General features: G+C 50.6%; 1 protein-coding gene across 1 annotated transcript; it reads right to left on the bottom strand.

Moving 5' to 3' along the window:
• Window positions 1–3385: 3385 nt before the first annotated feature.
• LOC116360509 (adipocyte plasma membrane-associated protein) lies at window positions 3386–51316 on the bottom strand. Its single transcript, XM_031815185.1, has 10 exons — window positions 51115–51316; window positions 46730–46819; window positions 45991–45996; window positions 41702–41817; window positions 41440–41538; window positions 18731–18883; window positions 14748–14863; window positions 14513–14673; window positions 14070–14265; window positions 3386–3663 (listed from the first exon to the last, which is right to left on the bottom strand). Coding segments are annotated over exons 1-10 (1146 nt in total). The 5' UTR covers window positions 51117–51316; the 3' UTR covers window positions 3386–3456.
• Between the last annotated feature and the right edge of the window lie 9632 nt (window positions 51317–60948).

The following is a 60948-nucleotide window of genomic DNA, read 5'->3' as shown; positions in this document are numbered from 1 at the left end:
AGATCAGATCATCCTTCCCCCCTCTGGAGGTCGTCAGATGCATCTTTAGACAGATGAGATCATCCTGCCCCCGCTGGAGGTCGTCAGATGCATCTTTAGACAGATGAGATCATCCTGCCCCCGCTGGAGGTCGTCAGATGCATCTTTAGACAGATCAGAACATTATGCAGCTCTCTAAAATCAGTGACAGGTGACACCATTGACTGTCTTCAGATCAGCGGAGTCCGATATTAAAACAGTATTACAGACTATTACAGAGATGCTTTATGAGTCCACAGAACAGTATTACAGACTATTACAGAGATGCTTTATGAGTCCACAGAACAATATTACAAACCATTACAGAGATGCTTTATGAGTCCACAGAACAATATTACAGACCATTACAGAGATGCTTTATGAGTCCACAGAACAGTATTACAGAGATGCTTTATGAGTCCACAGAACAATATTACAGACTATTACAGAGATGCTTTATGAGGCCACAGAACAATATTACAGACTATTACAGAGATGCTTTATGAGTCCACAGAACAATATTACAGACTATTACAGAGATGCTTTATGAGTCCACAGAACAATATTACAGACTATTACAGAGATGCTTTATGAGTCCACAGAACAATATTACAGACCATTACAGAACAGTAACATTGTGATATTATTGATGTTAAATTGTCTTTCAGATTAGTTACGGCAAGATATAACCATGTTATGATCATTAAAAACATATTTCCCCTGTATGGGTCTGAGGAGACACTGACCACTACTAACTACAGCTGGGTTAGACAGACCCCTACAACAGCATCTGGACCCTGTATGGGTCTGAGGAGACACTGACCACTACTAACTACAGCTGGGTTAGACAGACCCCTACAACAGCATCTGGACCCTGTATGGGTCTGAGGAGACACTGACCACTACTAACTACAGCTGGGTTAGACAGACCCCTACAACAGCATCTGGACCCTGTATGGGTCTGAGGAGGCACTGACCACTACTAACTACAGCTGGGTTAGACAGACCCCTACAACAGCATCTGGACCCTGTATGGGTCTGAGGAGACACTGACCAGTACTAACTACAGCTGGGTTAGACAGACCCCTACAACAGAATCTGGACCCTGTATGGGTCTGAGGAGACACTGACCACTACTAACTACAGCTGGGTTAGACAGACCCCTACAACAGCATCTGGACCCTGTATGGGTCTGAGGAGACACTGACCACTACTAACTACAGCTGGGTTAGACAGACCCCTACAACAGCATCTGGACCCTGTATGGGTCTGAGGAGACACTGACCACTACTAACTACAGCTGGGTTAGACAGACCCCTACAACAGCATCTGGACCCTGTATGGGTCTGAGGAGGCACTGACCACTACTAACTACAGCTGGGTTAGACAGACCCCTACAACAGCATCTGGACCCTGTATGGGTCTGAGGAGACACTGACCAGTACTAACTACAGCTGGGTTAGACAGACCCCTACAACAGAATCTGGACCCTGTATGGGTCTGAGGAGACACTGACCACTACTAACTACAGCTGGGTTAGACAGACCCCTACAACAGCATCTGGACCCTGTATGGGTCTGAGGAGACACTGACCACTACTAACTACAGCTGGGTTAGACAGACCCCTACAACAGCATCTGGACCCTGTATGGGTCTGAGGAGACACTGACCAGTACTAACTACAGCTGGGTTAGACAGACCCCTACAACAGCATCTGGACCCTGTATGGGTCTGAGGAGACACTGACCACTAACTACAGCTGGGTTAGACAGACCCCTACAACAGCATCTGGACCCTGTATGGGTCTGAGGAGACACTGACCACTACTAACTACAGCTGGGTTAGACAGACCCCTACAACAGCATCTGGACCCTGTATGGGTCTGAGGAGGCACTGACCACTACTAACTACAGCTGGGTTAGACAGACCCCTACAACAGCATCTGGACCCTGTATGGGTCTGAGGAGACACTGACCAGTACTAACTACAGCTGGGTTAGACAGACCCCTACAACAGAATCTGGACCCTGTATGGGTCTGAGGAGACACTGACCACTACTAACTACAGCTGGGTTAGACAGACCCCTACAACAGCATCTGGACCCTGTATGGGTCTGAGGAGACACTGACCACTACTAACTACAGCTGGGTTAGACAGACCCCTACAACAGCATCTGGACCCTGTATGGGTCTGAGGAGACACTGACCAGTACTAACTACAGCTGGGTTAGACAGACCCCTACAACAGCATCTGGACCCTGTATGGGTCTGAGGAGACACTGACCACTAACTACAGCTGGGTTAGACAGACCCCTACAACAGCATCTGGACCCTGTATGGGTCTGAGGAGACACTGACCAGTACTAACTACAGCTGGGTTAGACAGACCCCTACAACAGCATCTGGACCCTGTATGGGTCTGAGGAGACACTGACCAGTACTAACTACAGCTGGGTTAGACAGACCCCTACAACAGCATCTGGACCCTGTATGGGTCTGAGGAGACACTGACCAGTACTAACTACAGCTGGGTTAGACAGACCCCTACAACAGAATCTGGACCCTGTATGGGTCTGAGGAGACACTGACCACTACTAACTACAGCTGGGTTAGACAGACCCCTACGACAGAATCTGGACCCTGTATGGGTCTGAGGAGACACTGACCAGTACTAACTACAGCTGGGTTAGACAGACCCCTACGACAGCATCTGGCCCCTGTATGGGTCTGAGGAGGCACTGACCACTACTAACTACAGCTGGGTTAGACAGACCCCTACAACAGCATGGCTAGTTACAACAGCATCTGGCCCCTGTATGGGTCTGAGGAGGCGCTGTGGAACCACATATGAACTAACTGAAGACATATTCAGTTTAACAGTCTCCTGGTCAATCAGTGCACTGTGGAACCTGTATTAAAAATGTCCCAGATCAACAGGAATCTGTCCGTATGTCCGTATGGAGTGGAAAGGACACCTGGTTGTGATTGGCAGTAGAGCCAGGACCAAGTGTCTGAGGATCTCTGCTGCAGTCTGGACACGTCAGTCAGTTAACCCCTCCCAGCCCCCCCCCAGGCCTAGTATGAGAGGCCTGCTGCAGTCTGGACATGTCACAGTCAGTTAACTTTACCCCTCCCCCCAGCCCCCCCCAGGCCTAGTATGAGAGGCCTGCTGCAGTCTGGACATGTCACAGTCAGTTAACTTTACCCCTCCCCCCAGCCCCCCCCCCCCCCCCAGGCCTAGTATGAGAGGCCTGCTGCAGTCTGGACATGTCACAGTCAGTTAACTTTACCCCTCCCCCCAGCACCCCCCCCCCCCCCCCCCCCAGGCCTAGTATGAGAGGCCTGCTGCAGTCTGGACATGTCACAGTCAGTTAACTTTACCCCTCCCCCCCAGCCCCCCCCAGGCCTAGTATGAGAGGCCTGCAGCAGAAGTTAGTGGTTAGATCCAGTCCTCCAGGACAGGAAGGAAGGGCAGGTCGGTGCTACCCAGGTAGAGTCTCCCCTGGTGGGAGAACACGTCGCTGACGGCCCAGGTCAGGCTGCCTGTAGGGTCATGGAGACTCCCCAGCACCTCCCCTTCCCCGTCCAACTCCAACACTAGGCCGTATCTAGGCAACAGCATGTTGTACCAGCTCAGAGGAACCACCTGGAAGAAAACAGAACACAAGCTCCGGGCTTTAATATGTCCTTTCATTATAGAAATACACTGGACAAAACATTAAGAACACCTTCCTCATATGGAGTTGCTCCTCCCCTTTAGCCCTCAGAACAGCCTCAATTCGTCGGGGCGGGGACTACAAGGTGTTGAAAGCACTCCACAGGGATGCTGGCCCATGTTGACTCCAAGGCTTCCCACAGATGTGTCAAGTTGGCTGGATGTCCTCTGGGTGGTGGACCATTCTTGATACACACAGGAAACTGTTGAGTGTGAAAACCCCAGCAAAGTTGCAGTTCTTGACATAAACCGGCTCCTGGCACCTACTATTATAACCCATTCAGAGGCACTTCAACATGTTGTCCTGTCCATTCACCCTCTGAATAGCACACAGACACATATCACTGTCTCAAGGCTTCAACATGTTGTCCTGTCCATTCACCCTCTGAATAGCACACAGACACAATCACTGTCTCAAGGCTTAAACATGTTGTCCTGTCCATTCACCCTCTGAATAGCACACAGACACAATCACTGTCTCAAGGCTTCAACATGTTGTCCTGTCCATTCACCCTCTGAATAGCACACAGACACAATCACTGTCTCAAGGCTTCAACATGTTGTCCTGTCCATTCACCCTCTGAATAGCACACAGACACATATCACTGTCTCAAGGCTTTAACATGTTGTCCTGTCCATTCACCCTCTGAATAGCACACAGACACAATCACTGTCTCAAGGCTTCAACATGTTGTCCTGTCCATTCACCCTCTGAATAGCACACAGACACAATCACTGTCTCAAGGCTTCAACATGTTGTCCTGTCCATTCACCCTCTGAATAGCACACAGACACAATCCATGTCTCCATTGTCTCAAGGCTTCAACATGTTGTCCTGTCCATTCACCCTCTGAATAGCACACAGACACAATCCATGTCTCCATTGTCTCAAGGCTTCAACATGTTGTCCTGTCCATTCACCCTCTGAATAGCACACAGACACAATCACTGTCTCAAGGCTTCAACATGTTGTCCTGTCCATTCACCCTCTGAATAGCACACAGACACAATCACTGTCTCAAGGCTTCAACATGTTGTCCTGTCCATTCACCCTCTGAATAGCACACAGACACAATCACTGTCTCAAGGCTTCAACATGTTGTCCTGTCCATTCACCCTCTGAATAGCACACAGACACAATCACTGTCTCAAGGCTTCAACATGTTGTCCTGTCCATTCACCCTCTGAATAGCACACAGACACAATCACTGTCTCAAGGCTTCAACATGTTGTCCTGTCCATTCACCCTCTGAATGGCACACAGACACATATCACTGTCTCAAGGCTTCAACATGTTGTCCTGTCCATTCACCCTCTGAATAGCACACAGACACAATCACTGTCTCAAGGCTTCAACATGTTGTCCTGGCCATTCACCCTCTGAATAGCACACAGACACAATCACTGTCTCAAGGCTTCAACATGTTGTCCTGCCCATTCACCCTCTGAATAGCACACAGACACAATCACTGTCTCAAGGCTTCAACATGTTGTCCTGTCCATTCACCCTCTGAATAGCACACAGACACAATCACTGTCTCAAGGCTTCAACATGTTGTCCTGTCCATTCACCCTCTGAATAGCACACAGACACATATCACTGTCTCAAGGCTTCAACATGTTGTCCTGTCCATTCACCCTCTGAATAGCACACAGACACAATCCATGTCTCCATTGTCTCAAGGCTTAAAAACCCTTCTTTAACCCGTCTCCTCCCCTTCATCTACACTGATTGAAGTGGATTTAACAGGTGACATCGATAAGGAATCATAGACTGACCAGGTGAATCCAGGTGAAAGCTATGTCATGGAAAGAGCAGGTGTTCTTAATGTTTTGTCCCCTAAGTGTATATTCCTGGAAACATCCACCAGAACACAAAGGCTTTACTATTAGTATTATACCAGTGTACTATAATATTACTATAGCATCGTACATTCCAGAACAGTTTACATACATTATCTCCTCTAGAACACCATGTTGCTGTCTGAATTATCTCTTGTATTTATCTCCTAGAATACCATGTTGCTGTCTGAATTATCTCTTGTATTTATCTCCTAGAACACCATGTTGCTGTCTGAATTATCTCTTGTATTTATCTCCTAGAATACCATGTTGCTGTCTGAATTATCTCTTGTATTTATCTCTACTAGAACACCATGTTGCTGTCTGAATTATCTCTTGTATTTATCTCTACTAGAACACCATGTTGCTGTCTGAATTATCTCTTTATTTATCTCCTCTAGAACACCATGTTGCTGTCTGAATTATCTCTTGTATTTATCTCTACTAGAACACCATGTTGCTGTCTGAATTATCTCTTGTATTTATCTCTACTAGAACACCATGTTGCTGTCTGAATTATCTCTTTATTTATCTCCTCTAGAACACCATGTTGCAGCAATTACAGCTGCAAGTCTCTTGGGGTATGTCTCTATAAGCTTGGCACATCTAGCCACTGGGATTTCTTCCCATTCTTCAAGGCAAAACTGCTCCAGCTCCTTCAAGTTGGATGGGTTCCGCTGGTGTACAGCAATCTATAAGTCATACCACAGATTCTCAATTGGATTGAGGTCTGGGCTTTGACTAGGCCATTCCAAGACATTTAAATGTTTCCACTTAAACCACCCAAGTGTTGCTTTAGCAGTATGCTTAGGGTCATTGTCCTGCTGGAAGGTGAACCTCCGCCCCAGTCTCAAATCTCTGGAAGACTGAAACAGGTTTCCCTCAAGAATTTCCCTGTATTTAGCACCATCCATCATTCCTTCCATTCTGACTAGTCTCCCAGTCCCTGCCGATGAAAAACACCACCCCACAGCATGATGCTGCCACCACCATGCTTCACTGTGGGGATGGTGTTCTCAGATGATGAGAGGTGATGGGAGGTGTTGGGATTGCGCCAGCCATAGCGTTGTCCTTGATGGCCAAACAGCTACATTTTAGTCTCATCTAGCCAGAGTACCTTCTTCCATATGTTTGGGGAGTCTCCCACATGCCTTTTGGTGAACACCAAACGTATTTGCTTATTTCCGGTCACAACTTGCAGGCTTGTTTTCGAGTTGCTGTGCGTTTTGTTGCCAACCTGTTTTGCTACCTGACAACTATACGGTTTTCACTTTTTAATTACCGTTCATATATTTATTTATTTTTTCCTCAACTTTTTCACTCCGGACGCTTTATCTGGACACGATTCGTCAGGACCTCCAACAGCCGAAGCTAAGTAGTAACATTAACATGATGCCTTCTAATTGCAGCCGCTGTACTCGCCTTACGGCGAGGATAGCTGTGCTGCAAGCCCAGCTTCAGACGCAATCGTTAGGCAAGGGTAATTTCAGTGTAGGAAAGGATGAAACAGCGTCTGTGGCACCAGTAAGTACAGATAGTAGTGTAAATCCCCTGGCACAGTCCCCGCAGCCGGACAACTTTCTCACGGTTTCTGGAAGGAAATGCTGTAGGAACGCTCAACCGGTGTCGCTCATTCAGCCGACAGAAACTTTCAACCGGTTTTCCCCATTAAGCAGCGGGTCGGAGTCAGAGGCCGATTCTTCTCTGGTCTCTACTCCTCCCGTTACGGGGTCTGAGACGCCGAAGCTTCCCACCATTAGCTCTGACAAATTGAAAACTCTAGTCATTGGCGACTCCATTACCCGCAGTATTAGACTTAAAGCGAATCATCCAGCGATCATACACTGTTTACCCGGGGGCAGGGCTACCGACGTTAAGGCTAATCTGAAGATGGTGCTGGCTAAAGCTAAAACTGGCGAGTGTAGAGAGTATAGAGATATTGTTATCCACGTCGGCACCAACGATGTTAGGATGAAACAGTCAGAAATCACCAAGCGCAACATAGCTTCTGCGTGCATATCAGCTAGAAAGATGTGTCGGCATCGAGTAATTGTCTCTGGCCCCCTCCCAGTTAGGGGGAGTGATGAGCTCTACAGCAGAGTCTCACAACTCAATCGCTGGTTGAAAACTGTTTTCTGCCCCTCCCAAAAGTTAGAATTTGTAGATAATTGGCCCTCTTTCTGGGACTCACCCACAAACAGGACCAAGCCTGACCTGCTGAGGAGTGACGGACTCCATCCTAGCTGGAGGGGTGCTCTCATCTTATCTACCAACATAGACAGGGCTCTAACTCCTCTAGCTCCACAATGAAATAGGGTGCAGGCCAGGCAGCAGGCTGTTAGCCAGCCTGCCAGCATAGTGGAGTCTGCCATTAGCACAGTCAGTGTAGTCAGCTCAGCTATCACCATTGAGACCGTGTCTGTGCCTCGACCTAGGTTGGGCAAAACTAAACATGGCGGTGTTCGCCTTAGCAATCTCACTAGGATAAAGACCACCTCCATTCCTGTCATTACTGAAAGAGATCATGATACCTCACATCTCAAAATAGGGCTACTTAATGTTAGGTCCCTTACTTCAAAGGCAATTATAGTCAATGAACTAATCACTGATCATAATCTTGATGTGATTGGCCTGACTGAAACATGGCTTAAGCCTGATGAATTTACTGTTTTAAATGAGGCCTCACCTCCTGGCTACACTAGTGACCATATCCCACGTGCATCCCGCAAAGGCGGAGGTGTTGCTAACATTTACGATAGCAAATTTCAATTTACAAAAAAAAAAATGACATTTTCGTCTTTTGAGCTTCTAGTCATGAAATCTATGCAGCCTACTCAATCACTTTTTATAGCTACTGTTTACAGGCCTCCTGGGCCATATACAGCGTTTCTCACTGACTTCCCTGAATTCCTATCGGACCTTGTAGTCATAGCAGATAATATTCTAATCTTTGGTGACTTTAATATTCACATGGAAAAGTCCACAGACCCACTCCAAAAGGCTTTCGGAGCCATCATCGACTCAGTGGGTTTTGTCCAACATGTCTCTGGACCCACTCACTGTCACAGTCATACGCTGGACCTAGTTTTGTCACATGGAATAAATGTGGTGGATCTTAATGTTTTTCCTCATAATCCTGGACTATCGGACCACCATTTTATTACGTTTGCAATTGCAACAAATAATCTGCTTAGACCCCAACCAAGGAACATCAAAAGTCGTGCTATAAATTCACAGACAACACAAAGATTCCTTGATGCCCTTCCAGACTCCCTCTGCCTACCCAAGGACGCCAGAGGACAAAAATCAGTTAACCACCTAACTGAGGATCTCAATTTAACCTTGCGCAATACCCTAGATGCAGTTGCACCCCTAAAAACAAAAAAAATGTCTCATAAGAAACTAGCTCCCTGGTACACAGAAAATACCCGAGCTCTGAAGCAAGCTTCCAGAAAATTGGAACGGAAATGGCGCCACACCAAACTGGAAGTCTTCCGACTAGCTTGGAAAGACAGTACCGTGCAGTACCGTAGAGCCCTTACTGCTGCTCGATCATCCTATTTTTCTAACTTAATTGAGGAAAATAAGAACAATCCGAAATTCCTTTTTAATACTGTCGCAAAGCTAACTAAAAAGCAGCATTCCCCAAGAGAGGATGACTTTCACTTTAGCAGTGATAAATTCATGAACTTCTTTGAGGAAAAGATTATGATTATTAGAAAGCAAATTACGGACTCCGCTTTAAACCTGCGTATTCCTCCAAACTTCAGTTGTCCTGAGTCTGCACAACTCTGCCAGGACCTAGGATCAAGAGAGACGCTCAAGTGTTTTAGTACTATATCTCTTGACACAATGATGAAAATAATCATGGCCTCTAAACCTTCAAGCTGCATACTGGACCCTATTCCAACTAAACTACTGAAAGAGCTGCTTCCTGTGCTTGGCCCTCCTATGTTGAACATAATAAACGGCTCTCTATCCACTGGATGTGTACCAAACTCACTAAAAGTGGCAGTAATAAAGCCTCTCTTGAAAAAGCCAAACCTTGACCCAGAAAATATAAAAAACTATCGGCCTATATCGAATCTTCCATTCCTCTCAAAGATTTTAGAGAAGGCTGTTGCGCAGCAACTCACTGCCTTCCTGAAGACAAACAATGTATACGAAATGCTTCAGTCTGGTTTTAGACCCCATCATAGCACTGAGACGGCACTTGTGAAGGTGGTAAATGACATTTTAATGGCATCGGACCGAGGCTCTGCATCTGTCCTCGTGCTCCTAGACCTTAGTGCTGCTTTTGATACCATCGATCACCACATTCTTTTGGAGAGATTGGAAACCCAAATTGGTCTACACGGACATGTTCTGGCCTGGTTTAGATCTTATCTGTCGGAAAGATATCAGTTTGTCTCTGTGAATGGTTTGTCCTCTGACAAATCAACTGTAAATTTCGGTGTTCCTCAAGGTTCCGTTTTAGGACCACTATTGTTTTCACTATATATTTTACCTCTTGGGGATGTTATTCGAAAACATAATGTAAACTTTCACTGCTATGCGGATGACACACAGCTGTACATTTCAATGAAACATGGTGAAGCCCCAAAATTGCCCTCGCTAGAAGCATGTGTTTCAGACATAAGGAAGTGGATGGCTGCAAACTTTCTACTATTAAACTCGGACAAAACAGAGATGCTTGTTCTAGGTCCCAAGAGACAAAGAGATCTTCTGTTGAATCTGACAATTAATCTTAATGGTTGTACAGTCGTCTCAAATAAAACTGTGAAGGACCTCGGCGTTACTCTGGACCCTGATCTCTCTTTTGAAGAACATATCAAGACCATTTCGAGGACAGCTTTTTTCCATCTACGTAACATTGCAAAAATCAATAACTTTCTGTCCAAAAATGATGCAGAAAAATTTATCCATGCTTTTGTCACTTCTAGGTTAGACTACTGCAATGCTCTATTTTCCGGCTACCCGGATAAAGCACTAAATAAACTTCAGTTAGTGCTAAATACGGCTGCTAGAATCCTGACTAGAACCAAAAAATTTGATCATATTACTCCAGTGCTAGCCTCTCTACACTGGCTTCCTGTCAAAGCAAGGGCTGATTTCAAGGTTTTACTGCTAACCTACAAAGCATTACATGGGCTTGCTCCTACCTATCTCTCTGATTTGGTCCTGCCGTACATACCTACACGTACGCTACGGTCACAAGACGCAGGCCTCCTAATTGTCCCTAGAATTTCTAAGCAAACAGCTGGAGGCAGGGCTTTCTCCTATAGAGCTCCATTTTTATGGAACGGTCTGCCTCCCCATGTCAGAGACGCAAACTCGGTCTCAACCTTTAAGTCTTTACTGAAGACTCATCTCTTCAGTGGGTCATATGATTGAGTGTAGTCTGGCCCAGGGGTGGGAAGGTGAACGGAAAGGCTCTGGAGCAACGAACCGCCCTTGCTGTCTCTGCCTGGCCGGTTCCCCTCTTTCCACTGGGATTCTCTGCCTCTAACCCTATTACAGGGGCTGAGTCACTGGCTTGCTGGGGCTCTCTCATGCCGTCCCTGGAGGGGGTGTGTCACCTGAGTGGGTTGATTCACTGTTGTGGTCATCCTGTCTGGGTTGGCGCCCCCCCCTTGGGTTGTGCCGTGGCGGAGATCTTTGTGGGCTATACTCAGCCTTGTCTCAGGATGGTAAGTTGGTGGTTGAAGATATCCCTCTAGTGGTGTGGGGGCTGTGCTTTGGCAAAGTGGGTGGGGTTATATCCTTCCTGTTTGGCCCTGTCCGGGGGTGTCCTCGGATGGGGCCACAGTGTCTCCTGACCCCTCCTGTCTCAGACTCCAGTATTTATGCTGCAGTAGTTTATGTGTCGGGGGGCTGGGGTCAGTTTGTTATATCTGGAGTACTTCTCCTGTCCTATTCGGTGTCCTGTGTGAATCTAAGTGTGCGTTCTCTAATTCTCTCCTTCTCTATTTCTTTCTCTCTCTCGGAGGACCTGAGCCCTAGGACCATGCCCCAGGACTACCTGACATGATGACTCCTTGCTGTCCCCAGTCCACCTGGCCATGCTGCTGTTCCAGTTTCAACTGACCTGAGCCCTAGGACCATGCCCCAGGACTACCTGACATTATGACTCCTTGCTGTCCCCAGTCCACCTGGCCATGCTGCTGCTCCAGTTTCAACTTCCACCTGACTGTGCTGCTGCTCCAGTTTCAACTGTTCTGCCTTATTATTATTCGACCATGCTGGTCATTTATGAACATTTGAACATCTTGGCCATGTTCTGTTATAATCTCCACCCGGCACAGCCAGAAGAGGACTGGCCACCCCACATAGCCTGGTTCCTCTCTAGGTATCTTCCTAGGTATTGGCCTTTCTATGGAGTTTTTCCTAGCCACCGTGCTTCTACACCTGCATTGCTTGCTGTTTGGGGTTTTAGGCTGGGTTTCTGTACAGCACTTTGAGATATCAGCTGATGTACGAAGGGCTATATAAATAAATTTGATTTGATTTGATTTTTTCTTTAAGCAATGGCTTTTTTCAGGCCACTCTTCTGTAAAGCCCAGCTCTGTGGAGTGTACGGCTTAAAGTGGTCCTATGGACAGATACTCCCATCTCTTCCATAAAGCCCAGCTCTGTGGAGTGTACGGCTTAAAGTGGTCCTATGGACAGATACTCCAATCTCTGCTGTGGAGCTTTGCAGCTCCTTCAGGGTTATCTTTGGTCTCTTTGTTGCCTCTCTTTTAATTTTAATTTTACCTTTATTTAACCAGGCAAGTCAGTTAAGAACACATTCTTATTTTCAATGACGGCCTGGGAACAGTGGGTTAACTGCCTGTTCAGGGGCAGAACGACAGATTTGTACCTTGTCAGCTCGGGGGTTTGAACTCGCAACCTTCCGGTTACTAGTCCAATGCTCTAACCACTAGGCTACGCTGCCGCCCCATTAATGCCCTCCTTGCCTGGTCTGTGAGTTTTGGTGAGCGGCCCTCTCTTGGCAGGTTTGTTGTGGTGTGGTGCCATATTCATTTTTTAATAATGAATTTAATGGTGCTCCGTGGGATGTTCAAAGTTTCTGATATTGTTTTATAATCCAACCCTGATCAGTACTTCTCCACAACTTTGTCCCTGACCTGTTTGGAGAGCTCCTTGGTCTTCATGGTGCCCCTTGCTTAGTGGGGCCTTTCAGAGCAGGTGTATATATACGTACATCATGTGACACTTAGATTGCACACAGGTGGACTTTATTGAACTAATGATGTGACTTCTGAAGGTAATTGGTTGCACCAGATCTTATTTAGGGGCTTCACAGCAAAGGGGCTGAATACATATGCAACACTTTTCCTTTTGGATTTCTATGGAAGTTATTATCATTTCACTTCACTGATTTGAACCATTCTGTGTAGGTCCATTACATGCAATCCCCCAAAAATATATTTAAATTACAGGTTGTAATGGAACAAAATAGGAAAAACGCTGAGGGGGTGAATACTTTAACAAGGCACTGTATCATGTTGCTGTCTGAATCATCTCTTGATGGAGGCTCTCTGTCCTCTCAGATTACTCTCTCTAGTCTCACTGCAGCCTGGAACAAAGACCACACAGGGGCCTGGGAGAGAGGTAAACAACACAGGGGCCTGGGAGAGAGGTCTACAACACAGGGGCGTGGGGAGAGGTCTACCACACAGGGGCCTGGGAGAGAGGTCAATAACACAGGGGCCTGGGAGAGAGGTCAATAACACAGGGGCCTGGGAGAGAGGTCTACAACACAGGGGCGTGGGGGAGAGGTCTACAACACAGGGGCGTGGGGGAGAGGTCTACAACACAGGGGCGTGGGAGAGAGGTCAACCACACAGGGGCCTGGGAGAGAGGTCAACCACACAGAGGCCTGGGAGAGAGGTCAACCACACAGAGGCCTGGGAGAGAGGTCTACAACACAGGGGTGTGGCCTACAACACAGGGGTGTGGTCTACAACACAGGGGTGTGGTCTACACCACAGTTGCCTGGGAGAGAGGTCTACCACACAGAGGCCTGGGAGAGAGGTCTACCACACAGGGGCCTGGGAGAGAGGTCTACCACACAGGGGCCTGGGAGAGAGGTCAACAACACAGGGGATTGGGAGAGAGGTCTACCACACAGGGGCCTGGGAGAGAGGTCTACCACACAGGGGCCTGGGAGAGAGGACAACAACACAGGGGCCTGGGAGAGAGGTCTACCACACAGGGGCCTGGGAGAGAGGACAACAACACAGGGGCCTGGGAGAGAGGTCTACAACACAGGGGATTGAGCGAGAGGTCTACCACACAGGGGCCTGGGAGAGAGGTCTACCACACAGGGGCCTGGGAGAGAGGTCTACAACACAGGGGATTGAGAGAGAGGTCTACCACACAGGGGCCTGGGAGAGAGGTCTACCACACAGGGGCCTGGGAGAGAGGTCTACCATACAGGGGCCTGGGAGAGAGGTCTACAACACATTGATGATGATGGTGAAACTAACCTTAGCCAGAAAGCGTTTGACCGCTGGGTACGGACCAATCAGGTCCAGGAATGGAGGCATGAGCTTCCTGAAGCGTGTGGTCGTTAGACCAACCAGGAAGGTTCCACGGTCGCTAAGGCGGATGTTGTCAGGGTAACCAGGCATATTGTTCATGATGACCTCCTTGGTGCCAGCCTTGGGGCCTTTCAGCCAGTACCTACAGAGGTAGAGAGAGAAAAGGAACCATGAGTCATTCAAACAAAAGGCCTTTCAGCCAGTATCTGGAGGGAGGGAGGACAATGATTGTCATAGAACAAAAAGGCCTTTCTGTACTGTGAGGGTTCCTCTGTCCTGCTGATCAGCCACCTCTGATAACACAATGATATTTACATGTTAAAAGGAAAAACCCAGGAAGGACAGTTACTATGGAAAACACTGTCCTCCGTTGGTGTGTGTGTGTGTACCTGAGGATACACCCGATGCTGGTCTCGGCCAGCAGCAGGAAGCTCTCGTCAGGTGACAGGGCGATGCCATTGGGCATGTAGAGACCATCCAGTAGGACACCCACACGCCCTGACACGGGGTCAAAGGTCAGGAGACGACCCAGAGCGTTGGTCTCTATCACCTAGACGTTAGAGGTCAGGGGTTATAGAGAGTATAAAGAAGAGGGGTGATTTGTAGGAGTACAGAGCGACAGACCTCTAGTTTGACGTGTCGTCGTCCCCAGCGAGAGGAGGAGTCCGTAAAGTAAATGATCCCAGTCTGAGAGGAGATCTCCAACCCGTTCAGGAATGCAAACGGAACCCCGTCAGCTCCTAGAGCACAAAGATATTACATTTGTTAACTGGATGTACATTACACACAAGCCTGACTTTTACCACATTTTGTTGCTTTATAGCCTTATTATAAAATATATATATATTTTTTAAATCCACTCAATCAACACACAATACCCCATAATGACATCACAATAACCCATAATGACATCACAATAACCCATAATGACATCACAATAACCCATAATGACATCCCGATAACCCATAATGACATCACAATAACCCATAATGACATCACAATAACCCATAATGACATCACAATAACCCATAATGACATCACAATAACCCATAATGACATCACAATAACCCATAATGACATCCCGATAACCCATAATGACATCACAATACCCCATAATGACATCACAATACCCCATAATGACACCACAATAACCCATAATGACATCACAATAACCCATAATGACATCACAATACCCCATAATGACACCACAATACCCCATAATGACATCACAATACCCCATAATGACATCACAATAACCCATAATGACATCACAATAACCCATAATGACATCACAATAACCCATAATGACATCACAATAACCCATAATGACATCACAATAACCCATAATGACATCACAATACCCTATAATGACACCACAATAACCCATAATGACATCACAATAACCCATAATGACATCACAATAACCCATAATGACATCACAATAACCCATAATGACATCACAATAACCCATAATGACATCCCGATAACCCATAATGACATCACAATAACCCATAATGACATCACAATAACCCATAATGACATCCCGATAACCCATAATGACATCACAATACCCTATAATGACACCACAATACCCCATAATGACATCACAATACCCCATAATGACATCACGATACCCTATAATGACACCACAATAACCCATAATGACATCACAATAACCCATAATGACATCACAATACCCTATAATGACACCACAATAACCCATAATGACATCACAATAACCCATAATGACATCACAATAACCCATAATGACATCACAATAACCCATAATGACATCACAATAACCCATAATGACATCACAATAACCCATAATGACATCACAATAACCCATAATGACATCACAATAACCCATAATGACATCCCGATAACCCATAATGACATCACAATACCCTATAATGACACCACAATAACCCATAATGACATCACAATAACCCATAATGACATCACAATAACCCATAATGACATCACAATAACCCATAATGACATCACAATAACCCATAATGACATCACAATACCCCATAATGACATCACAATAACCCATAATGACATCACAATACCCCATAATGACATCACAATACCCCATAATGACAAAGCAAAAACATTTTTGGTAATTTACTACAAATAAAATATGGAAATATCACATTTACATAAGTATTCAGACCATTTACTCAGTACTTTGTTGAAGTACCTTTGTCAGAGATTACAGCCTTGAGTCTTCTTAGATATGATGCTACAAGCTTGGCACACCTGTATTTGGGGAGGATCTCCCATTCTTCTCTGCAGATCCTCTCAAGCTCTGTCAGGTTGGATGGGGAGTGTCGCTGCACAGCTATTTTCAGGTCTCTCCAGAGATATGCTCCGTTCTGTATTTTGCTCCGTTCATCTTTCCCTCGATCCTGACTAGTCTCCCAGTCCCTATAGCTGAAAAACACCCCCACAGCATGATGCTGCCACCACCATGCTTCACCGTAGGGATTGTGCCAGGTTCCCTCCAGATGTGACACTTGGCATTCAGGCCAAAGAGTTCAATCTTAGTGCTGCTTTTGATACCATCGATCACCACATTCTTTTGGAGAGATTGGAAACCCAAATTGGTCTACACGGACAAGTTCTGGCCTGGTTTAGATCTTATCTGTCGGAAAGATATCAGTTTGTCTCTGTGAATGGTTTGTCCTCTGACAAATCAACTGTAAATGTCAGTGTTCCTCAAGGTTCCGTTTTAGGACCACTATTGTTTTCACTATATATTTTACCTCTTGGGGATGTTATTCGAAAACATAATGTTAACTTTCACTGCTATGCGGATGACACACAGCTGTACATTTCAATGAAACATGGTGAAGCCCCAAAATTGCCCTCGCTAGAAGCATGTGTTTCAGACATAAGGAAGTGGATGGCTGCAAACTTTCTACTTTTAAACTCGGACAAAACAGAGATGCTTGTTCTAGGTCCCAAGAAACAAAGATCTTCTGTTGAATCTGACAATTAATCTTAATGGTTGTACAGTCGTCTGAAATAAAACTGTGAAGGACCTTGGCGTTACTCTGGACCCTGATCTCTCTTTTGAAGAACATATCAAGACTGTTTCAAGGACAGCTTTTTTCCATCTACGTAACATTGCAAAAATCACAAACTTTCTGTCCAAAAATGATGCAGAAAAATGTATCCATGCTTTTGTCACTTCTAGGTTAGACTACTGCAATGCTCTACTTTCCGGCTACCCGGATAAAGCACTAAATAAACTTCAGTTAGTGCTAAATACGGCTGCTAGAATCCTGACTAGAACCAAACATATTGATCATATTACTCCAGTGCTAGCCTCTCTACACTGGCTTCCTGTCAAAGCAAGGGCTGATTTCAAGGTTTTACTGCTAACCTACAAAGCATTACATGGGCTTGCTCCTACCTATCTCTCTGATTTGGTCCTGCCGTACATACCTACACGTACGCTACGGTCACAAGACGCAGGCCTCCTAATTGTCCCTAGAATTTCTAAGCAAACAGCTGGAGGCAGGGCTTTCTCCTATAGAGCTCCATTTTTATGGAACGGTCTGCTTACCCATGTCAGAGACGCAAACTCGGTCTCAACCTTTAAGTCTTTACTGAAGACTCATCTCTTCAGTGGGTCATATGATTGAGTGTAGTCTGGCCCAGGAGTGGGAAGGTGAACGAAAAGGCTCTGGCGCAACGAACCGCCCTTGCTGTCTCTGCCTGGCTGGTTCCCCTCTTCCCACTGGGATTCTCTGCCTCTAACCCTATTACAGGGGCTGAGTCACTGGCTTGCTGGGGCTCTCTCATGCCGTCCCTGGAAGGGGTGCATCACCTGAGTGGGCTGATTCACTGATGTGGTCAACCTGTCTGGGTTGGCGCCCCCCATTGGGTTGTGCCATGGCAGAGATCTTTGTGGGCTATAGTCAGCCTTGTCTCAGGATGGTAAGTTGGTGGTTGTGCTTTCGCAAAGTGGGTGGGGTTATATCCTTCCTGTTTGGCCCTGTCCGGGGGTGTCCTCGGATGGGGCCACAGTGTCTCCTGACCCCTCCTGTCTCAGCCTCCAGTATTTATGCTGCAGTAGTTTATGTGTCGGGGGGCTAGGGTCAGTTTGTTATATCTGGAGTACATCTCCTGTCCTATTCGGTGTCCTGTGTGAATTTAAGTGTGCGTTCTCTAATTCTCTCTTTCTCTCTCTCTCTCGGAGGACCTGAGCCCTAGGACCATGCCCCAGGACTACCTGACACGATGACTCCTTGCTGTCCCCAGTCCACCTGACCGTGCTGCTGCTCCAGTTTCAACTGTTCTGCCTTGTTATTATTCCACCATGCTGGTCATTTATGAACATTTGAACATCTTGGCCATGTTCTGTTATAATCTCCACCCGGCATAGCCAGAAGTGTGTCTTGTGTCCAGTCTGGGGGTTACCTGTCAACTGTGTTGCTGTCCAGTAGCAGGGTCTTGTGTCCAGTCTGGGGGTTAACTGTGTTGCTGTCCAGTAGCAGGGTCTTGTGTCCAGTCTGGAGGTTAGGGGTCAGGGGTTAACCGTGTTGCTGTCCAGTAGCAGGGTCTTGTGTCCAGTCTGGGATAGGGGACGTTACCTGTCTTGCTGTCCAGTAGCAGGGTCTTGTGTCCAGTCTGGGGGTCAACAGAAAACAGCCCAAAGTAGGAGTCCGCTACGATCAGCTGACCACCACTGTCCAACCGCACACCATGAGGACGACCACAGACTGGCTCATAGTCTGTCCTGCTACCTAGTGGACCAACAGAGATAACATCACAGTCTGTCCTGCTACCTAGAGGACCAACAGAGATAACATCAGTCTGTCCTGCTACCTAGAGGACCAACAGAGATAACATCACAGTCTGTCCTGCTACCTAGAGGACCAACAGAGATAACATCACAGTCTGTCCTGCTACCTAGAGGACCAACAGAGATAACATCACAGTCGGTCCTGCTACCTAGAGGACCAACAGAGATAACATCACAGTCTGTCCTGCTACCTAGAGGACCAACAGAGATAACATCACAGTCTGTCCTGCTACCTAGAGGACCAACAGAGATAACATCACAGTCTGTCCTGCTACCTAGAGGACCAACAGAGATAACATCACAGTCTGTCCTGCTACCTAGAGGACCAACAGAGATAACATCACAGTCTGTCCTGCTACCTTGGAGGACCAACAGAGATAACATCACAGTCTGTACTGCTACCTAGAGGACCAACAGAGATAACATCACAGTCTGTCCTGCTACCTAGAGGACCAACAGAGATAACATCACAGTCTGTCCTGCTACCTTGGAGGACCAACAGAGATAACATCACAGTCTGTCCTGCTACCTAGAGGACCAACAGAGATAACATCACAGTCTGTCCTGCTACCTAGAGGACCAACAGAGATAACATCACAGTCTGTCCTGCTACCTAGAGGACCAACAGAGATAACATCACAGTCTGTCCTGCTACCTAGAGGACCAACAGAGATAACATCACAGTCTGTCCTGCTACCTTGGAGGACCAACAGAGATAACATCACAGTCTGTCCTGCTACCTAGAGGACCAACAGAGATAACATCACAGTCTGTCCTGCTACCTAGAGGACCAACAGAGATAACATCAGTCTGTCCTGCTACCTAGAGGACCAACAGAGATAACATCACAGTCTGTCCTGCTACCTAGAGGACCAACAGAGATAACATCACAGTCTGTCCTGCTACCTTGGAGGACCAACAGAGATAACATCACAGTCTGTCCTGCTACCTAGAGGACCAACAGAGATAACATCACAGTCTGTCCTGCTACCTAGAGGACCAACAGAGATAACATCACAGTCTGTCCTGCTACCTAGAGGACCAACAGAGATAACATCACAGTCTGTCCTGCTACCTTGGAGGACCAACAGAGATAACATCACAGTCTGTCCTGCTACCTAGAGGACCAACAGAGATAACATCACAGTCTGTCCTGCTACCTAGAGGACCAACAGAGATAACATCAGTCTGTCCTGCTACCTAGAGGACCAACAGAGATAACATCACAGTCTGTCCTGCCCTCTTTCGGTCTCTCCATCTCCCGTCTGGAACAACATCAGAGGATTTCTAGAGATTTACTAGACCGTCTCTAACACAACCTGACACACACACACACACACACACACACACACACACACACACACACACACACACACACACACACACACACACACACACACACACACACACACACACACACACACACACACACACACACACACAACCTGACACACACACACACACACACAACCTGACACACACACACACACACACACACACACACACACAACCTGACACACACACACACACAACCTGACACACACACACACACACAACCTGACACACACACACACACAACCTGGCACACACACAAACGTCTGTTTTGGCCAGAGCTCAGAGGAAGACAATCGGCTGCCGGCCACATCAACAGAGATCTGAACAGAACACGTTCCCACAGCTAAACACTTCCCAACAGAAGAGTCAGTGTTCCACACCAGGGGTCCAGTAGAACATCTGAAATATTCAGGTCCTCCTCCTTTTATAAATGTTTTCTCACCTGTTTCATACCTACTGAACTAAACACAGCCCTGTAGACCCCAGACAGATTTCATCATACATCAATAAGCCTGCTATAATTACTGACCACACTCCTACTACTGTCAGCTAGCCAGATAGCCATGAAGAATTGTTAGCTAGCCAGATAGCCATGAAGAATTGTTAGCTAGCCAGATAGCCATGAAGAATTGTTAGCTAGCCAGATAGCCATGAAGAACTGTGAGCTAGCCAGATAGCCATGAAGAATTGTTAGCTAGCCAGATAGCCATGAAGAACTGTGAGCTAGCCAGATAGCCACGAATAATTGTTTGCTAGCCAGATAGCCACGAAGAACTGTTAGCTTGGGGAAGTGCAGCGTGAGGTAATACAGTAGGGGGAGTGCTGCTCAGCGTGAGGTAATACAGTAGGGGGAGTGCTGCTCAGCGTGAGGTAATACAGTAGGGGGAGTGCTGCTCAGCGTGAGGTAATACAGTAGGGGGAGTGCTGCTCAGCGTGAGGTAATACAGTAGGGGGAGTGCTGCTCAGCGTGAGGTAATACAGTAGGGGGAATGCTGCTCAGCGTGAGGTAATACAGTAGGGGGAGTGCTGCTCAGCGTGAGGTAATACAGTAGGGGGAGTGCTGCTCAGCGTGAGGTAATACAGTAGGGGGAGTGCTGCTCAGCGTGAGGTAATACAGTAGAGGGAGTGCTGCTCAGCGTGAGGTAATACAGTAGGGGGGAGTAATACAGTAGGGGGAGTGCTGCTCAGCGTGAGGTAATACAGTAGAGGGGAGTGCTGAGGTAATACAGTAGGGGGAGGTAATACAGTAGGGGGAGTGCTGCTCAGCGTGAGGTAATACAGTAGGGGGAGTGCTGCTCAGCGTGAGGTAATACAGTAGGGGGAGTGCTGCTCAGCGTGAGGTAATACAGTAGGGGGAGTGCTGCTCAGCATGAGGTAATACAGTAGGGGGAGGTAATACAGTAGGGGGAGTGCTGCTCAGCGTGAGGTAATACAGTAGGGGGAGTGCTGCTCAGCATGAGGTAATACAGTAGGGGGAGTGCTGCTCAGCGTGAGGTAATACAGTAGGGGGAGTGCTGAGGTAATACAGTAGGGGGAGTGCTGCTCAGCGTGAGGTAATACAGTAGGGGGGAGTGCTGCTCAGCGTGAGGTAATACAGTAGAGGGAGTGCTGCTCAGCGTGAGGTAATACAGTAGGGGGAGTGCTGCTCAGCGTGAGGTAATACAGTAGAGAGAGTGCTGCTCAGCGTGAGGTAATACAGTAGAGGGAGTGCTGCTCAGCGTGAGGTAATACAGTAGGGGGAGTGCTGAGGTAATACAGTAGGGGGAGTGCTGCTCAGCGTGAGGTAATACAGTAGGGGGGAGTGCTGCTCAGCGTGAGGTAATACAGTAGAGGGAGTGCTGCTCAGCGTGAGGTAATACAGTAGGGGGAGTGCTGCTCAGCGTGAGGTAATACAGTAGAGAGAGTGCTGCTCAGCGTGAGGTAATACAGTAGAGGGAGTGCTGCTCAGCGTGAGGTAATACAGTAGGGGGAGTGCTGAGGTAATACAGTAGGGGGAGTGCTGAGGTAATACAGTAGGGGGAGTGATGCTCAGCGTGAGGTAATACAGTAGGGGGAGTGCTGCTCAGCATGAGGTAATACAGTAGGGGGAGTGATGCTCAGCGTCAGGTAATACAGTAGGGGGAGTGCTGCTCAGCGTGAGGTAATACAGTAGAGGGGGAGTGCTGCTCAGCGTGAGGTAATACAGTAGGGGGAGTGCTGCTCAGCGTGAGGTAATACAGTAGAGGGAGTGCTGCTCAGCGTGAGGTAATACAGTAGCGGGAGTGCTGCTCAGCGTCAGGTAATACAGTGGGGGGGGAGTGCTGCTCAGCGTGAGGTAATACAGTAGGGGGAGTGCTGCTCAGCGTCAGGTAATACAGTGGGGGGGGAGTGCTGCTCAGCGTGAGGTAATACAGTAGGGGGAGCGGTTCTCAGCGTGAGGTAATACAGTAGAGGGAGTGGTGCTCAGCGTCAGGTAATACAGTAGGGGGGAGTGCTGCTCAGCGTGAGGTAATACAGTAGGGGGGAGTGCTGCTCAGCGTGAGGTAATACAGTAGGGGGGAGTGCTGCTCAGCGTGAGGTAATACAGTAGGGGGAGTGCTGCTCAGCGTGAGGTAATACAGTAGGGGGAGTGCTGCTCAGCGTGAGGTAATACAGTAGGGGGAGTGCTGCTCAGCGTGAGGTAATACAGTAGGGGGAGTGCTGCTCAGCGTGAGGTAATACAGTAGGGGGAGTGCTGAGGTAATACAGTAGGGGGAGTGCTGCTCAGCGTGAGGTAATACAGTAGGGGGAGTGCTGCTCAGCGTGAGGTAATACAGTAGAGGGAGTGCTGCTCAGCGTGAGGTAATACAGTAGAGGGGAGTGCTGCTCAGCGTGAGGTAATACAGTAGAGGGAGTGCTGCTCAGCGTGAGGTAATGGAGGTAATACAGTAGAGGGAGTGCTGCTCAGCGTGAGGTAATACAGTAGGGGGAGTGCTGCTCAGCGTGAGGTAATACAGTAGAGGGAGTGCTGCTCAGCGTGAGGTAATACAGTAGAGGGAGTGCTGCTCAGCGTGAGGTAATACAGTAGGGGGAGTGCTGCTCAGCGTGAGGTAATACAGTAGGGGGAGTGCTGCTCAGCGTGAGGTAATACAGTAGAGGGAGTGCTGCTCAGCGTGAGGTAATACAGTAGAGGGAGTGCTGCTCAGCGTGAGGTAATACAGTAGAGGGAGTGCTGCTCAGCGTGAGGTAATGGAGGTAATACAGTAGGGGGAGTGCTGCTCAGCGTGAGGTAATACAGTAGGGGGAGTGCTGCTCAGCGTGAGGTAATACAGTAGAGGGAGTGCTGCTAAGCGTGAGGTAATGGAGGTAATACAGTAGGGGGAGTGCTGAGGTAATACAGTAGAGGGGGTGCTGCTCAGCGTGAGGTAATACAGTAGGGGGAGTGCTGAGGTAATACAGTAGGGGGAGTGCTGAGGTAATACAGTAGGGGGAGCGGTTCTCAGCGTGAGGTAATACAGTAGGGGGAGTGCTGCTCAGCGTGAGGTAATACAGTAGGGGGAGTGCTGCTCCGCGTGAGGTAATACAGTAGGGGGAGTGGTGCTCAGCGTCAGGTAATACAGTAGGGGGGAGTGCTGCTCAGCGTGAGGTAATACAGTAGGGGGAGTGCTGCTCAGCGTGAGGTAATACAGTAGGGGGAGTGCTGCTCAGCGTGAGGTAATACAGTAGGGGAGGTGCTGCTCAGAGTGAGGTAATACAGTAGGGGGAGTGCTGAGGTAATACAGTAGGGGAGTGCTGCTCAGCGTGAGGTAATACAGTAGAGGGAGTGCTGCTCAGCGTGAGGTAATACAGTAGGGGGAGTGCTGCTCAGCGTGAGGTAATACAGTAGAGGGAGTGCTGCTCAGCGTGAGGTAATACAGTAGGGGGAGTGCTGCTCAGCGTGAGGTAATACAGTAGGGGGAGTGCTGCTCAGCTTGAGGTTATACAGTATGGGGAGTGCTGCTCAGCGTGAGGTAATACAGTAGGGGGAGTGCTGCTCAGCGTGAGGTAATACAGTAGGGGGAGTGCTGCTCAGCATGAGGTAATACAGTAGAGGGGAGTGCTGCTCAGCGTGAGGTAATACAGTAGGGGGAGTGCTGCTCAGCATGAGGTAATACAGTAGGGGGGGTGCTGCTCAGCATGAGGTAATACAGTAGGGGGGGTGCTGCTCAGCGTGAGGTAATGGAGGTAATACAGTAGGGGGAGTGCTGCTCAGTGTGAGGTAATACAGTAGGGGGACTGGTGCTCAGCGTGAGGTAATACAGTAGAGGGAGTGCTGCTCAGCATGAGGTAATACAGTAGGGGGAGTGCTGCTCAGCGTGAGGTAATACAGTAGGGGGGAGTGCTGCTCAGCGTGAGGTAATACAGTAGGGGGAGTGATGCTCAGCGTCAGGTAATACAGTAGGGGGAGTGCTGCTCAGCGTGAGGTAATACAGTAGAGGGGGAGTGCTGCTCAGCGTGAGGTAATACAGTAGGGGGAGTGCTGCTCAGCGTGAGGTAATACAGTAGGGGGAGCGGTTCTCAGCGTGAGGTAATACAGTAGAGGGAGTGCTGCTCAGCGTGAGGTAATACAGTAGAGGGAGTGCTGCTCAGCGTCAGGTAATACAGTGGGGGGGGAGTGCTGCTCAGCGTGAGGTAATACAGTAGGGGGAGTGCTGCTCAGCGTCAGGTAATACAGTGGGGGGGGAGTGCTGCTCAGCGTGAGGTAATACAGTAAGGGGAGCGGTTCTCAGCGTGAGGTAATACAGTAGAGGGAGTGGTGCTCAGCGTCAGGTAATACAGTAGGGGGGAGTGCTGCTCAGCGTGAGGTAATACAGTAGAGGGAGTGCTGCTCAGCGTGAGGTAATACAGTAGGGGGGAGTGCTGCTCAGCGTGAGGTAATACAGTAGGGGGAGTGCTGCTCAGCGTGAGGTAATACAGTAGGGGGAGTGCTGCTCAGCGTGAGGTAATACAGTAGGGGGGGAGTGCTGCTCAGCGTGAGGTAATACAGTAGGGGGAGTGCTGCTCAGCGTGAGGTAATACAGTAGGGGGAGTGCTGCTCAGCGTGAGGTAATACAGTAGAGGGAGTGCTGCTCAGCGTGAGGTAATACAGTAGGGGGAGTGCTGAGGTAATACAGTAGGGGGAGTGCTGCTCAGCGTGAGGTAATATAGTAGGGGGAGTGCTGCTCAGCGTGAGGTAATACAGTAGAGGGAGTGCTGCTCAGCGTGAGGTAATACAGTAGAGGGGAGTGCTGCTCAGCGTGAGGTAATACAGTAGAGGGAGTGCTGCTCAGCGTGAGGTAATGGAGGTAATACAGTAGAGGGAGTGCTGCTCAGCGTGAGGTAATACAGTAGGGGGAGTGCTGCTCAGCGTGAGGTAATACAGTAGAGGGAGTGCTGCTCAGCGTGAGGTAATACAGTAGAGGGAGTGCTGCTCAGCGTGAGGTAATACAGTAGGGGGAGTGCTGCTCAGCGTGAGGTAATACAGTAGGGGGAGTGCTGCTCAGCGTGAGGTAATACAGTAGAGGGAGTGCTGCTCAGCGTGAGGTAATACAGTAGAGGGAGTGCTGCTCAGCGTGAGGTAATACAGTAGAGGGAGTGCTGCTCAGCGTGAGGTAATGGAGGTAATACAGTAGGGGGAGTGCTGCTCAGCGTGAGGTAATACAGTAGGGGGAGTGCTGCTCAGCGTGAGGTAATACAGTAGAGGGAGTGCTGTTAAGCGTGAGGTAATGGAGGTAATACAGTAGGGGGAGTGCTGAGGTAATACAGTAGTGGGGGTGCTGCTCAGCGTGAGGTAATACAGTAGGGGGAGTGCTGAGGTAATACAGTAGGGGGAGTGCTGAGGTAATACAGTAGGGGGAGCGGTTCTCAGCGTGAGGTAATACAGTAGGGGGAGTGCTGCTCAGCGTGAGGTAATACAGTAGGGGGAGTGCTGCTCAGCGTGAGGTAATACAGTAGGGGGAGTGGTGCTCAGCGTCAGGTAATACAGTAGGGGGGAGTGCTGCTCAGCGTGAGGTAATACAGTAGGGGGAGTGCTGCTCAGCGTGAGGTAATACAGTAGGGGGAGTGCTGCTCAGCGTGAGGTAATACAGTAGGGGGAGTGGTGCTCAGCGTCAGGTAATACAGTAGGGGGGAGTGCTGCTCAGCGTGAGGTAATACAGTAGGGGGAGTGCTGCTCAGCGTGAGGTAATACAGTAGGGGGAGTGCTGCTCAGAGTGAGGTAATACAGTAGGGGGAGTGCTGAGGTAATACAGTAGGGGAGTGCTGCTCAGCGTGAGGTAATACAGTAGAGGGAGTGCTGCTCAGCGTGAGGTAATACAGTAGGGGGAGTGCTGCTCAGCGTGAGGTAATACAGTAGAGGGAGTGCTGCTCAGCGTGAGGTAATACAGTAGGGGGAGTGCTGCTCAGCGTGAGGTAATACAGTAGGGGGAGTGCTGCTCAGCTTGAGGTTATACAGTATGGGGAGTGCTGCTCAGCGTGAGGTAATACAGTAGGGGGAGTGCTGCTCAGCGTGAGGTAATACAGTAGGGGGAGTGCTGCTCAGCATGAGGTAATACAGTAGAGGGGAGTGCTGCTCAGCGTGAGGTAATACAGTAGGGGGAGTGCTGCTCAGCATGAGGTAATACAGTAGGGGGGGTGCTGCTCAGCATGAGGTAATACAGTAGGGGGGGTGCTGCTCAGCGTGAGGTAATGGAGGTAATACAGTAGGGGGAGTGCTGCTCAGTGTGAGGTAATATAGTAGGGGGACTGGTGCTCAGCGTGAGGTAATACAGTAGAGGGAGTGCTGCTCAGCATGAGGTAATACAGTAGGGGGAGTGCTGCTCAGCGTGAGGTAATACAGTAGGGGGGAGTGCTGCTCAGCGTGAGGTAATACAGTAGGGGGAGTGATGCTCAGCGTCAGGTAATACAGTAGGGGGAGTGCTGCTCAGCGTGAGGTAATACAGTAGAGGGGGAGTGCTGCTCAGCGTGAGGTAATACAGTAGGGGGAGTGCTGCTCAGCGTGAGGTAATACAGTAGGGGGAGCGGTTCTCAGCGTGAGGTAATACAGTAGAGGGAGTGCTGCTCAGCGTGAGGTAATACAGTAGAGGGAGTGCTACTCAGCGTCAGGTAATACAGTGGGGGGGAGTGCTGCTCAGCGTGAGGTAATACAGTAGGGGGAGTGCTGCTCAGCGTCAGGTAATACAGTAGAGGGAGTGCTGCTCAGCGTGAGGTAATACAGTAGGGGGGAGTGCTGCTCAGCGTGAGGTAATACAGTAGGGGGAGTGCTGCTCAGCGGAGGTAATACAGTAGGGGGAGTGCTGCTCAGCGTGAGGTAATACAGTAGGGGGAGTGCTGCTCAGCGTGAGGTAATACAGTAGGGGGAGTGCTGCTCAGCGTGAGGTAATACAGTAGAGGGAGTGCTGCTCAGTGTGAGGTAATACAGTAGGGGGAGTGCTGAGGTAATACAGTAGGGGGAGTGCTGCTCAGCGTGAGGTAATACAGTAGGGGGAGTGCTGCTCAGCGTGAGGTAATACAGTAGAGGGAGTGCTGCTCAGCGTGAGGTAATACAGTAGAGGGGAGTGCTGCTCAGCGTGAGGTAATACAGTAGAGGGAGTGCTGCTCAGCGTGAGGTAATGGAGGTAATACAGTAGAAGGGGTGCTGCTCAGCGTGAGGTAATACAGTAGGGGGAGTGCTGCTCAGCGTGAGGTAATACAGTAGAGGGAGTGCTGCTCAGCGTGAGGTAATACAGTAGAGGGAGTGCTGCTCAGCGTGAGGTAATACAGTAGGGGGAGTGCTGCTCAGCGTGAGGTAATACAGTAGGGGGAGTGCTGCTCAGCGTGAGGTAATACAGTAGAGGGAGTGCTGCTCAGCGTGAGGTAATACAGTAGAGGAGTGCTGCTCAGCGTGAGGTAATAGAGTAGAGGGAGTGCTGCTCAGCGTGAGGTAATGGAGGTAATACAGTAGGGGGAGTGCTGCTCAGCGTGAGGTAATACAGTAGGGGGAGTGCTGCTCAGCGTGAGGTAATACAGTAGAGGGAGTGCTGCTAAGCGTGAGGTAATGGAGGTAATACAGTAGGGGAGTGCTGAGGTAATACAGTAGAGGGGGTGCTGCTCAGCGTGAGGTAATACAGTAGGGGGAGTGCTGAGGTAATACAGTAGGGGGAGTGCTGCTCAGCTTGAGGTTATACAGTATGGGGAGTATTGCTCAGCGTGAGGTAATACAGTAGGGGGAGTGCTGCTCAGCGTGAGGTAATACAGTAGGGGGGAGTGCTGCTCAGCGTGAGGTAATACAGTAGGGGGAGTGCTGCTCAGCGTGAGGTAATACAGTAGGGGGAGTGCTGCTCAGCGTGAGGTAATACAGTAGGGGGAGTGCTGCTCAGCGTGAGGTAATACAGTAGGGGGAGTGCTGCTCAGCGTGAGGTAATACAGTAGAGGGAGTGCTGCTCAGCGTGAGGTAATACAGTAGGGGGAGTGCTGAGGTAATACAGTAGGGGGAGTGCTGCTCAGCGTGAGGTAATACAGTAGGGGGAGTCCTGCTCAGCGTGAGGTAATACAGTAGAGGGAGTGCTGCTCAGCGTGAGGTAATACAGTAGAGGGGAGTGCTGCTCAGCGTGAGGTAATACAGTAGAGGGAGTGCTGCTCAGCGTGAGGTAATGGAGGTAATACAGTAGAAGGGGTGCTGCTCAGCGTGAGGTAATACAGTAGGGGGAGTGCTGCTCAGCGTGAGGTAATACAGTAGAGGGAGTGCTGCTCAGCGTGAGGTAATACAGTAGAGGGGAGTGCTGCTCAGCGTGAGGTAATACAGTAGGGGGAGTGCTGCTCAGCGTGAGGTAATACAGTAGGGGGAGTGCTGCTCAGCGTGAGGTAATACAGTAGAGGGAGTGCTGCTCAGCGTGAGGTAATACAGTAGGGGGAGTGCTGCTCAGCGTGAGGTAATACAGTAGAGGGAGTGCTGCTCAGCGTGAGGTAATACAGTAGGGGGAGTGCTGCTCAGCGTGAGGTAATACAGTAGGGGGAGTGCTGCTCAGCATGAGGTAATACAGTAGAGGGGAGTGCTGCTCAGCGTGAGGTAATACAGTAGGGGGAGTGCTGCTCAGCATGAGGTAATAGAGTAGGGGGGGTGCTGCTCAGCATGAGGTAATACAGTAGGGGGGGTGCTGCTCAGCGTGAGGTAATGGAGGTAATACAGTAGGGGGAGTGCTGCTCAGTGTGAGGTAATACAGTAGGGGGACTGGTGCTCAGCGTGAGGTAATACAGTAGAGGGAGTGCTGCTCAGCATGAGGTAATACAGTAGGGGGAGTGCTGAGGTAATACAGTAGGGGGAGTGCTGCTCAGCGTGAGGTAATATAGTAGCGGGAGTGCTGCTCAGCGTGAGGTAATACAGTAGAGGGAGTGCTGCTCAGCGTGAGGTAATACAGTAGAGGGGAGTGCTGAGGTAATACAGTAGGGGAGTGCTGCTCAGCGTGAGGTAATACAGTAGAGGGAGTGCTGCTCAGCGTGAGGTAATACAGTAGGGGGAGTGCTGCTCAGCGTGAGGTAATACAGTAGAGGGAGTGCTGCTCAGCGTGAGGTAATACAGTAGGGGGAGTGCTGCTCAGCGTGAGGTAATACAGTAGGGGGAGTGCTGCTCAGCTTGAGGTTATACAGTATGGGGAGTGCTGCTCAGCGTGAGGTAATACAGTAGGGGGAGTGCTGCTCAGCGTGAGGTAATACAGTAGGGGGAGTGCTGCTCAGCATGAGGTAATACAGTAGAGGGGAGTGCTGCTCAGCGTGAGGTAATACAGTAGGGGGAGTGCTGCTCAGCATGAGGTAATACAGTAGGGGGGGTGCTGCTCAGCATGAGGTAATACAGTAGGGGGGGTGCTGCTCAGCGTGAGGTAATGGAGGTAATACAGTAGGGGGAGTGCTGCTCAGTGTGAGGTAATATAGTAGGGGGACTGGTGCTCAGCGTGAGGTAATACAGTAGAGGGAGTGCTGCTCAGCATGAGGTAATACAGTAGGGGGAGTGCTGCTCAGCGTGAGGTAATACAGTAGGGGGGAGTGCTGCTCAGCGTGAGGTAATACAGTAGGGGGAGTGATGCTCAGCGTCAGGTAATACAGTAGGGGGAGTGCTGCTCAGCGTGAGGTAATACAGTAGAGGGGGAGTGCTGCTCAGCGTGAGGTAATACAGTAGGGGGAGTGCTGCTCAGCGTGAGGTAATACAGTAGGGGAGCGGTTCTCAGCGTGAGGTAATACAGTAGAGGGAGTGCTGCTCAGCGTGAGGTAATACAGTAGAGGGAGTGCTACTCAGCGTCAGGTAATACAGTGGGGGGGGAGTGCTGCTCAGCGTGAGGTAATACAGTAGGGGGAGTGCTGCTCAGCGTCAGGTAATACAGTAGAGGGAGTGCTGCTCAGCGTGAGGTAATACAGTAGGGGGGAGTGCTGCTCAGCGTGAGGTAATACAGTAGGGGGAGTGCTGCTCAGCGTGAGGTAATACAGTAGGGGGAGTGCTGCTCAGCGTGAGGTAATACAGTAGGGGGAGTGCTGCTCAGCGTGAGGTAATACAGTAGGGGGAGTGCTGCTCAGCGTGAGGTAATACAGTAGAGGGAGTGCTGCTCAGTGTGAGGTAATACAGTAGGGGGAGTGCTGAGGTAATACAGTAGGGGGAGTGCTGCTCAGCGTGAGGTAATACAGTAGGGGGAGTGCTGCTCAGCGTGAGGTAATACAGTAGAGGGAGTGCTGCTCAGCGTGAGGTAATACAGTAGAGGGGAGTGCTGCTCAGCGTGAGGGTAATACAGTAGAGGGAGTGCTGCTCAGCGTGAGGTAATGGAGGTAATACAGTAGAAGGGGTGCTGCTCAGCGTGAGGTAATACAGTAGGGGGAGTGCTGCTCAGCGTGAGGTAATACAGTAGAGGGAGTGCTGCTCAGCGTGAGGTAATACAGTAGAGGGAGTGCTGCTCAGCGTGAGGTAATACAGTAGGGGGAGTGCTGCTCAGCGTGAGGTAATACAGTAGGGGGAGTGCTGCTCAGCGTGAGGTAATACAGTAGAGGGAGTGCTGCTCAGCGTGAGGTAATACAGTAGAGGGAGTGCTGCTCAGCGTGAGGTAATAGAGTAGAGGGAGTGCTGCTCAGCGTGAGGTAATGGAGGTAATACAGTAGGGGGAGTGCTGCTCAGCGTGAGGTAATACAGTAGGGGGAGTGCTGCTCAGCGTGAGGTAATACAGTAGAGGGAGTGCTGCTAAGCGTGAGGTAATGGAGGTAATACAGTAGGGGAGTGCTGAGGTAATACAGTAGAGGGGGTGCTGCTCAGCGTGAGGTAATACAGTAGGGGAGTGCTGAGGTAATACAGTAGGGGGAGTGCTGCTCAGCTTGAGGTGATACAGTATGGGGAGTGCTGCTCAGCGTGAGGTAATACAGTAGGGGGAGTGCTGCTCAGCGTGAGGTAATACAGTAGGGGGGAGTGCTGCTCAGCGTGAGGTAATACAGTAGGGGGAGTGCTGCTCAGCGTGAGGTAATACAGTAGGGGGAGTGCTGCTCAGCGTGAGGTAATACAGTAGGGGGAGTGCTGCTCAGCGTGAGGTAAATACAGTAGGGGGAGTGCTGCTCAGCGTGAGGTACAGAAGGGGAGTGCTGCCTAGCGTGAGGTATAGAGGGGAGTGCTGCTCAGCGTGAGGTAATACAGTAGGGGGAGTGCTGAGGTAATACAGTAGGGGAGTGCTGCTCAGCGTGAGGTAATACAGTAGGGGGAGTGCTGCTCAGCGTGAGGTAATACAGTAGAGGGAGTGCTGCTCAGCGTGAGGTAATACAGTAGAGGGGAGTGCTGCTCAGCGTGAGGTAATACAGTAGAGGGAGTGCTGCTCAGCGTGAGGTAATGGAGGTATACAGTAGAAGGGGTGCTGCTCAGCGTGAGGTAATACAGTAGGGGGAGTGCTGCTCAGCGTGAGGTAATACAGTAGAGGGAGTGCTGCTCAGCGTGAGGTAATACAGTAGAGGGAGTGCTGCTCAGCGTGAGGTAATACAGTAGGGGGAGTGCTGCTCAGCGTGAGGTAATACAGTAGGGGGAGTGCTGCTCAGCGTGAGGTAATACAGTAAGAGGGAGTGCTGCTCAGCGTGAGGTAATACAGTAGAGGGAGTGCTGCTCAGCGTGAGGTAATAGAGTAGAGGAGTGCTGCTCAGCGTGAGGTAATGGAGGTAATTACAGTAGGGGGAGTGCTGCTTCAGCGTGAGGTAATACAGTAGGGGAAGTGCTGCTCAGCGTGAGGTAATACAGTAGAGGGAGTGCTGCTAAGCGTGAGGTAATGGAGGTATACAGTAGGGGGAGTGCTGAGGTAATACAGTAGAGGGGTGCTGCTCAGCGTGAGGTAATACAGTAGGGGGAGTGCTGAGGTAATTACAGTAGGGGGAGTGCTGAGGTAATACAGTAGGGGGAGCGGTTCTTCTGCGTGAGGTAATACAGTAGGGGGAGTGCTGCTCAGCGTGAGGTATACAGTAGGGGGAGTGCTGCTCAGCGTGAGGTAATACAGTAGGGGGGAGTGGTTGCTCAGCGTCAGGTAATACATAGGGGGGAGTGCTGCTCAGGCTGAGGTATACAGTAGGGTGAGTGCTGCTCAGCGTGAGGTAATACAGTAGGGGAGTGCTGCTCAGCGTGAGGTAATACAGTAGGGGAGGTGCTGCTCAGGAGTGAGGTAATACAGTAGGGGGAGTGCTGAGGTAATACAGTAGGGGAGTGCTGCTCAGCGTGAGGTAATACAGTAGAGGGAGTGCTGCTCAGCGTTGAGGTAATACAGTAGGGGGAGTGCTGCTCAGCGTTGAGGTAATACAGTAGAGGGAGTGCTGCTCAGCGTGAGGTAATACAGTAGGGGGAGTGCTGCTCAGCGTGAGGTAATACAGTAGGGGGAGTGCTGCTCAGCTTGAGGTTATACAGTATGGGGAGTGCTGCTCAGCGTGAGGTATACAGTAGGGGGAGTGCTGTCAGCGTGAGGTAATACAGTAGGGGGAGTGCTGCCTCAGCATGAGGTAATACAGTAGAGGGGAGTGCTGCTCAGCGTGAGGTAATACAGTAGGGGAGTGCTGCTCAGCATGAGGTAATAGAGTAGGGGGGGTGCTTGCTCAGCATGAGGTAATACAGTAGGGGGGGTGCTGCTCAGCGTGAGGTAATGGAGGTAATACAGTAGGGGGAGTGCTGCTCAGTGTGAGGTAATACAGTAGGGGGACTGGTGCTCAGCGTGAGGTAATACAGTAGAGGGAGTGCTGCTCAGCATGAGGTAATACAGTAGGGGGAGTGCTGCTCAGCGTGAGGTAATACAGTAGGGGGGGAGTGCTGCTCAGCGTGAGGTAATACAGTAGGGGGAGTGATGCTCAGCGTCAGGTAATACAGTAGGGGGAGTGCTGCTCAGCGTGAGGTAATACAGTAGAGGGGGAGTGCTGCTCAGCATGAGGTAATACAGTAGGGGAGTGCTGCTCAGCGTGAGGTAATACAGTAGGGGGAAGCGGTTCTCAGCGTGAGGTAATACAGTAGGGGGGGGGAGTGCTGCTCAGCGTGAGGTAATACAGTAGGGGGAGTGCTGCTCAGCGTGAGGTAATACAGTAGAGGGAGTGCTACTCAGCGTCAGGTAATACAGTGGGGGGGAGTGCTGCTCCAGCGTGAGGTAATACAGTAGGGGGAGTGCCTGCTCAGCGTCAGGTAATACAGTAGAGGGAGTGCTGCTCAGCGTGAGGTAATACAGTAGGGGGGAGTGCTGCTCAGCGTGAGGTAATACAGTAGGGGGGAGTGCTGCTCAGCGTGAGGTATTACAGTAAGGGGGAGTGCTGCTCAGCGTGAGGTAATACAGTAGGGAGTGCTGCTCAGCGTGAGGTAATACAGTAGGGGGAGTGTGCTCAGCGTTGAGGTAATACAGTAGAGGGAGTGCTGCTCAGTGTGAGGTAATACAGTAGGGGGAGTGCTGAGGTAATACAGTAGGGGGGGTGCTGCTCAGCGTGAGGTAATACAGTAGGGGGAGTGCTGCTCAGCGTGAGGTAATACCAGTAGAGGGAGTGCTGCTCAGCGTGAGGTAATAAAGTAGAGGGGAGTGCTGCTCAGCGTGAGGTAATACAGTAGAGGGAGTGCTGCTCAGCGTGAGGTAATGGAGGTAATACAGTAGAAGGGGTGCTGCTCAGCGTGAGGTAATACAGTAGGGGGAGTGCTGCTCAGCGTGGGTAATACAGTAGAGGGGATGCTGCTCAGCGTGAGGTAATACAGTAGAGGGAGTTGCTGCTCAGCGTGAGGTAATACAGTAGGGGGAGTTGCTGCTCAGCGTGAGGTAATACAGTAGGGGAGTGCTGCTCAGCGTGAGTTAATACAGTAGAGGAGTGCTGCTCAGCGTGAGGTAATACAGTAGAGGAGTGCTGCTCAGCGTGAGTAATAGAGTAGAGGGAGTGCCGCTCAGCGTGAGGTAATGGAGGTAATACAGTAGGGGGAGTGCTGCTCAGCGTGAGGTAATACAGTAGGGGGGAGTGCTGCTCAGCGTGAGGTAATACAGTAGAGGGAGTGCTGCTAAGCGTGAGGTAATGGAGGTAATACAGTAGGGGGAGTGCTGAGGTAATACAGTAGGGGGAGTGCTGCTCAGCGTGAGGTAATACAGTAGGGGGAGTGCTGAGGTAATACAGTAGGGGGGAGTGCTGCTCAGCGTGAGGTAATACAGTAGGGGGAGTGCTGCTCAGCGTGAGGTAATACAGTAGGGGGAGTGCTGCTCAGCGTGAGGTAATACAGTAGGGGGGAGTGCTGCTCAGCGTGAGGTAATACAGTAGGGGGAGTGCTGCTCAGCGTGAGGTAATACAGTAGGGGGAGTGCTGCTCAGCGTGAGGTAATACAGTAGGGGGAGTGCTGCTCAGCGTGAGGTAATACAGTAGGGGGAGTGCTGCTCAGCGTGAGGTAATACAGTAGAGGGAGTGCTGCTCAGCGTGAGGTAATACAGTAGGGGGAGTGCTGAGGTAATACAGTAGGGGGAGTGCTGCTCAGCGTGAGGTAATACAGTAGGGGGAGTGCTGCTCAGCGTGAGGTAATACAGTAGAGGGAGTGCTGCTCAGCGTGAGGTAATACAGTAGAGGGGAGTGCTGCTCAGCGTGAGGTAATACAGTAGAGGGAGTGCTGCTCAGCGTGAGGTAATGGAGGTAATACAGTAGAAGGGGTGCTGCTCAGCGTGAGGTAATACAGTAGGGGGAGTGCTGCTCAGCGTGAGGTAATACAGTAGAGGGAGTGCTGCTCAGCGTGAGGTAATACAGTAGAGGGAGTGCTGCTCAGCGTGAGGTAATACAGTAGGGGGAGTGCTGCTCAGCGTGAGGTAATACAGTAGGGGGAGTGCTGCTCAGCGTGAGGTAATACAGTAGAGGGAGTGCTGCTCAGCGTGAGGTAATACAGTAGAGGGAGTGCTGCTCAGCGTGAGGTAATAGAGTAGAGGGAGTGCTGCTCAGCGTGAGGTAATGGAGGTAATACAGTAGGGGGAGTGCTGCTCAGCGTGAGGTAATACAGTAGGGGGAGTGCTGCTCAGCGTGAGGTAATACAGTAGAGGGAGTGCTGCTAAGCGTGAGGTAATGGAGGTAATACAGTAGGGGAGTGCTGAGGTAATACAGTAGAGGGGGTGCTGCTCAGCGTGAGGTAATACAGTAGGGGGAGTGCTGAGGTAATACAGTAGGGGGAGTGCTGCTCAGCTTGAGGTAATACAGTATGGGGAGTGCTGCTCAGCGTGAGGTAATACAGTAGGGGGAGTGCTGCTCAGCGTGAGGTAATACAGTAGGGGGGAGTGCTGCTCAGCGTGAGGTAATACAGTAGGGGGAGTGCTGCTCAGCGTGAGGTAATACAGTAGGGGGAGTGCTGCTCAGCGTGAGGTAATACAGTAGGGGGAGTGCTGCTCAGCGTGAGGTAATACAGTAGGGGGAGTGCTGCTCAGCGTGAGGTAATACAGTAGAGGGAGTGCTGCTCAGCGTGAGGTAATACAGTAGGGGGAGTGCTGAGGTAATACAGTAGGGGAGTGCTGCTCAGCGTGAGGTAATACAGTAGGGGGAGTGCTGCTCAGCGTGAGGTAATACAGTAGAGGGAGTGCTGCTCAGCGTGAGGTAATACAGTAGAGGGGAGTGCTGCTCAGCGTGAGGTAATACAGTAGAGGGAGTGCTGCTCAGCGTGAGGTAATGGAGGTAATACAGTAGAAGGGGTGCTGCTCAGCGTGAGGTAATACAGTAGGGGGAGTGCTGCTCAGCGTGAGGTAATACAGTAGAGGGAGTGCTGCTCAGCGTGAGGTAATACAGTAGAGGGAGTGCTGCTCAGCGTGAGGTAATACAGTAGGGGGAGTGCTGCTCAGCGTGAGGTAATACAGTAGGGGGAGTGCTGCTCAGCGTGAGGTAATACAGTAGAGGGAGTGCTGCTCAGCGTGAGGTAATACAGTAGAGGGAGTGCTGCTCAGCGTGAGGTAATAGAGTAGAGGGAGTGCTGCTCAGCGTGAGGTAATGGAGGTAATACAGTAGGGGGAGTGCTGCTCAGCGTGAGGTAATACAGTAGGGGGAGTGCTGCTCAGCCGGAGGTAAACAGTAGGGGATGCTGTCAGCGTGAGGTATACAGTAGAGGGAGTGCTGCTAAGCGTGAAGGTAATGGAGGGTAATACAGTAGGGTGAGTGGCTGAGGTAAATACAGTAGAGGGGGGTGTCTTGCTCAGCGTGGAGGTAATACAGTAGGGGGGATGCTGAGGTAATACAGTAGGGGGGAGTGCTGAGGTAATACAGTAAGGCGGGGGTAGCGGTATCTCAGCGTGAGTGTATACAGTAGGAGGGAGTGCTGCTAATCAGCGTGAGGTAATACAGTAGGGGGGAGGTGCTTGCTCAGCGTGAGGTTAATACAGTAGGGGGAGTGGGTGGCTCAGCGTCAAGGTAATACAGTAGGGGGGAGTGCTTGCTCAGCGTGAGGTAATACAGTAGGGGGAGGATGCTGCTCAGCGTGAGGTAATACAGTAGGGGGAGTGCTGCCTCAGCGTGAGGTAATACAGTAGGGGAGGTGCTGCTCAGAGTGAGGTAATACAGTAGGGGGAGTGCTGAGGTAATACAGTAGGGGAGTGCTGCTCAGCGTGAGGTAATACAGTAGAGGGAGTGCTGCTCAGCGTGAGGTAATACAGTAGGGGGAGTGCTGCTCAGCGTGAGGTATACAGTAGAGGGAGTGCTGCTCAGACAGTGGAGGTAATACAGTAGGGGGAGTGCTGCTCAGCGTGAAGGTAATACAGTAGGGGGGAGTGCTGCTCAGCTTGAGGTATACAGTATGGGGAGTGCTGCTCAGCGTGAGGTAATACAGTAGGGGAGTGCTGCTCAGCGTGAGGTAATACAGTAGGGGGAGTGCTGCTCAGCATGAGGTAATACAGTAGAGGGGAGTGCTGCTCAGCGTGAGGTAATACAGTAGGGGGAGTGCTGCTCAGCATGAGGTAATACAGTAGGGGGGGTGCTGCTCAGCATGAAGGTAATACAGTAGGGGGGGGTGCTGCTTCAGCGTGATGGTAATGGAGGTAATACAGTAGGGGAGTGCTGCTCAGTGGATGGTAATACAGTAGGGGGACTGGTGCTCAGCGTGAGGTAATACAGTAGAGGGAGTGCTGCTCAGCATGAGGTAATACAGTAGGGGGAGTGCTGCTCAGCGTGAGGTAATACAGTAGGGGGGAGTGCTGCTCAGCCGTGAGGTAATACAGTAGGGGGAGTGATGCTCAGCGTCAGGTAATACAGTAGGGGGAGTGCTGCTCAGCGTGAGGTAATACAGTAGAGGGGGAGTGCTGCTCAGCGTGAGGTAATACAGTAGGGGGAGTGCTGCTCAGCGTGAGGTAATACAGTAGGGGGAGCGGTTCTCAGCGTGAGGTAATACAGTAGAGGGAGTGCTGCTCAGCGTGAGGTAATACAGTAGGGGGGAGTGCTGCTCAGCGTGAGGTAATACAGTAGGGGGAGTGCTGCTAAGCGTGAGGTAATACAGTAGGGGGAGTGCTGCTCAGCGTGCGGTGAGGTAATACAGTAGGGGGAGTGCTGCTCAGCGTGACGGTACTACAGTATAGGGAGTGCTGCTCAGCGTGAGGTAATACAGTAGGGGGAGTGCTGAGGTAATACAGTAGGGGGGAGTGCTGCTCAGCGTGAGGTAATACAGTAGGGGGAGTGCTGCTCAGCGTGAGGAGTAATACAGTAGAGGGAGTGCTGCTCAGCGTGAGGTAATACAGTAGAGGGGAGTGCTGCTCAGCGTGAGGTAATACAGTAGAGGGAGTGCTGCTCAGCGTGAGGTAATGGAGGTAATACAGTAGAAGGGGTGCGCTCAGCGTGAGGTAATACAGTAGGGGGAGTGCTGCTCAGCGTGAGGTAATACAGTAGATGGGAGTGCTGCTCAGCGTGAGGTAATACAGTAGAGGGAGTGCTGCTCAGCGTGAGGTAATACAGTAGGGGGAGTGCTGCTCAGCGTGAGGTAATACAGTAGGGGAGTGCTGCTCAGCGTGAGGTAATACAGTAGAGGGAGTGCTGCTCAGCGTGAGGTAATACAGTAGAGGGAGTGCTGCTCAGCGTGAGGTAATAGAGTAGAGGGAGTGCTGCTCAGCGTGAGGTAATGGAGGTAATACAGTAGGGGGAGTGCTGCTCAGCGTGAGGTAATACAGTAGGGGGAGTGCTGCTCAGCGTGAGGTAATACAGTAGAGGGAGTGCTGCTAAGCGTGAGGTAATGGAGGTAATACAGTAGGGGGAGTGCTGAGGTAATACAGTAGAGGGGGTGCTGCTCAGCGTGAGGTAATACAGTAGGGGGAGTGCTGAGGTAATACAGTAGGGGGAGTGCTGAGGTAATACAGTAGGGGGAGCGGTTCTCAGCGTGAGGTATACAGTAGGGGGAGTGCTGCTCAGCGTGAGGTAATACAGTAGGGGAGTGCTGCTCAGCGTGAGGTAATACAGTAGGGGGGAGTGGTGCTCAGCGTCAGGTAATACAGTAGGGGGGAGTGCTGCTCAGCGTGAGGTAATACAGTAGGGGGAGTGCTGCTCAGCGTGAGGTAATACAGTAGGGGGAGTGCTGCTCAGCGTGAGGTAATACAGTAGGGGAGGTGCTGCTCAGAGTGAGGTAATACAGTAGGGGGGAGTGCTGAGGTAATACAGTAGGGGAGTGCTGCTCAGCGTGAGGTAATACAGTAGAGGGAGTGCTGCTCAGCATGAGGTAATACAGTAGGGGGAGTGCTGCTCAGCGTGAGGTAATACAGTAGAGGGAGTGCTGCTCAGCGTGAGGTAATACAGTAGGGGGAGTGCTGCTCAGCGTGAGGTAATACAGTAGGGGGAGTGCTGCTCAGCTTGAGGTTATACAGTATGGGGAGTGCTGCTCAGCGTGAGGTAATACAGTAGGGGGAGTGCTGCTCAGCGTGAGGTAATACAGTAGGGGGAGTGCTGCTCAGCATGAGGTAATACAGTAGAGGGGAGTGCTGCTCAGCGTGAGGTAATACAGTAGGGGGAGTGCTGCTCAGCATGAGGTAATACAGTAGGGGGGGTGCTGCTCAGCATGAGGTAATACAGTAGAGGGGAGTGCTGCTCAGCGTGAGGTAATACAGTAGGGGGAGTGCTGCTCAGCATGAGGTAATACAGTAGGGGGGGGTGCTGCTCAGCGTGAGGTAATGGAGGTAATACATTAGGGGGAGTGCTGCTCAGCGTGAGGTAATACAGTAGGGGGAGTGCTGCTCAGCGTGAGGTAATACAGTAGGGGGGAGTAATACAGTAGGGGGAGTGCTGCTCAGCATGAGGTAATACAGTAGAGGGGAGTGCTGAGGTAATACAGTAGAGGGAGTGCTGAGGTAATACAGTAGGGGGAGTGCTGCTCAGCGTGAGGTAATACAGTAGAGGGGAGTGCAGAGGTAATACAGTAGAGGGAGTGCTGAGGTAATACAGTAGAGGGAGTGCTGAGGTAATACAGTAGGGGGAGTGCTGCTCAGCGTGAGGTAATACAGTAGGGGGAGTGCTGCTCAACGTGAGGTAATACAGTAGGGGGAGTGCTGAGGTAATACAGTAGGGGGAGTGCTGCTCAGCTTGAGGTTATACAGTAGGGGAGTGCTGCTCAGTGTGAGGTAATACAGTCGGGGGAGGTGCAGCGTGAGATAATACAGTAGGGGGGGTGCTGCTCAGCGTGAGGTAATACAGTAGAGGGAGTGCTGCTCAGCATGAGGTAATACAGTAGGGGGGGTGCTGCTCAGCGTGAGGTAATGGAGGTAATACAGTAGGGGGAGTGCTGCTCAGTGTGAGGTAATACAGTAGGGGGAGTGCTGCTCAGCATGAGGTAATACAGTAGGGGGAGTGCTGCTCAGCGTGAGGTAATACAGTAGGGGTGAGTGCTGCTCAGCGTGAGGTAATACAGTAGGGGTGGTGAGGTAATACAGTAGGGGGGAGTAATACAGTAGGGGGAGTGCTGCTCAGCATGAGGTAATACAGTAGAGGGGAAGTGCTGAGGTAATACAGTAGAGGGAGTGCTGAGGTAATACAGTAGGGGGAGTGCTGCTCAGCGTGAGGTAATACAGTAGGGGGAGTGCTGCTCAACGTGAGGTAATACAGTAGGGGGAGTGCTGAGGTAATACAGTAGGGGGAGTGCTGCTCAGCTTGAGGTTATACAGTAGGGGAGTGCTGCTCAGTGTGAGGTAATACAGTCGGGGGAGGTGCAGCGTGAGGTAATACAGTAGGCTGAGTACTGCTCAGCGTGAGGTAATGGAGGTAATACAGTAGGGGGAGTGCTGCTCATCATGAGGTAATACAGTAGGGGGAGTGCTGCTCAGCATGAGGTAATACAGTAGGGGGAGTGCTGCTCAGCGTGAGGTAATACAGTAGGGTTAGTTAGTTACTGACCACACTCCTGTATGTCCTGTCCCACATGGGTGATGAGTTAGCGTTAGGGTTGGTTAGTTAGTTAGTTACTGACCACACTCCTGTAAGTCCTGTCCCACGTGGGTGATGAGTTAGCATTAGGGTTAGTTACTGACCACACTCCTGTAAGTCCTGTCCTGCGTGGGTGATGAGTTAGCGTTAGTTAGCGTTAGGGTTGGTTAGTTAGTTACTGACCACACTCCTGTAAGTCCTGTCCCACGTGGGTGATGAGTTAGGGTTAGTTAGTTAGTTACTGACCACACTCCTGTAAGTCCTGTCCCACGTGGGTGATGAGTTAGGGTTAGTTAGCGTTAGGGTTGGTTAGTTAGTTAGCATCAGGGTTGGGTAGTTAGTTAGTTAGTTACTGACCACACTCCTGTAAGTCCTGCCCCATGTGGGTGATGAGGGTTAGAGTCTCCTGATGGATCCTCCACAGCTTCCCATCCACCGTCCCTGTGTACACGTTACCTAGGAGACACCAGAGGTTAGAGGTCAGGGGTCAGACAGGCCACAGAGTTCTAAAAAGGTATTTCCAGTCAAAGGTCATATAAACACTGAGGAGGCGGATGAAAGACCAACAGACAGGATTAAATTAAAACGTTGAATGAAAGACAGACAGACGAGTTCTTACCCTCCTGGTCCGCAGTGAAGGATTCTGGTCCATGTAGTTGTCCAGTGAACAGCCTGCGTCCGTTCTGTAGTCTGGTGTTGACAGCCAGCGGGCCCTCCAGGAGCGGAGGGGGGTCCCTTGAATCTGACAGACAATAACCTTTAACCCTTTAACCCCTAAACTGACAGACAATAACCTTTAACCCCTAAACTAACAGACAATAACCTTTAACCCCTAAACTGACAGACAAAAACCTTTACCCCCTAAACTGACAGACAATAACCTTTAACCCCTAAACTGACAGACAATAACCTTTACCCCCTAAACTGACAGACAATAACCTTTACCCCCTAAACTGACAGACAATAACCTTTAACCCTTAACCCCTAAACTGTTTCCCTCTGATAACACCAACCTGTCTCAAAACACAACCCTTCAACTCCAATAACCCTTAACCCCCTACACAATAAAATAACGAGGCTATATACAGGTGGTACCTGTACCGAGTCAATGTGTGGGGGTACAGGTTAGTAATGAGGCTATATACAGGTGGTACCTGTACCGAGTCCATGTGTGGGGGTACAGGTTAGTAATGAGGCTATATACAGGGGGTACCTGTACCGAGTCAATGTGTGGGGGTACAGGTTAGTAATGAGGCTATATACAGGGGGTACCTGTACTGAGTCAATGTGTGGGGGTACAGGTTAGTAATGAGGCTATATACAGGGGGTACCTGTACCGAGTCAATGTGTGGAGGTACAGGTTAGTAATGAGGCTATATACAGGGGGTACCTGTACCGAGTCAATGTGTGGGGGTACAGGTTAGTAATGAGGCTATATACAGGGGGTACCTGTACCGAGTCAATGTGTGGGGGTACAGGTTAGTAATGAGGCTATATACAGGGGGTACCTGTACCGAGTCAATGTGTGGGGGTACAGGTTAGTAATGAGGCTATATACAGGGGGTACCTGTACCGAGTCAATGTGTGGGGGTACAGGTTAGTGGAGGTAATATGTACATGTGACTATGCATAGATAATAAACAGCAAGTAGCAACAGCGTAACAGGCCAATGGTACAGTATGTTATCCCTGGTAGAAGCTGTTCAGCAGTCTGATGGCTTGGTGGTAGAAGCTGTTCAGCAGTCTGATGGCTTGGTGGTAGAAGCTGTTCAGCAGTCTGATGGCTTGGAGGTAGAAGCTGTTCAGCAGTCTGATGGCTTGGAGGTAGAAGCTGTTCAGCAGTCTGATGGCTTGGAGGTAGAAGCTGTTCAGCAGTCTGATGGCTTGGCGTTTAGAAGCTGTTCAGCAGTCTGATGGCTTGGGGGGGGTGTAGAAGCTGTTCAGCAGTCTGATGGCTTGGAGGTAGAAGCTGTTCAGCAGTCTGATGGCTTGGAGGTAGAAGCTGTTCAGCAGTCTGATGGCTTGGAGGTAGAAGCTGTTCAGCAGTCTGATGGCTTGGAGGTAGAAGCTGTTCAGCAGTCTGATGGCTTGGAGGTAGAAGCTGTTCAGCAGTCTGATGGCTTGGTGGTAGAAGCTGTTCAGCAGTCTGATGGCTTGGGGTAGAAGCTGTTCAGCAGTCTGATTAGCGGTTTAGAAGCTGTTCAGCAGTCTAATGGCTTGGAGGTAGAAGCTGTTCAGCAGTCTGATGGCTTGGAGGTAGAAGCTGTTCAGCAGTCTGATGGCTTGGTGGTAGAAGCTGTTCAGCAGTCTGATGGCTTGGGGGTAGAAGCTGTTCAGCAGTCTGATGGCTTGGTGGTAGAAGCTGTTCAGCAGTCTGATGGCTTGGGGGTAGAAGCTGTTCAGCAGTCTGATGGCTTGGAGGTAGAAGCTGTTCAGCAGTCTGATGGCTTGGAGGTAGAAGCTGTTCAGCAGTCTGATTGGCTTGGTGGTAGAAGCTGTTCAGCAGTCTGATGGCTTGGTGGTAGAAGCTGTTCAGCAGTCTGATGGCTTGGAGGTAGAAGCTGTTCAGCAGTCTGATTGGCTTGGTGGTAGAAGCTGTTCAGCAGTCTGATGGCTTGGTGGTAGAAGCTGTTCAGCAGTCTGATGGCTTGGTGGTAGAAGCTGTTCAGCAGTCTGATGGCTTGGGGGTAGAAGCTGTTCAGCAGTCTGATTGGCTTGGAGGTAGAAGCTGTTCAGCAGTCTAATGGCTTGGGGGTAGAAGCTGTTCAGCAGTCTGATGGCTTGGGGGTAGAAGCTGTTCAGCAGTCTGATGGCTTGGAGGTAGAAGCTGTTCAGCAGTCTGATGGCTTGGAGGTAGAAAGCTGTTCAGCAGTCTGATGGCTTGGAGGTAGAAGCTGTTCAGCAGTCTGATGGCTTGGTGGTAGAAGCTGTTCAGCAGTCTGATGGCTTGGAGGTAGAAGCTGTTCAGCAGTCTGATGGCTTGGTGGTAGAAGCTGTTCAGCAGTCTGATGGCTTGGAGGTAGAAGCTGTTCAGCAGTCTGATGGCTTGGAGGTAGAAGCTGTTCAGCAGTCTGATGGCTTGGAGGTAGAAGCTGTTCAGCAGTCTGATGGCTTGGTGGTAGAAGCTGTTCAGCAGTCTGATGGCTTGGGGGTAGAAGCTGTTCAGCAGTCTGATGGCTTGGGGTAGAAGCTGTTCAGCAGTCTGATGGCTTGGGGGTAGAAGCTGTTCAGCAGTCTGATGGCTTGGAGGTAGAAGCTGTTCAGCAGTCTGATGGCTTGGGGGTAGAAGCTGTTCAGCAGTCTGATGGCTTGGAGGTAGAAGCTGTTCAGCAGTCTGATGGCTTGGAGGTAGAAGCTGTTCAGCAGTCTGATTGGCTTGGTGGTAGAAGCTGTTCAGCAGTCTGATGGCTTGGAGGTAGAAGCTGTTCAGCAGTCTGATGGCTTGGAGGTAGAAGCTGTTCAGCAGTCTGATTGGCTTGGGGGTAGAAGCTGTTCAGCAGTCTGATGGCTTGGTGGTAGAAGCTGTTCAGCAGTCTGATGGCTTGGTGGTAGAAGCTGTTCAGCAGTCTGATGGCTTGGTGGTAGAAGCTGTTCAGCAGTCTGATTGGCTTGGGGGTAGAAGCTGTTCAGCAGTCTAATGGCTTGGAGGTAGAAGCTGTTCAGCAGTCTGATGGCTTGGATGTAGAAGCTGTTCAGCAGTCTGATGGCTTGGTGGTAGAAGCTGTTCAGCAGTCTGATGGCTTGGTGGTAGAAGCTGTTCAGCAGTCTGATGGCTTGGTGGTAGAAGCTGTTCAGCAGTCTGATGGCTTGGTGGTAGAAGCTGTTCAGCAGTCTGATGGCTTGGAGGTAGAAGCTGTTCAGCAGTCTGATGGCTTGGTGGTAGAAGCTGTTCAGCAGTCTGATGGCTTGGTGGTAGAAGCTGTTCAGCAGTCTGATGGCTTGGTGGTAGAAGCTGTTCAGCAGTCTGATGGCTTGGAGGTAGAAGCTGTTCAGCAGTCTGATGGCTTGGTGGTAGAAGCTGTTCAGCAGTCTGATGGCTTGGGGGGGGTGTAGAAGCTGTTCAGCAGTCTGATGGCTTGGAGGTAGAAGCTGTTCAGCAGTCTGATGGCTTGGGGGGGTGTAGAAGCTGTTCAGCAGTCTGATGGCTTGGGGGGTAGAAGCTGTTCAGCAGTCTGATGGCTTGGTGGTAGAAGCTGTTCAGCAGTCTGATGGCTTGGAGGTAGAAGCTGTTCAGCAGTCTGATGGCTTGGAGGTAGAAGCTGTTCAGCAGTCTGATGGCTTGGTGGTAGAAGCTGTTCAGCAGTCTGATGGCTTGGTGGTAGAAGCTGTTCAGCAGTCTGATGGCTTGGTGGTAGAAGCTGTTCAGCAGTCTGATGGCTTGGTGGTAGAAGCTGTTCAGCAGTCTGATGGCTTGGAGGTAGAAGCTGTTAAGGAGCCTTTTGGATCCAGACTTGCTATTCTGGTACCGCTTGGAGGCAGAGAGAACAGTCTGTGACTAGGGTGGCAGGGGCCTTTGACCATTTTTAGGGCCTTCCTCTGACACCGCCTGGTATAGAGGTCCTGGCAAGCAAGAAGCTTGGCCCCAGTGATGTACTAGGTCGTACGCACTACCCTCTGTAGTGCCTTGTGGTCGGAGGCTGAGCAGTTGCATTACCAGGCGGTGATGCAACCAGTCACCCTAGTCACAGACTGTTCTCTCTGCTACCGCACGGCAAGCGGTACCAGAATAGCAAGTCTGGCGATGATGCAACTCTCGATGGTGCAGCTGTAGAACCTTTTGAGGATCTCAGGACCCATGCAAAATCTTTTCAGTTTCCTGAGGGGGAATAAGTTTTGTCGTGCCCTCTTCACGACTGTCTTGGTGTGTTTGGACCATGTTAGTTTGTTGTTGATGTGGACACCTAGAAACTTGAAGCTCTCAACTTGCTCCACTGCAGCCACGTCGATGAGAATGGGGACGTACTCTGTCCTCCTTTTCCTGTAGTCCACAATCATCTCCTTTGTCTTGATCACATTGAGGGAGAGGTTGTTGTCCTGGCACCATACGGCCAGGTCTCTGACCTCCTCCCTATAGTCTGTCTCATCGTTGTCGGTGATCAGGCCTACCACTGTTGTGTCATCAGCAAACTGAATGATGGTGTTGGAGTCGTGCCTGGCAGTGCAGTTATGAGTGAACAGGGAGTACAGGAGGGGACTGAGCACGCACCCCTGTGGGGCCCCCGTGTTCGAGGATCAGCGTGGCGGATGTGTTGTTACCTACCCTTACCACCTAGGGGTGGCCCGTCAGGAAGTCCAGGATCCAGTTGCAGAGGGAGGTGTTTAGTCCCAGGGTCCTTAGCTTAGTGATGAGCTTTGAGGGCACTATGGTGTTGAACGCTGAGCTGTAGTCAATGAATAGCATCCTCATGTAGGTGTTCCTTTTGTCCAGGTGGGAAAGGGCAGGGTGGAGTGCAATAGAGATTGCATCATCTGTGGATCTGTCGGGCGGTATGCAAATGAGGGTGGCTCTAGTGTTTCTGGGATGATGGTGTTGATGTGAGCTATGACCAGCCTTTCAAAGCACTTCATGGCTACGGATGTGAGTATTAGTTTGCAAGCCCTGCCACATCCGACAAGCATCAGAGCCGGTGTGGTGTGTCTGTACTTACATGTAAGGCTGAGGGTTTATGGGTGAGGGGAGGAGGTAGACCCCTACAGCCACCGATAGCAGGACCACTAATATCCCTCTCTTCCCTAGCCTGAAGACAAGAGACAACACAACAGATATCAGGACCACTAATATCCCTCTCTTCCCTAGCCTGAAGACAAGAGACAACACAACAGATATCAGGACCACTAATATCCCTCTCTTCCCTAGCCTGAAGACAAGAGACAACACAACAGATATCAGGACCACTAATATCCCTCTCTTCCCTAGCCTGAAGACAAGAGACAACACAACAGATATCAGGACCACTAATATCCCTCTCTTCCCTAGCCTGAAGACAAGAGACAACACAACAGATATCAGGACCACTAATATCCCTCTCTTCCCTAGCCTGAAGACAAGAGACAACACAACAGATATCAGGACCACTAATATCCCTCTCTTCCCTAGCCTGAAGACAAGAGACAACACAACAGATATCAGGACCACTAATATCCCTCTCTTCCCTAGCCTGAAGACAAGAGACAACACAACAGATATCAGGACCACTAATATCCCTCTCTTCCCTAGCCTGAAGACAAGAGACAACACAACAGATATCAGGACCACTAATATCCCTCTCTTCCCTAGCCTGAAGACAAGAGACAACACAACAGATATCAGGACCACTAATATCCCTCTCTTCCCTAGCCTGAAGACAAGAGACAACACAACAGATATCAGGACCACTAATATCCCTCTCTTCCCTAGCCTGAAGACAAGAGACAACACAACAGATATCAGGACCACTAATATCCCTCTCTTCCCTAGCCTGAAGACAAGAGACAACACAACAGATATCAGGACCACTAATATCCCTCTCTTCCCTAGCCTGAAGACAAGAGACAACACAACAGATATCAGGACCACTAATATCCCTCTCTTCCCTAGCCTGAAGACAAGAGACAACACAACAGATATCAGGACCACTAATATCCCTCTCTTCCCTACCTTGAAGACAAGAGACAACACAACAGATATCACATGTACACTGACTGGAAAAAACATTAAGAACACCGTCCTAACATTGAGTTGCACCACCCCCCACTCCGCCAACACCCCCCACTCTACCACCCTGCTCCCCTACCATCCTGCTCCCCCCACCACTCTGCCCCCCCACCACCCCCCACTCCACCACCCTACTCCCTCACCACACCACCCTGCTCCCCCACCACCCCCCACCACCTGCCTGCTCCCCCACCACACCCGCCTACTCCCCAACCAGCCTGCTCCCCCACCACCCTCTGCTCCCCCACCACCACCACCACCCCGCTCCCATACCACCCTGTCTGGCTACAGAACAATGGTACAGTATGTTATCCTTATCCCTTATCTGTCTGGCTACAGGGCAATGGTACAGTATGTTATCCCTTATCTGTCTGGCTACAGGCCAATGGTACATTATGTTATCCCTTATCTGTCTGGCTACAGGCCAATGGTACAGTATGTTATCCCTTATCTGTCTGGCTACAGGGCAATGGTACATTATGTTATCCCTTATCTGTCTGGCTACAGGGCAATGGTACATTATGTTGTCCCTTATCCCTTATCTGTCTGGCTACAGGGCAATGGTACATTATGTTGTCCCTTATCCCTTATCTGTCTGGCTACAGGCCAATGGTACAGTATGTTATCCCTTATCTGACTGGCTACAGGACAATGGTACAGTATGTTATCCATTATCTGTCTGGCTACAGGGCAATGGTGCAGTATGTTATCCCTTATCTGTCTGGCTACAGGCCAATGGTACATTATGTTATCCCTTATCTGTCTGGCTACAGGGCAATGGTACATTATGTTGTCCCTTATCCCTTATCTGTCTGGCTACAGGGCAATGGTACATTATGTTGTCCCTTATCCCTTATCTGTCTGGCTACAGGGCAATGGTACAGTATGTTATCCCTTATCTGTCTGGCTACAGGGCAATGGTACATTATGTTGTCCCTTATCCCTTATCTGTCTGGCTACAGGGCAATGGTACATTATGTTGTCCCTTATCCCTTATCTGTCTGGCTACAGGCCAATGGTACAGTATGTTATCCCTTATCTGTCTGGCTACAGGGCAATGGTACATTATGTTATCCCTTATCTGTCTGGCTACAGGGCAATGGTACAGTATGTTGTCCCTTATCCCTTATCTGTCTGGCTACAGGGCAATGGTACATTATGTTGTCCCTTATCCCTTATCTGTCTGGCTACAGGCCAATGGTACAGTATGTTATCCCTTATCTGTCTGGCTACAGGGCAATGGTACATTATGTATCCCTTATCTGTCTGGCTACAGGGCAATGGTACATTATGTTATCCCTTATCTGTCTGGCTACAGGCCAATTGGTACAGTATGTTATCCCTTATCTGTCTGGCTACAGGACAATGGTACAGTATGTTATCCCTTATCTGTCTGGCTACAGGGCAATGGTACATTATGTTATCCCTTATCTGTCTGGCTACAGGCCAATGGTACGGTATGTTATCCCTTATCTGTCTGGCTACAGGACAATGGTACATTATGTTATCCCTTATCTGTCTGGCTACAGGGCAATGGTACAGTATGTTATCCCTTATCTGTCTGGCTACAGGACAATGATACATTGTTGTCCCTTATCCCTTATCTGTCTGGCTACAGGACAATGGTACAGTATGTTATCCCTTAACTGTCTGGCTACAGGGCAACAGTGTGTTATCCCTTATCCCTTATCTGTCTGGCTACAGGACAATGGTACAGTATGTTATCCCTTATCTGTCTGGCTACAGGACAATGGTACAGTATGTTATCCCTTATCTGTCTGGCTACAGGACAATGGTACATTATGTTATCCCTTATCTGACTGGCTATGAAATTACAGATGACTGATAGTAAACTATTCCACACCATGTTTAATCTCATCTGAGCTGCAGTTATTGGGTAATATTCCAATAGGATATATTCAAAGATTCATTTCAATAGTTTCATAACATGTATTGTGCGACAATATCGTTATCATAATCAATTACAACTTGGACAAAAACTGTCAACAACTCTCTACCAAAACATGACTGTGGTCATTCATCTAGCAGTAGCCTGTCTACCAAAACATGACTGCGGTCATTCATCCAGCAGTAGCCTGTCTACCAAAACATGACTGCGGTCATTCATCCAGCAGTAGCCTATCTACCAAAACATGACTGTGGTCATTCATCCAGCAGTAGCCTGTCTACCAAAACATGACTGTGGTCATTCATCCAGCAGTAGCCTGTCTACCAAAACATGACTGTGGTCATTCATCCAGCAGTAGCCTGTCTACCAAAACATGACTGCGGTCATTCATCCAGCAGTAGCCTGTCTACCAAAACATGACTGCGGTCATTCATCTAGCAGTAGCCTGTCTACCAAAACATGACTGCGGTCATTCATCCAGCAGTAGCCTGTCTACCAAACATGACTGCGGTCATTCATCCAGCAGTAGCCTATCTACCAAAACATGACTGTGGTCATTCATCCAGCAGTAGCCTGTCTACCAAAACATGACTGTGGTCATTCATCCAGCAGTAGCCTGTCTACCAAAACATGACTGCGGTCATTCATCCAGCAGTAGCCTGTCTACCAAAACATGACTGCGGTCATTCATCCAGCAGTAGCCTGTCTACCAAAACATGACTGCGGTCATTCATCCAGCAGTAGCCTGTCTACCAAAACATGACTGTGGTCATTCATCTAGCAGTAGCCTGTCTACCAAAACATGACTGTGGTCATTCATCCAGCAGTAGCCTGTCTACCAAAACATGACTGTGGTCATTCATCCAGCAGTAGCCTATCTACCAAAACATGACTGTGGTCATTCATCCAGCAGTAGCCTGTCTACCAAAACATGACTGTGGTCATTCATCCAGCAGTAGCCTGTCTACCAAAACATGACTGTGGTCATTCATCCAGCAGTAGCCTATCTACCAAAACATGACTGTGGTCATTCATCCAGCAGTAGCCTGTCTACCAAAACATGACTGTGGTCATTCATCCAGCAGTAGCCTGTCTACCAAAACATGACTGTGGTCATTCATCCAGCAGTAGCCTATCTACCAAAACATGACTGTGGTCATTCATCTAGCAGTAGCCTATCTACCAAAACATGACTGTGGTCATTCATCCAGCAGTAGCCTATCTACCAAAACATGACTGTGGTCATTCATCCAGCAGTAGCCTATCTACCAAACATGACTGTGGTCATTCATCTAGCAGTAGCCTATCTACCAAAAGACAGTTACTCTATGAACTTGTTTTTGAGGGACAAGTAGGCTCATGCTTAAAATCGTTCACGTAACTACATTCTTGTTTTATCACAAAGCAAAACAACTCCGGTAAAAACGTACATAGTGAATCCCTCTGCAGCTCGCGCCCGTCCGGTTAGATCCTGTCTCCGGTGAGACTCGCCGCCATGAAGCAAAGTTGTTGTCTGTTCTGGTGAGCGCCGCGGGTGAGAGGTAGTCTGTGTCAGCTGAGAGAGAGTGAGTGTGTGTGTGCTGAGAGAGACTGAGTGTGTGTGTGTGCTGAGAGAAACTGAGAGTGAGTGATTTAAAAGAGTTCATCCAGAGGACAGAAGACTGGAAGGGGAGGTGTGAGACGGACTGGGGGAGGTTTATTTACCATGTCTTCTTCTTCCTCAACTATCATGATATTGTATAGCCACTAGGGGGAGCCACCTGACAGGCCCTGGGACTGAACTGTTTCCAAGTCTACTTTTATTTGTCACATGCTTTGTAAACAACAGGTTGATGTTATACCCCCACACCAGCACGACCAGGACACAGGTTGATGTTATACCCAACACCAATACGACCAGGACACACAGGTTGATGTTATACCCCCACACAAGCAGGACCAGGACACACAGGTTGATGTTATACCAACACACCAGCACGACCAGGACACACAGGTTTATATTAACCCCCCACACCAGCACGACAGGACACAGGTTGATATTAGACCCCCACACCAGCACGACCAGGACACAGGTTGATATTAGACCCCCACACCAGCACGACCAGGACACGATGCTTGATATTATACCCCTCACCAGCACGACCAGGACACACAGTTTGATGTTAACCCCCACACTAGCACGACCAGGACACACAGGTTGATGTTATACCCCACACCAGCACGACCAGGACACACAGTTTGATGTTATACCCCCACACCAGCACGACCAGGAACACAGGTTGATGTTATACCCCCACACCAGCACGACCAGGACACAGGTTGATATTATACCCCCAACCAGCACGACCAGGACACAAGGTTTGATGTTTTACCGCCACACCAGCACGACCAGGACACACACAGGTTGATATTATACCCCCACACCAGCACGACCAGGACACACTGGTTGATGTTATACCCCCACACCAGCACGACCAGGACACACAGGTTGATGTTATACCCCACACCAGCACGACCAGACACACAGGTGATGTATAGCCCCACACCAGCACGACCAGGACACACAGGTTGATGTTATACCCCCACACAAGCAGGACCAGGACACACAGGTTGATGTTATACCAACACACCAGCACGACCAGGACACAGGTTTATATTATACCCCCACACCAGCACGACCAGGACACAGGTTGATATTAGACCCCCACACCAGCACGACCAGGACACACAGGTTGATGTTATACCCCCACACCAGCACGACCAGGACACATGTTGATATTATACCCCCACACCAGCACGACCAGGACACACAGGTTGATGTTATACCCCCACACCAGCACGACCAGGACACACAGGTTGATGTTATACCCCACACCAGCACGACCAGGACACACAGGTTGATGTTATACCCCCACACCAGCACGACCAGGACACACAGTTTGATGTTATACCCCACACCAGCACGACCAGGACACACAGGTTGATGTTATACCCCCACACCAGCACGACCAGGACACACAGTTTGATGTTATACCCCCACACCAGCACGACCAGGACACACAGGTTGATGTTATACCCCCACACCAGCACGACCAGGACACAGGTTGATATTATACCCCCACACCAGCACGACCAGGACACACAGGTTGATGTTTTACCCCACACCAGCACGACCAGGAGGAACACAGGTTGATGTTATACCCCCACACCAGCACGACCAGGACACACAGGTTGATGTTATACCCCCACACCAGCACGACCAGGACACACAGGTTGATGTTATACCCCACACCAGCACGACCAGGACACACAGGTTGATGTTATACCCCACACCAGCACGACCAGGACACACAGGTTGATGTTATACCCCCACACCAGCACGACCAGGACACACAGGTTGATGTTATACCCCCACACCAGCACGACCAGGACACACAGGTTGATATTATACCCCACACCAGCACGACCAGGACACAGGTTGATATTATACCCCCACACCAGCACGACCAGGACACACAGGTTGATGTTATACCCCCACACCAGCACGACCAGGACACAGGTTGATATTATACCCCACACCAGCACGACCAGGACACACAGGTTGATGTTATACCCCCACACCAGCACGACCAGGACACACAGGTTGATGTTATACCCCCACACCAGCACGACCAGGACACACAGGTTGATGTTATACCCCACACCAGCACGACCAGGACACACAGGTTGATGTTATACCCCCACACCAGCACGACCAGGACACACAGGTTGATGTTATACCCCACACCAGCACGACCAGGACACAGGTTGATATTATACCCCCACACCAGCACGACCAGGACACACAGGTTGATGTTATACCCCCACACCAGCACGACCAGGACACACAGGTTGATGTTATACCCCACACCAGCACGACCAGGACACACAGGTTGATGTTATACCCCCACACCAGCACGACCAGGACACACAGGTTGATGTTATACCCCACACCAGCACGACCAGGACACACAGGTTGATGTTATACCCCCACACCAGCACGACCAGGACACACAGGTTGATGTTATACCCCCACACCAGCACGACCAGGACACACAGGTTGATGTTATACCCCCACACCAGCACGACCAGGACACACAGGTTGATATTATACCCCCACACCAGCACGACCAGGACACACAGGTTGATGTTATACCCCCACACCAGCACGACCAGGACACACAGGTTGATGTTATACCCCCACACCAGCACGACCAGGACACAGGTTGATATTATACCCCACACCAGCACGACCAGGACACACAGGTTGATGTTATACCCCCACACCAGCACGACCAGGACACACAGGTTGATGTTATACCCCCACACCAGCACGACCAGGACACACAGGTTGATGTTATACCCCACACCAGCACGACCAGGACACACAGTTGATGTTATACCCCACACCAGCACGACCAGGACACACAGGTTGATGTTATACCCCCACACCAGCACGACCAGGACACACAGGTTGATGTTATACCCCACACCAGCACGACCAGGACACACAGGTTGATGTTATACCCCCACACCAGCACGACCAGGACACAGGTTGATATTATACCCCCACACCAGCACGACCAGGACACACAGGTTGATGTTATACCCCCACACCAGCACGACCAGGACACACAGGTTGATGTTATACCCCCACACCAGCACGACCAGGACACACAGGTTGATGTTATACCCCCACACCAGCACGACCAGGACACACAGGTTGATGTTATACCCCACACCAGCACGACCAGGACACACAGGTTGATGTTATACCCCCACACCAGCACGACCAGGACACACAGGTTGATGTTATACCCCACACCAGCACGACCAGGACACACAGGTTGATGTTATACCCCCACCAGCACGACCAGGACACACAGGTTGATATTATACCCCCACACCAGCACGACCAGGACACAGGTTGATGTTATACCCCCACACCAGCACGACCAGGACACAGGTTGATGTTATACCCCCACACCAGCACGACCAGGACACAGGTTGATGTTATACCCCCACACCAGCACGACCAGGACACACAGGTTGATGTTATACCCCCACACCAGCACGACCAGGACACACAGGTTGATGTTATACCCCCACACCAGCACGACCAGGACACACAGGTTGATGTTATACCCCCACACCAGCACGACCAGGACACACAGGTTGATGTTATACCCCCACACCAGCACGACCAGGACACAGGTTGATGTTATACCCCCACACCAGCACGACCAGGACACACAGGTTGATGTTATACCCCACACCAGCACGACCAGGACACACAGGTTGATGTTATACCCCCACACCAGCACGACCAGGACACACAGGTTGATGTTATACCCCCACACCAGCACGACCAGGACACACAGGTTGATGTTATACCCCACACCAGCACGACCAGGACACACAGGTTGATGTTATACCCCACACCAGCACGACCAGGACACACAGGTTGATGTTATACCCCACACCAGCACGACCAGGACACACAGGTTGATGTTATACCCCCACACCAGCACGACCAGGACACAGGTTGATATTATACCCCCACACCAGCACGACCAGGACACAGGTTGATGTTATACCCCCACACCAGCACGACCAGGACACACAGGTTGATGTTATACCCCCACACCAGCACGACCAGGACACACAGGTTGATGTTATACCCCACACCAGCACGACCAGGACACACAGGTTGATGTTATACCCCCACACCAGCACGACCAGGACACACAGGTTGATGTTATACCCCCACACCAGCACGACCAGGACACACAGGTTGATGTTATACCCCCACACCAGCACGACCAGGACACACAGGTTGATGTTATACCCCCACACCAGCACGACCAGGACACACAGGTTGATGTTATACCCCCACACCAGCACGACCAGGACACAGGTTGATATTATACCCCCACACCAGCACGACCAGGACACACAGGTTGATGTTATACCCCCACACCAGCACGACCAGGACACAGGTTGATATTATACCCCACACCAGCACGACCAGGACACACAGGTTGATGTTATACCCCCACACCAGCACGACCAGGACACACAGGTTGATGTTATACCCCACACCAGCACGACCAGGACACACAGGTTGATGTTATACCCCCACACCAGCACGACCAGGACACACAGGTTGATGTTATACCCCACACCAGCACGACCAGGACACACAGGTTGATGTTATACCCCCACACCAGCACGACCAGGACACACAGGTTGATGTTATACCCCCACACCAGCACGACCAGGACACAGGTTGATGTTATACCCCCACACCAGCACGACCAGGACACACAGGTTGATGTTATACCCCCACACCAGCACGACCAGGACACAGGTTGATGTTATACCCCCACACCAGCACGACCAGGACACACAGGTTGATGTTATACCCCCACACCAGCACGACCAGGACACACAGGTTGATGTTATACCCCCACACCAGCACGACCAGGACACACAGGTTGATGTTATACCCCACACCAGCACGACCAGGACACACAGGTTGATTTATACCCCCACACCAGCACGACCAGGACACACAGGTTGATGTTATACCCCACACCAGCACGACCAGGACACACAGGTTGATGTTATACCCCCACACCAGCACGACCAGGACACACAGGTTGATGTTATACCCCACACCAGCACGACCAGGACACACAGGTTGATGTTATACCCCCACACCAGCACGACCAGGACACACAGGTTGATGTTATACCCCCACACCAGCACGACCAGGACACAGGTTGATGTTATACCCCCACACCAGCACGACCAGGACACACAGGTTGATGTTATACCCCCACACCAGCACGACCAGGACACACAGGTTGATGTTATACCCCCACACCAGCACGACCAGGACACACAGGTTGATGTTATACCCCCACACCAGCACGACCAGGACACACAGGTTGATGTTATACCCCACACCAGCACGACCAGGACACACAGGTTGATGTTATACCCCCACACCAGCACGACCAGGACACACAGGTTGATGTTATACCCCCACACCAGCACGACCAGGACACACAGGTTGATGTTATACCCCCACACCAGCACGACCAGGACACACAGGTTGATGTTATACCCCCACACCAGCACGACCAGGACACAGGTTGATGTTATACCCCCACACCAGCACGACCAGGACACACAGGTTGATGTTATACCCCCACACCAGCACGACCAGGACACACAGGTTGATGTTATACCCCACACCAGCACGACCAGGACACACAGGTTGATGTTATACCCCCACACCAGCACGACCAGGACACACAGGTTGATGTTATACCCCACACCAGCACGACCAGGACACACAGGTTGATGTTATACCCCCACACCAGCACGACCAGGACACACAGGTTGATGTTATACCCCCACACCAGCACGACCAGGACACACAGGTTGATGTTATACCCCACACCAGCACGACCAGGACACACAGGTTTAATATACCCCCACACCAGCACGACCAGGACACAGGTTGATGTTATACCCCCACACCAGCACGACCAGGACACAGGTTGATGTTATACCCCCACACCAGCACGACCAGGACACACAGGTTGATATTATACCCCCACACCAGCACGACCAGGACACACAGGTTGATGTTATACCCCCACACCAGCACGACCAGGACACACAGGTTGATGTTATACCCCCACACCAGCACGACCAGGACACACAGGTTGATGTTATACCCCCACACCAGCACGACCAGGACACACAGGTTGATGTTATACCCCCACACCAGCACGACCAGGACACACAGGTTGATGTTATACCCCCACCAGCACGACCAGGACACACAGGTTGATTTATACCCCCACACCAGCACGACCAGGACACAGGTTGATGTTATACCCCCACACCAGCACGACCAGGACACACAGGTTGATGTTATACCCCCACACCAGCACGACCAGGACACACAGGTTGATGTTATACCCCCACACCAGCACGACCAGGACACACAGGTTGATGTTATACCCCCACACCAGCACGACCAGGACACACAGGTTGATGTTATACCCCACACCAGCACGACCAGGACACACAGGTTGATGTTATACCCCCACACCAGCACGACCAGGACACACAGGTTGATGTTATACCCCCACACCAGCACGACCAGGACACACAGGTTGATGTTATACCCCCACACCAGCACGACCAGGACACACAGGTTGATGTTATACCCCCACACCAGCACGACCAGGACACACAGGTTGATGTTATACCCCCACCAGCACGACCAGGACACAGGTTGATGTTATACCCCACACCAGCACGACCAGGACACACAGGTTGATGTTATACCCCCACACCAGCACGACCAGGACACATGGGTTATTATACCCCACACCAGCACGACCAGGACACAGGTTGATTATACCCCCACACCAGCACGACCAGGACACACAGGTTGATGTTATACCCCCACACCAGCACGACCAGGACACAGTTTGATATTATACCCCCACACCAGCACGACCAGGACACACAGGTTGATGTTATACCCCCACACCAGCACGACCAGGACACAGGTTGATGTTATACCCCCACACCAGCACGACCAGGACACACAGGTTGAGATGTATACCCCACACCAGCACGACCAGGACACACAGGTTGATGTTATACCCCCACACCAGCACGACCAGGACACACAGGTTGATGTTATACCCCCACACCAGCACGACCAGGACACACAGGTTGATGTTATACCCCACACCAGCACGACCAGGACACACAGGTTGATGTTATACCCCCACACCAGCACGACCAGGACACACAGGTTGATGTTATACCCCCACACCAGCACGACCAGGACACACAGGTTGATGTTATACCCCCACACCAGCACGACCAGGACACACAGGTTGATGTTATACCCCCACACCAGCACGACCAGGACACACAGGTTGATGTTATACCCCACACCAGCACGACCAGGACACACAGGTTGATGTTATACCCCCACACCAGCACGACCAGGACACACAGGTTGATGTTATACCCCCACACCAGCACGACCAGGACACACAGGTTGATGTTATACCCCCACACCAGCACGACCAGGACACACAGGTTGATGTTATACCCCCACACCAGCACGACCAGGACACACAGGTTGATGTTATACCCCACACCAGCACGACCAGGACACACAGGTTGATGTTATACCCCCACACCAGCACGACCAGGACACACAGGTTGATGTTATACCCCCACACCAGCACGACCAGGACACACAGGTTGATGTTATACCCCCACACCAGCACGACCAGGACACACAGGTTGATGTTATACCCCCACACCAGCACGACCAGGACACACAGGTTGATGTTATACCCCACACCAGCACGACCAGGACACACAGGTTGATGTTATACCCCCACACCAGCACGACCAGGACACACAGGTTGATGTTATACCCCCACACCAGCACGACCAGGACACACAGGTTGATGTTATACCCCCACACCAGCACGACCAGGACACACAGGTTGATGTTATACCCCCACCAGCACGACCAGGACACACAGGTTGATGTTATACCCCCACACCAGCACGACCAGGACACAGGTTGATGTTATACCCCACACCAGCACGACCAGGACACACAGGTTGATGTTATACCCCCACACCAGCACGACCAGGACACAGGTTGATATTATACCCCACACCAGCACGACCAGGACACACATGTTTATGTTATACCCCCCACACCAGCACGACCAGGACACACAGGTTGATGTTATACCCCCACGCAGCACGACCAGGACACACACAGGTTGATGTTATACCCCCACGCCAGCACGACCAGGACACACAGGTTGATGTTATACCCCACACCAGCACGACCAGGACACACAGGTTGATGTTATACCCCCACACCAGCACGACCAGGACACACAGGTTGATGTTATACCCCCACACCAGCACGACCAGGACACACAGGTTGATGTTATACCCCCACACCAGCACGACCAGGACACAGGTTGATGTTATACCCCCACACCAGCACGACCAGGACACACAGGTTGATGTTATACCCCACACCAGCACGACCAGGACACACAGGTTGATGTTATACCCCCACACCAGCACGACCAGGACACAGGTTGATGTTATACCCCACACCAGCACGACCAGGACACACAGGTTGATGTTATACCCCCACACCAGCACGACCAGGACACAGGTTGATATTATACCCCACACCAGCACGACCAGGACACACAGGTTGATGTTATACCCCCACACCAGCACGACCAGGACACACAGGTTGATGTTATACCCCCACACCAGCACGACCAGGACACACAGGTTGATGTTATACCCCACACCAGCACGACCAGGACACACAGGTTGATGTTATACCCCCACACCAGCACGACCAGGACACACAGGTTGATGTTATACCCCCACACCAGCACGACCAGGACACACAGGTTGATGTTATACCCCACACCAGCACGACCAGGACACACAGGTTGATGTTATACCCCCACACCAGCACGACCAGGACACACAGGTTGATGTTATACCCCACACCAGCACGACCAGGACACACAGGTTGATGTTATACCCCACACCAGCACGACCAGGACACAGGTTGATGTTATACCCCCACACCAGCACGACCAGGACACACAGGTTGATGTTATACCCCACACCAGCACGACCAGGACACAGGTTGATGTTATACCCCACACCAGCACGACCAGGACACACAGGTTGATGTTATACCCCACACCAGCACGACCAGGACACACAGGTTGATGTTATACCCCACACCAGCACGACCAGGACACACAGGTTGATGTTATACCCCCACACCAGCACGACCAGGACACACAGGTTGATGTTATACCCCCACACCAGCACGACCAGGACACACAGGTTGATGTTATACCCCCACACAGCACGACCAGGACACACAGGTTGATGTTATACCCCACACCAGCACGACCAGGACACACAGGTTGATGTTATACCCCACACCAGCACGACCAGGACACACAGGTTGATGTTATACCCCCACACCAGCACGACCAGGACACACAGGTTGATATTACCCCACACCAGCACGACCAGGACACACAGGTTGATATATACCCCACACCAGCACGACCAGGACACACAGGTTGATGTTATACCCCCACACC

This window comes from Oncorhynchus kisutch, unplaced genomic scaffold (assembly GCF_002021735.2).
Source record: "Oncorhynchus kisutch isolate 150728-3 unplaced genomic scaffold, Okis_V2 Okis09a-Okis19a_hom, whole genome shotgun sequence".
Classification (NCBI taxonomy): domain Eukaryota; kingdom Metazoa; phylum Chordata; class Actinopteri; order Salmoniformes; family Salmonidae; genus Oncorhynchus; species Oncorhynchus kisutch.
The sequence above is the reverse complement of the archived record's forward strand: the minus strand, read 5'-3'. Positions and strand labels throughout refer to the sequence as shown.

What these genes read in the sequence shown, in the direction of transcription:
- LOC116360509 (XM_031815185.1), bottom strand. An exon ending in GCAGGACTTACAGGAGTGTG is followed by an intron (nt 18,884 to 41,439) that starts GTCAGTAACTAA and finishes TTGGTCCACTAG; the next exon opens with GTAGCAGGACAGACTATGAG. An exon ending in AGCATCGGGTGTATCCTCAG is followed by an intron (nt 14,266 to 14,512) that starts GTACACACACAC and finishes CTACCTCTGTAG; the next exon opens with GTACTGGCTGAAAGGCCCCA.